A 71,225-nucleotide genomic window follows, 5' to 3' on the forward strand; every position below is an offset into this window, starting at 1 on the left:
ATTTCCAGCACGATAACAATGACACAGCACAATCATTATTTCGGTAGGCTTTGGTAAAATATCTTTGAAGATAAATTGTTGTCATACTTCATCTCCTCCAGTAGCCACTAACGGACAACACACAGCTCCTCCTCCCCCCTCTCAGCTGCTCCCTGCCTCCTGTTTCTGCTCGGTTTGGGCGGATCCATTCTGCTCTGTTGCCCGCTCCTCCACCATGGCTGATATTTTCTTCGTTCCTGTTGGGATGCAGAGGGAGTAGGTGTGTGTGTGTGTGTGTGTGTGTGTGTGTGTGTGTGTGTGTGGCAGAGGGGAAACAAGTATGAAATGAATATAAACAAAATCACAGGCAGCAGTGTGTGAGGGTGCCAGCTGATACCGCACCTGTGAGGTAATTTCTGTGCATTCGATGGAACAGCAGGAGACCAATGAAGAAGATAAAACCAAGGCAGGCGACTATCATTCCGCACAGCAGGAAGCTGTAGCTGCCTTCACTCTGGATAATCTGGGGATGAGATAGCGACAAGAAACTACTCAACACAAATCCAAAATCTCTGCCGGGTTGTAACTTCTGCGCACAATTCTACAACGATGGAGATAATCATCGGACTTACTGAGCCAACCACAACCTGCATCACCATCTCTCCCATCCCTGCACTTGTCACCATCACTGACGTTGCACACCCTGCAAAAAAAGAAGAAGAAATGCATGGTTTATTTACTCACACTGCTTTGTATATAGTATTGTGATTGTAATATTGTGCTGAAAACAAATCATTATACCCTGATAATCAAGGATGTCTTCAGTATAGGCGAGCATACAAGGGAATATGCTACTGAGGAAAAGCCCACAGAAAAAGGTCCCGGCAAAAAGAAAGACTTTGCTGGTGTTGAAAATAAGCAGCATCAAGACGGTAACAATAGCACCGGCCTGCAAAGAAGAGAGAAACATATCAATGAAGGCGTTTCACTTGCTTCTCTGAGCCATCGACACAGCCACTCTCAAATGTTTTCTAGGCCCTACCAGGTTAAACAGGAGCATCCTCATAGGCTGGAAACGGTACGAAAGTGGAATGGATATAAGACGTCCGGCTGTGATCGCCGCCCAAAAGATACTGGGCAGGTAACCGGCTGTCTTATGTGGCAATAATATAGGCGGTGACACACCGTAGGTGTAGACAAAGCCGGCATACGCACCCTGGGAAAAAAAAGGCAGATTGTGTCATCTGCTCTGCTTTCTGAGTTTTATGTGTACCAGATTGTACATGCATTCATAACATGTTGTGTTGAACACAGTCAGTTAAACGCTCGTCAAATTATTTATCTGCACCCCTCACTCACTACAATGCCATCGGTCATGAAGAGCACCATCCCACCGAGGATGTGAATCATGAAGAAGGATACTGGCAGTCCACGCAGGTTACCATTCCGACAGCAGCTAAAGATATCCCCGTGACCTGTAGCAGAGGGTCACGGGTAACAGATTGTAGCACACAGAATAGCATTAATAGTGATTTTGTAATTTTTTTGTTGGTCTAAGTCGACTGAAAATCCGAAAAAAAGAATTGTTAAAATCCAAAAATAAGAGTCCTGTATATAAAGCACTTCTTCCATATCATTACCTCCTGCTTCATGTTGCTCCACTTCCGGTCCCTCGGCCCCCTGCTGGTTATCCATAGCTAGTTCATCTTTGTCCAGAAGAGGAGGAGTGCCGCTGTGGCAAAATGGGATCAGATGCTCCCGATACATCAGGAACAGGATTGCCATGGGCACAGGCAGCTGAGGGTGCACAATTCATTTTTTTTTAAACAAACAATAGCACATTAGGAAAAAACGTTAACGCTTCTCCTGCTCATCTACTACTGTATATCTGACCAATGTCTCACATTGATAAGCGCCATGATCCAGAAAGCATAGTGCACATTTGACTCCTCATGCCCTCCCTCGTGGGGCAGGAGGCTCTGAGTTATGTTGTGCTCTGCAATCGGACTGTTCCTCAGCATGTTCCTATGATGATGAATGGTCGCCGTCTCATTCTCTGTGTGATTCCCACAGCCCGTCTCGGAGAGGAAAGGATTGGCAATCAGTGGGCTCACCAGGGCTCCAAACCCAATGAAGAAATGAAGAGCCTGTGGAAGTATAAAGTGAAATGAAAGACAAAAGCCAGAAATGGGACTTACTCTTTTTTCTTGGCTCATAACGTAACAACCTTTCATGATTCAACAAATGCAAATGCTATAATGTCCGATTTCTAACACAGAATTTGTGTTTACCTGTAAGAAAACAGCCGAATCCTTCTGATAGATGGTCACCAGTTGGATGTTCGCGATGGTGTCAATAATGCCCATCGCAAACCCAGACACGGCCATGGCGACAGCCAGCAGGAGAACATTATTGCACAGAGGGATGATGGCAAATATGACAGAGATGATGAGAACAGAGCCAAATAAGGCAGATAGAGCACTGAACAACCTTTGAAACAAGAAAAGAGACCTTAGTGTTAGAATGGCAGTACATTGTTTCCGCATTATTCATGCTTACATCATACTTACGTCTTCTTGAAAACACCACCAAGAGAGCTGCCAATCAACAAGCAGAACTGCTGGGCAAAGAATACCCAGGTAATCTGACTAAGTGTGGAGTGTGTTTGACATTGCAAGTCCAAAATTGTAGGTCCAAGGAAAGCGATGCAGAGTCCAAAGGTGAAGAAGACACACCAATAGGTCAGCGTGTGATGGGCATTTCTTTTGAATAGAGTCACGATCCGCTGATCCAAAAACATCTTGACCACAGTAAAGGTAGATGCACCTTAGGGAAACAGACCGCCAGTGATGTTCTTACGACCAAGTGTAGATGTTTTTTGTAATAAAATGAGCTTCTGGATCTCTTTTAAATCTCTTAGCGCCCTCCTCTTTGGATTTCTTAACTGAAAAGGATGTCCTTTTTAGTTAATGGGTGAAGTGGAGATCCTTCCAACAATAGTATGACTTTTTGGATGATGTCAATGATTAGCAATGAAGTTGGTATTGAAATGCGAGCAGAAAATATGCATTTACACTACCGTTCAAAAGTTTGGGGTCACTTAGAAATGTCTTTATTTTTCAAAGAAAAGCACTGTTTTTTCAATAAAGATAACATTAATCAAAAATACACACTATACATTGTTAATGTGGTAAATGACTATTCTAGGTGGAAACGTCTGGTTTCTAATGAAATATCTCCAGAGGTGTATAGAGGCCCATTTCCATCAACTATCACTCCAGTGTTCTAATGGTACATTGTGTTTGCTAATCGCCTTAGAAGACTAATATCTGATTAGAAAACCCTGTGCAATTATGCTAGCAGACTGAAAACAGTGTTATGCTGGTGATATAAGCTATACAACTGGCCTTCCTTTGAGCTTGAAGTTTGTAGAACAAAATTAATACTTCAAATATTAATCATTATTTCTAACCTTGTCAATGTCTTGACTATATTTCTATTCAATTTTCAATTCATTTGATAAATAAAAGTGAGTTTTCATGGAAGACACGAAATTGTCTGGATGACCCCAAACTTTTGAACGGTAGTGTATATGTCAGGGCACTTCCAACCCTATCAATGGAAAATGTTTCATCAAGTAAGCAATGACACACAGGTGGTCTTTTCTCTACCGTGACAAACGTGAGGTACTTATTGCACAAGGAGCTTGGACGCTAAATATTACAAAACGTGTGACTAAGAAATCATATATTGTTATGAAATCTAACCTCTCGGCACATGACAAACAATCTCGTCTATATTCTCACTCTTCTTATAGACCTTTGTTCAGTATGCCACTGCATGTGCTGTATCCAGTACGCTACATGTACCCAATGTTTCTCATGATTTATCCTCTCTTTAAAGCCACTGTGGCGATGTGTTCGGTCAAAGCAATTCTTTGGTCCAGACTGACAAACAACTAATGGATGGATTGCCATGACAATGGTCCAAATATCCATGGTAGGCTACCCACAGGATGAATTTGAGTGAGTTTAGTTATTTCCTGACTTTTAATCTAATGCCATAATCACGTTGACATTTAAATGCGTCCAATACTTCAGTTTGACTAAATACTTCTAAAATATCAAAGCATCCCCGTCAGTATCAGCAATAGTTTGTTCAGCGCTATTAGCCAATGTTAGCATGCTAATGTAATAAACTAAAGTGTTAAACTTAGTCAACGATAAATACGCTAAACATTAGCGTTTGACTATTGACTTAATGGTCTTTATAAATGGCATTTGGTGATTAATTGTCGACTGATGTCTGAACTAAAGTGTATAAAAGGTGTATAGTTTTAACAATGATTGCATCCTCTACTTGTTCTTGAGTTTATTGCCAGCGTGTGTGTGTGTGTGTGGGTCCATCTAAAGTTCAGGAAGGCCACTCAGGATGGACAATATGTCCAATATGACACGACAATGTTTAGCTTGACCCCATTCAAGAACGGAGGTCAACCTGAGGTGAAACTGGCAGATACTGTGCATCTCAAGGCTATCGCAGGATTAAGATATTCTGAATTCTTGCACTTAAACTGTTCCGTGTGCAAAGAAAATATGTATTTTATACGGGTTGTATTACTTGGCCCTCAGTGGGATGAATAAAAGAAATAATTTAATAACTAATCCCTTGAATGATTGCATGGGAGAAGCAAAGCTCTACTGGTTATGGCCAAACATGGGCTTCCGGCAAGGTCGAAACGAGGAAAACGAAAGAAATCACAATACTTATTCAAACTGCAAATGTAGGCATCTTTAAACAGTTTGTGTAATACTGTGACACCATTAAAGGCACTCTGAGTTATATGTATTGTACATACAGTATACATGGTAATGACGCTAATCTTTATGTGGTTTATTAACTGGACCTTTTTTGTTTTTTAAGCATGCAATCTTCTTTTTTTTCAACATTCTTAATACATGTCACTTTCGTATTACTTAATTAGCTAGTTTGTAAGTTAATGTGTCTCTACATACACACATATGATTCATATTCATGTTCTCCGTCTCATTTACGATACCTGTGACACGTTCCCCTGTGACTGTGTCTGTCTTGACAGTGGAGAGCACAGGATCCCATCCTGCCAGAGCTCAGCTGTGTAACTGATTTGCCAACATGCCCTGCAAGGTGGAGATGCTGGTCAGGTACTGAAAGCTGAGAAATATGTGTGTTTATACAAAAGGCATTCATTAACATCCGCTTCCTCTTGTGGAGATGTAGAAACACAAGATGAGTTCTCCAGGTAATTGTCAACTAACACAATCTCGGAGGCGTGCAGGTGTTACAAATCGACAGCAACCTCAAGTTACTGAAGTAGGACATCTGTTTTTGAATGAACATATCATTTACACAGATTGGATTAAGAAGAGGCCCTGTATGTGTTGGCAAATTAAAGAACACAACATTCTTGATAATCTGTGCAGCTGAGGAATGAGTGCAAGGCTGCTCCTCATTTTGTAAAAGTAAATGTATCACCAGAATGTCTTACTTTGTTTAACATTCACACACACACACCTCCAGACATGTTGAGCTCAATGCAGAAACAATATACCTGGAATAATCATTTGCAATGCTCTACACACACAAAATCAGTAACTTTGGCAGAAATTCTGTATGGGTTCATCCTCACTCTCTTTAAAGAATATGCACATATTATTATCCTCGAAAGTGTAACGGCTGGACACAGGATGTTTCTCATTTCACTGAAACGTGGTATATGCACCACTTCAGCTTTCCACATTGCACTTTTCATCAATACTACTCAGATTTTGGCAGATGAATGCTAAAACAGCCTTCTGGTGGCAAACTCTGCGCACCAAAGTGAAATAATTCAATTCAATTCAATTCAGTTTATTTGTATAGCCCAATTTCACAAATTACAAATTTGTCTCGGAGTGCTTTACAATCTGTACACATAGACATCCCTGCCCCAAAACCTTGCATCGGATCAGGAAAAACTCCCAAATAACCCTTCAGGGGAAAAAAGGGAAGAAACCTTCAGGAGAGCAACAGAGGAGGATCCCTCTCCAGGATGGACAGGTGCAATAGATGTAATGTGTACAGAAGGACAGATTTAGAGTTAAAATAAGAAAGTAACAGAGGCATATAGTTTTAGGAGAGCATTTTCAACACACAGTTTCAACACTAGATGGGGTAAAAGTATTGCATTCATCCACAAGTCAAGAGAAAATAAATCCGGTTTGCCTCGGAGGAATGAGATTGTTGCTCTCTCTCTCTCTATTACACTGAGCACAATACACCTCTGACACATGCTGAGGGCAGCCACATGCGGAGATAAGACCCCACAGACAGGCTTTCTGTCCGAAATAGCTATGGAGCAAACTCTTATTAAATCAGTCTCCAAACCCCTCACAGTTTTTTTCAAATTCTAACTGGGATCGACCTGATTAGCTTGCAGGTCTGTCTGCATGTCTGTCTGCAGGTCTAGCTGCAGGTCTGTCTGCAGGTCTAGCTGCAGGTCTAGCTGCATGTCTGTCTGCAGGTCTAGCTGCAGGTCTAGCTGCATTCGGTTCCATGCTGCAGGGGCAGAAAGCATAACGACCTATCCCCAGTTCCAGCCATATGTACAAACAGTAAGATGGCGCAATTTATATGTAAACAATGATTACTTGTTTTAGGGGAGACATACTTTGAAAGATAAGAAGGGAGCAGACCAATAATGGGCCAGTGAGGAAGTCTGTGCAGCCAATAAGGGTCCAGCGAGCCTGCAGAGAGAAGCACATGCTACCAATAATAACAAATACCATGGATTACATGCTAATACCTCCAAAGCCCTCCATATTTCTTAATAAGCCTCAGGATGTGTATATTTATTAATACGTGAGAGCAAAAATAAACCTGGCGAGGTCTTTGAGAAGGAGGAGGTCACGGGATGTTTGTTTCTTATTACTTGTCAAGTCCGACGGGCACATGTGATTTAGTCAGTATATGCATTAACACAAGTGAGGGGATTAGCTTGAGTTGACATGATATAGGCTCCGTCTAGAGCAAGAAGGAATGTACCTGTCACATATCTGTATTCCTCCAGTCAGCTCGGGATGGAAATGCCCCTGCAGTGCACTCGCTACACACCTCCTCAGGCCCAGAATAGAGCCAAGGATATGTGGTATGCAAAGAGGCATGATGCTCTTCAAGACTCTTCAAACCAGCTGCAAGGGTATAAAGAATATATATATATATATAATATATATATGTATATATATATGTATATATATACATATATATGTATATATATATATGTGTATATATATATAATATAAGGAATATGTCTTTATTACGCAAACGAAAAAATATGTTTTGAGAGTAAAGTTCTCGTTTATAAGTACATTAATTGCGTAATAAAGACACATATCTACCTTCATACAAGGGGGAGCAGTGAAAACATAAAGCACTTATGAGGGTCGGTATGACCAAATTATAAAGTCAAATTATTCGGAGGTTTGAGTGAGAGACAGACACAATGAATGGCCACTTTCATGTGAAATCATTTCTATGAAACTGATAAGGGAGCACTCTCTATAGGCTAACTCTTTGCATCTAATAAGTAGGAATAAACCAATCTGAAGATGCTAAAGCAGGGACGATGAAGTGATCATACTTCATTTTTTTAACTTATACGAATAATATTGTTGAAAGGACAGCACCACCCCAGTCTGCATATATTTATATTTAATTTGCCAGTTATGCTTTGATGTGGAACTATATGTGGCTTGTAGCACAGAGGGGAGATTTTGTTGGAAAGTTATTGTAACTTTGAGTTTGTGGTTATCTTTGAGACTGCTGATGCGTCACATGAGCTTCAGCTCAACTTTGAAATGTACACTTCCGTTCAAATTTTGGGGTCACTTAGAAATGTCTTTATTTTTCAAAGAAAAGCACTGTTTTTTCAATAAAGATAACATTAATCAAAAATACTAAACATTGTTAATGTGGTAAATGACTATTCTAGGTGGAAACGTCTGGTTTCTAATGAAATATCTCCATAGGTGTATAGAGGCCCATTTCCATCAACTATCACTCCAGTGTTCTAATGGTACATTGTGTTTGCTAATCGCCTTAGAAGACTAATATCTGATTAGAAAACCCTTGTGCAATTATGTTAGCACAGCTGAAAACAGTTATGCTGGTGATATAAGCTATACAACTGGCCTTCCTTTGAGCTTGAAGTTTGAAGAACAAAATTAATACTTCAAATATTAATCATTATTTCTAACCTTGTCAATGTCTTGACTATATTTTCTATTCAATTTTCAATTCATTTGATAAATAAAAGTGAGTTTTCATGGAAGACACGAAATTGTCTGGATGACCCCAAACTTTTGAACGGTAGTGTATTTGTTTGCACAGAACGAGGAGTCTGGAGGAAGTTTCCATCAATAACATTGAAAGTGCATCGGAAAGGAATCTTGTGCTGTGCTGGTGTGAACGGTAGGAAGAATCCCAGCTTGTATCAGTGTTCATACGGCTAGTTTTAGCCCACTTGAAGAATTGTGAATCCATCCTTTAACCAACACAAGTTACATCAGGTTTTAGTAGCTACATGCTGATTTGGTCTTTTCAGAGTGAATTAAAGGGATATCAACAAAAAATACACTTTCCGTGACCATTTAGTCTACATTTTTCTTATAATGTTCATGAAAAAAGGCATGATATTATCGAACAAATATTATCAGCTGTTGCACATTTGTATATAAACACATGATGAAACCCTTGTACTCTGATGTGTGCACATTACGTCTATCAGAATGTCATTTGAGTGCTGAGCCTTATTCTCCAACAGCCCTGGCTTGAATATTATGTGAATACAAGTTTAAGTTCAGTGGAGCGTTGATGCTTATCCAAAGGCTTCAATCAGAAATTCCCACCCTGAATTCCTAAAAGAGCGGCAGCCGGTCACATCTGGAGCCCTCTGCTTCGCTCAGCAAATCCCTACTCTACAATGTGTGAATGGAGCAGACTATTCATCACTGGTATGTTGGATACTTCAATGATCAATGCTGTTAGTCTTATAGTGAATTATTTATCAGAAGCCAATTACTTTTTGGGTTTCGGTATCTACACTTTCTGAAATTTTTGTAATTAATATCATTCCACGGTAGATCACTTCTAAAGGCTGAGCAGGTTTTACGCAGTAAAGCTGGCAGTAAATCAATCCTCCATGTGGGATTTAAGGGTGTAAGGAGGGCTCTGTTTTAAAACGTTACCACACACCCTGCGATGCATCAATTGCCACTCAGGTCCAGCTCGCATGTTTGAACTGTGGGGCTGCAGCTGATGATGACGTTTATTATCAATATTAGAAAGTAGTGATAAAAATGCCAGTTAAAAATCTCACATTGCTTCCTTGATCCAAACAATCGTAAATAAAGTATATATTTCGTAAAAAAAATGACTCAAATAATTGAGTGATTATAGAACTTGCAGAACATTTAAAAAAATCAGATCAACTTTTAATTGTAGCTCTCGTTTATAGTCAATAACCCGACCGCTCCTTTGTGAAAACGCAACTGCAACCTCTTCAATGTCCTATTCAGTTTCCCAATTTACTTTCTCTCTCGACGTTATGCCTAAAAGAAAAGAAGAGTTGCACTCTCTGTGTTCGCATAATCTCATACAAATGATTAATTAGTTTGTATGAATCCTTAAAATGCAGAAAGCTGTTTCGAAGTGGAACACACTTCATCACAGAGATGAGTCTCCCGTACTCTAAAACATGAAATGATACAAACTAAGAAGAAAAGTTTCAAAGTTATTATAAGCCTGAAAGCTCTTTTTCCCCCCAATATATTGCTCCAGCCTGAAAGTAGCTCAAGGCCAATAACAAAGAGACTCAATCAAATTGGTATGATTTCATGTGGAGGTTGCCACTGTAGCAGCTGGTCTTCTCCCTTGTGATTTAGCTCTACTTCTATATGAATCAGTGTCATCTATCCTATCTATTGTGAACTGCTGACGAAACAGTATAATCAGAAGTAGCACAGTAGATTAGTTTAAAGTAAATGTTCTTCCTGAAATGAGTGTGAGAGAGTCCAGAAGGCTTCGTCAACACCTGAATATAAATCCACCACGGTGCCCATTTTCATGGATGAAATGCTTTTGTCAGTAAATCAGCACAGATAATGACTCTAGAGTGTACGACCTTATTGGATTTAATGAAAGGCAAGTGAAAAATCCCCCCCCCCGAAAGGAAAACAGATTTTCTGTTTTGAGCAGTGAACTAGCTTTATTGTACTGAAGATATTTCTGTCAGGGAACGACTCATGCATGCAGCATCTGTCTGGAAAAATATGTTTGTGCACACGCATAAAAAACAACAATGGGCATCTATTCATTTGCATCATGAGACGTGTCTTGCTCCCCCCCCCCCCCATAGACACCCCCTCCCCACCCCGACACAGTTGTAGAGAGCGGAGCAATGATGTGTGTCCGAGTGAAACCTGGTGAATAGTAATGAACCCGGCCTGTGGGTCTATTAGAGAGAGAGAGAGAGGGGGGGGGGGTAAGGAAGGGTGTGTGGGGGGGCAGGAGGAGGAGGAAGAGGAGGATAAACTGTGAGTGAAAACAGGACTTCTCTCGAGCCACTGATGCAGCGGTGAGAAGCACAGGGGTGACTGACAAGAGATGCGGTCGCATGCGTCCTCGTCACCCTCTCCATCAACGCCTTCACCCCGTGGCACCCTGAGGTCAGGACGATGCGATTAACACCCGATAAAAAACCTTCAACAAACTATCTTTCTGTTTTTATTGTGCTTCATCATACAGATGTCATTTACCCCCCACCCCCCTTCCTCAAGTAGACAGGATGAGGAGGAGGTATTAGTAGAGGAAATTGATCGAGGGGGGGGGGGAAAGCTCTCTGTGATTCAGAGAGGGGCAACAGCACCTGCTGTCTTCATCCCAGATTCACCAGGAGGAATAACATGCTGCCTCCACTGCGATAGAAAAACCAGCCCAAACAAAGACGAAGAGACCGTAACCATCCACCCACAGTGCCCGATATACTGTACGTGCAGGGTGACATCGTCTGGGGAGAAAAGCTGTGCATCAATCCAGAATAAAAAATCATCCGTATAGAAGTGAAGGGGATAAGTGACCGGAATATTTAGCAACTGGCTGCAAAGATCAACTAGAGGGCCAGGACTGAAAGGAAGGGAACAAACACAATAGGGAGCCCCCCTACCTCAGCCCCTCTTTTATCCTTTTCCATCCAGGACCCATGGGCACTCTGCCAACTTGGAATCTTAAGAACTCATTCAGCGTAAGCCAAAGAAAGGGACTTGTTTAAATCCTGGACCCATTCTCTCACAGTTTCTTGTCTTCACTTACATTTCCCACGTGAAGAGAGATTTCTGGTTACTGTTTTCTCTGACATTGCATCTGAGGGGGGTATGTGTGTGTGTGGGGGGGGGGGGGGGGGAATGGGGGGGTTCAAGAATTGCCATTCATGCAACGTTTCGTCAGATTCGTAGTTTGAGAGTAGTGTGAGCTCTCTCTCTCTCTCTCTCCCCCCATTCTGCTTTTACTCCCCCTTCCTCCCCACTCTCGCTCTCACAGTAACTCCTCCTCCCCCCACTACCCATTGTCTCACCATACAGTATTAGGCTGAGGGGATGCCATACTCGTTCCAGCGGCGGGACGCAGGAGAGGGACAAGGAGGTAAGAGTATGATTTATAGCTTATGAATACGAGCTGTGCTAAATGCACGTCACCGCTCCTCTCAGAAGTGTAAAGAATGACGATGACAGTGATACTCTGAGCTGTTCATGGGTTGTATGCAGTATTTCATTGTGTGGTTATCTGGAAGGTACTTCGGTGTGTTTGTAATCTGTGAAAAGAGAGCACTGCATCGGATAAGAAAACAGGTGCCACCCCTCTATCTTTATTTTCGAGATTAATGTCTAAATGTCAAATTGTGGAATAGTAGCCCCTTTCTTTATTGTTATAGTTTTGCCTCGACAATTTTTAAGAGATAATATCCACACTCTTCAGTCAAAAAAAACAGAGGAATGTAATAAAATATATTGAAGAAAAGCTAAAGCTAATAAAAACATTTGATTATTTCCTGGAATAAGCTTTGAGCAAAAAAGGGACCATGTACGATGTTTAGGGATGAAAGCTAATCCTCCCTGTGGCTGAGATTCACCTTCTCGTCTGGAAAGAGTCTGACACAGAGGCTTTTACTAATTTATGCTGAGACATGCGTGAGAACAGGCTCCCTGGAGCTCGGAGGCAGTAGTCTTTTTCAAAACCTGGAAAAAGGCTAATCGAGTAAACGCTTTCCCCCATAATGCTCTCTGTCAGAGGTTATGTGAATTGAATATCCACCACATGTGAGACCAATAAGATATAAATCTAAGTGGGTTAACCGCTGGAAAAACACCAACAAAATCACACATTACTTAATTGTGTTTCTGCATCTCTTCAGAAAAAAAGTTTGAAGTCTCAAGAGAAAGTTCGGTCCTCTTGCAAAATAAAAAAATAAAAAAGCCAATTTGAAATGTGGCAACGCCTTGAGAAAAGATGGGAAACTTTATAACAAAGTGTTTTTACAATCTTGAAACAGGTGCACAAAAAAAGACGACCCAGACGTGGTTCTCGGTGCTGGACAGTTGCAGCAGAGTACAGGACGCTTTGTGTGCTCGTTCGGAGAGACAGAGAGAAGAAAAAAAAGAGTGTGTGTCTCAATGGGGCTTTTGTTGTTTGAGTTGGAGACAAGAAACACTGACTGACAAATACCTGGCCCCTCTGTGCCTCAAATATCTCAGCGTTGCACTTGATACAATGTCAACAAATGCCTCCTCTGTCCTCTATAGTAGCCCGGTTTCTCTTTCCACCAGATTCTTTCATGTGTTTATAAGGGCTACTGTTTTTTCGGAGCAGACATCTGGTTGTGCAGATTTGGCCTGCGTTGCTTCGAGATTGCCGAGTCTGCACTCACCGAGGGGTTGAAAAGCACTTCCAACAGTTTAAAATAGTGGTAAACAGCCGGCTGCCTCAGTCCAACTCAGAAAGATATAGTTTATATTAAACTTCTTTATTAAGTTTAAAGAGTTGTGGGAGCATGAATGAAACCCACTAAGTATATTAGTTCTCCTGTGCATTAATTATGCTCGACTCTTTGTTTAAGGAGGTGCAAGAGTTACGCTGCATGGAAATGTTGAAAATGATATCTGCTAAAAGTGTTCCGGTCACCACAGACATAACGACACGATAACAACTGTGAGGCTTGCTGTGACCGGCGGTAGAATACAAAATGCTGAGGTGATGATCTCCTTTGTGCTTGTGGAAGCCGGGCAGAGGATCGCTATACAGAATACGTTATGCAACCGGTTTGGAATTCAGAGACAGAATCCCGTTGATTACCGTTGCACCTATTCCCTGCAGTCTCCAGTTTAAAATGGCATTTTTTAATCAAAGATTATTCTGCAGAGCTCCCTGAGGAGTTGAATAGCTGGCAGCGTTTTGCTGTAAAGCGTCAGACAGGGGTCCATTTATTTGAGTCTGTGCTCTGAGAAATACAATTCCTTCCGTCTCAAGACTAACAAGACAGTTTCATTTTACTCCCCTGGGCCTCAGATGAAGACTTACAGTTTATTGAATTAAATCTGCATGCCAATGTGAGTTTTAAATCCTGAATGCTTTCTGCAGCATGCTTCGGTTTTCTCGCTTTCAGCCTTTCACAGACTGCATCACTCACTGATTTTGTATTATTGTCTCCCAAATGAAACCACAACTGTGTCTTATGGCTTTCTATTCCTATGTGAGTCGTTCTAACATTTCATGTAGGGTTTAAAGCCATTGGACACACGGTGGACAGTCACCCGAGGAAGTGGGTTTGAAGACTTTCACATCCTTTTTCTAAGATGTCTTTGCTAAAGATCTCTGCTATCCGCAAATGTCATTATCCCTCAGCAAGCAAGTCAGGGAACAACATAATCAAAACATATAAAAACAAGTATAATACTTTTTGTTCAATGAAAATGTAGCTTTTCTTTTTTCAGCCCGGCTATTTGGGGCATCTACAATATTATGTGATGATATCAACAACATCTCTGTTGCAGTGGGGAGAATACAGATGTTTTCCTTTTCATAGAAGTTGTGGGATGGAAGTGTCTTTGGATGTCTCAACTCCGTGCATCCAGAGATGTGTTTAATTTATTGACTCTGTGATGATCTACACACCACCTGACATCTAAAAGTGGACATTCAGGCTTGTTTAAGCCTATCCTGCATGTTTTTAAACTTTAACTTTGTATACGTTGTATGACATAAGTACTTTCTCAAAGAGCTTTACATAAACCTACAGATAAATCCACACTGCAAATAATTATACCTACATTATTGCTGGAGATTTCATTTGAATTTATATTCTTTTCCATAAAATCAAATGTTTTTATGTGTTCCTAAAATAATGGGGCAACATAATTCACTACATTGTTGTTATCTGTCGGCCTAACACTTCAAGAAGTTACCACCAAAATCATTCGAGAAAATTATTATCTGCAGCAATTACATCATATCAGTATGTGAAGACTAGCATATTATGCCACAGCTGTGGTATCTATGGGAACAAATATTCAGAGGTGAACAAAAACCTGCTTTCACATTACCTTAGGAGAAATATAAAAATGCCTCAGCTTTTTAAACCAAGAACACTTTTAAATCTACTCTATAATGTTTTTTCTTTCTTTTGTTCCGCTTAATACTGGATCAGTAAACCATCCCTGTGTAGACCAATTAACCCTTGTGTTGCCTTAGGGTCATTTTGACCCGAATCAATATTACACCCTCCCCCCGCTTTAGGATTAATTTGACCCCATTCAATGTTTAATGTCGGTGTTCTTTCGGTAGTCAACAAACAAACATAAAGTGCCTCACACTTAAACTTGGAAAACAATATTAATTCTAATAATTTTCTGGAGGTTTTAATTGCTGGCGTCAAATTGAACCCAAAGGGTAAAATATGTTAGTAAATATAAAGGTAACAGTAGGGTGAAACATTGAATCGGGTCAAAATGACCCAAAGGCGGGGGGAGGGTGTAATATTGATTCGGGACAAAATGACCCTAAGGCAACACAAGGGTTAAGGAGATCCCAATATTTCCTAAATGATAACAGGGATGTTCTGGCTGGGTGAGTTTCAAATTGCTCTGTAGAGTTTTCTTAACAATTAAAAGTAATGTTAATATTCACTTTTACTCAGCAAAAGGCACAAAGCAGCTAAAACACACAGCAGCATATCTATGCGTGTCAGCTGCTATTTTTTTACAACAATGGTGTACATCTCCAATACTGTAGGGGCACAACATTGTGAAAATACCAGTTCTTGCATAATTACGCTGCATGGAAAAATCTAGCAAACAAAAAAATTCAAATTCCAGGTGGACCAATTATTATATTTTAGCCAACAATAAAAACGCATACACTACCGTTCAAAAGTTTGGGGTCATCCAGACAATTTCGTGTCTTCCATGAAAACTCACTTTTATTTATCAAATGAATTGAAAATTGAATAGAAAATATAGTCAAGACATTGACAAGGTTAGAAATAATGATTAATATTTGAAGTATTCATTTTGGTCTTCAAACTTCAACCTCAAAGGAAGGCCAGTTGTATAGCTTATATCACCAGCATAACTGTTTTCAGCTGTGCTAACATAATTGCACAAGGGTTTTCTAATCAGACATTAGTCTTCTAAGGCGATTAGCAAACACAATGTACCATTAGAACACTGGAGTGATAGTTGATGGAAATGGGCCTCTATACACCTCTGGAGATATTTCATTAGAAACCAGACGTTTCCACCTAGAATAGTCATTTACCACATTAACAATGTATAGTGTGTATTTTTGATTAATGTTATCTTTATTGAAAAAACAGTGCTTTTCTTTGAAAAATAAAGACATTTCTAAGTGACCCCAAACTTTTGAACGGCAGTGTACATGTTCACAACTGATGGATCCTAATCAGTCAATGTCAATGCACTCCTACCTCTGGAGGCCCCGACTGATCACACAGTGTTGATCATTCTAAAAACGATACAGTTCAAATTCCCAACAGTAAACAGCACAGTGTGCAATCATGTCTGCTCAACTCAAACTCAAATATCACCGCGAAGCAATGTAAACACCTGCTGTATTGTCATTTCATGAGCAAAAAGATAGCAAAGGCATTTAATTAAGTATTTCTGAGCGGTTTTGTATGAATTGCACCAAAGACAAACAAAATAAACCATATTTGGCTAATTTTGCTTCATCCATTTATGTTTCCACCGGCAATTAGAGGTGTTCAGGGAATACAGTCCTGTGGGAACATCTTATGCCATTTTATTTGGTTGTATTTTCCTTGTATTTTTGCACCTTGAGCACAACAGGAAGGAACTATTTGCTGTGGAAGCTCTCTATAACACTCACTATTATGACCATGTCGATAATGTATTATAAACATACTTTTGATGCATAATAATCTGCTTATAGCACAGTATAATTACAGTTCTAAGCCTGCATGGACTAAAATAAGAATAATAACACATTATAAAGCATTGTATAATCACGTATAAGGCCAAATGTCAAACTACTTTACAGTTGCTGGTAATATAATTCCAAAACTTGTAATATATTAATGCATCATAATCTGACTATAAAGTACTCATAAAAGTAATTGTTGGCATTATATACCATAAAACATGTTTTGTTTGTTTTTGTTTTCGATTTTTTTGTTTTACTTTTAGCAAAAAATAACCACAGAGTAATTCATAATCACATAATAATGCTGTATAACAGTGATAATGAATTATAAAAATGGTATGATGTATTACAACTATAGGAATTATAAATCACTGATCCTTGCCAAAAACACAAAGGTCAGTAAGTGACCTACAATAAAGAAGCATTATGATAAGACGTCATTATAAAATGCTTTATAATGCATTATGATTATTTAAGCATTATGCATATTTCAGAGCTTGTAACTATAATGCTGGAGGCAGACTATAATGCATTATAATTATCTTTATAATAGGGCGGTCTTTGACCAAAGACATTCCCAGTCGACTAACATTCCTGCGTTATTGTCGGCTATATTATTAGTTGAATTTGATCGACAGGCCTGTCAAAACTCAGTTTTTCCACAAAGAATCACAAAAAGCACCACTTTAAAATGTGTGTTTACCAGATATGTGCATATAGGTTTCTTGAAAATAAGTAATTTAGCATCAACAAAGGACTAATTGACTAAATAGCCATGGGCGTCATACGGTTACAGAATTCCCCTTTGCATGTAATCTTATACGTGGTTCTATATCAGGGACCTGCATAATGATAACTGTTGAGAAATAGTCACTATAGTACCAGATGTTAGGGGGTAAGGGTTGATCAGTTTTACTCGATAAAGTCGTCCACACGTCTTCCATAAACATGTTTTTTGTGAAAGACATCTGGTGCAGACCACTGATAAGATCTCTGGAAGCACCAGAGGCCTGTTCCAGGAAGCAGGTTTACTCAGTTGTATCTTAACCGCTGATGATTTTAAGTTTTATAGATAATCTTTTTTTCTTTGTTCAATCTGTTCACAGATGTTAGGAAAGGAACTCCTCACCACCTCGACACGCACTTGGTGGATATCCATCGTTCCAGTAAGAATGCAGCAACACGCACCAGAGAGACGACCACTACACCAACAGCAACCAAAGCCTGGGTCAAGGCTGGAGGTCAACGGTACACATTGAGATTGCTGTGGCTTGGGAGGAGACATTTGCACTGACAATTCAAACTTTCCTAACTTTAAAATGTGGGGTTCCCATGGGCTTTTTTTCTTTCTTTCACTGAATACATTTTGAAATGCCAGAGATGGAACAGCCCAGGTGTAAATAATAACACTTATTTTTTTATTTCAATTAATTAAGTTGCCAGTTGACACTGGGACACTTACTTACTATTCACACAGCAACAAATATCCTATTTAATAATTGTTTTTTTAAAGAAAAACTGTTGTTGTGTAAACAACTAATCCTTACTTTGATCCAAATCGGAAATTAGTAACGCCTGTACTTTTCCCGACTGTGAAATCTAAATGTTTACTAAGCTTAAAATAATTAGAAGTAGACCCAAATTGGACTCGATATCGTTGGATTAAATTACTCTACTTTTTATAATGACAGCTCCGAATTGTAATATTCTAATATGTTCTTCATATTTATATCTATATATATATATATATATATATATATATATATATATATATATATATATATATACACACACACATACACACACGCAGTCTATGATATCACCAAAAAGTAATCAAACATTACACTTTTTTTGAATCATCAAGTAATTAGGAGATATTAATCGAAATGTAATGAACTTCAAAACAAACAAAAACAGCTCCACACACTTTGAGCTCGCGGTGCTTGTCAGAATTGTTGATTTGCTGTCAATCAAGCGGCCGGGAGCAGCTGCTCCTCCCGGCTCAGACAGCCTCTCCTTCCCCGGGCGAGAGGGTTTCTCCGAGTGACGTCAGCTCCGTCGGATTCATCGGTCTCCCGGCAGGTTTTATACAAACATATAAAGAGCGGCCGGTGAAGCCGAACACGTGTTCTTTCCCCGCGTCGTGCTCGTGACATGTCGCTGTTCCTGGAGGACCCCGCTCACCTCTCTAAATCCAGACTGAAATTGGACCTCGTTGCTCACAATGTCGCGCTGCCACCCGCTAAGAGCAGAAAGGAGGTGTATGTGGAGTTGCACTTAAAACACATCCATCAGAAAAACGCAGCGGATTTTTCCAGCGACGAGGATGAGGATCAAGTACAATATGTAGCCGTGAGTAGAACTTTTAGTCTTTTTGCGTCAGAATACATTCTTCTGTAACTTCGGTTACAACTATAAATAAAGTTTTAGCATTGCAAATATATTTCCCCGGACGTCAACAACTGGCCAACTTGCATATGTTGTGTGTTGGATAAACAGGAGTCGCTGTGCATAGTAATAATTTGTAGCCTATAAGAACTGAATTAAAGCGATGCTGCGCATGCGCCGCAGCTGTGGAGGGGTAGGGAGGTGTGGATCTGGGTCACGGCTACCAGACAGCCTGCTGCTGCAGCAGTTTAGGTCCTTGACCACTGAGCCACCAGCTGTAGACTAGGTATAGGTTTACAAGAGGCGGTTCTATAGTTGCAGCCTCGTTAGTACATGTGCTTGACACACCTGTCGCACTCATTTGTAAGTGTGCCAAGAAGAGCACCAGCACTTCAAGTCTGGAGCTAGTTTCTGTGCCATGTGTTGGTGTGGAAAGACATTTAGTCTACTTTTTTATCTCTATCTTTAATAATAAATAAAAGAAAAAATTATTCCCAGATTAAATTGTTCTCATTCCCCAGCAATCTATCTATTAGTTAATATCTGATATGCTAGTGTCGACTAATGATCTCTTCTTCTGTGGTTGTTCACAATAGGTTTACATTACACACACATTTCATTTCATTGCACACATACACACACTTTGCTTTTTGCACACTGTCTATATTTAATATTTTTGTATTTGATTTGTCATTGGTGTTGTGTGTTGTGTATGCATGTGTGTTGTATATGTACATATATATTTTGTTTTGTTTTGTATTTTACTTTGTATACTTCTATATCTTTCATCCCTGTTTCTTATATTTTGTGTTTTGTTTTTTATTCTTGTGTGTTTGGTTTATTGGTGCTGCTACTGTCACCACAAATTTCCCCTTGGGGATTAATAAAGTATATATCTATCTATCTATGTAATAAGTAGAAGATTCATAAAGGGCCGAAATTAGATTAATATGAGCAGTCATGTGAACTGCTCATATTAACCTTTTTTACATATCCCACACCTGGAGGCTGCTGACACCCAAGCTGCAGTCTTTGTCGCGTCTCGAAAAAGCATTCACATTCATTCAGAAAATGGTGTATTACCAGGACGAGGAGGACGCAGAGATGCCCGACCCGAGGGATTTGACTGACGATGACCTCATGGCCGCTCTGCTCGAACACGGGGTTAACGCTGGGCCCATAGTGGGTGAGGTTACATCACGGTCTTGAATTTTTTTTTTTTATTGTTGAAATTAGATTTATTCGATCAATAATTCAGCTTCCCTCTATCTTGTGTTGGTCTGTCTTAAACTTATTGCAATAAATATTGTTTATTTGCCTATGCTAGCTTCCACCAGAGCCGTGTATGAGAAGAAGCTCAGGAAAGTGCTTCAGTCAGATGGACATTGCTGTCTGAACAGAGTAGAGCAAGGTGTCATATACTCCGACAGTGAAGAAGAGGATGAAAATGGGGAACAAGAGGACGAAGAGTCAGGTATGACACGGTTGGATTGTTTTGGTTTTCATGTTTGATATTCCATCCATTCTCATCCGCTTAATCCGGGGTCGGATCACGGTGGCAGCAGACCCAGCATGCTGAGCCAGTCTTCCCTTTCACCCGCAACACTTTCCAGCTCACTGTGGGAGATCCCGAGGCGTTTCCAGGCCAGCTGGGAGATATAATCCCGCCAGCGTCTCCTGGGTCTTCCCCGGGGTCTCCTCCCAGTTGGACGTGCTTGGAAAACCTCTCATTGATTTCCGGCAGAGCACCATGGCCTCAGATTAGGAAGTGTCTGAATGAGCGGGTTTAAGGGGACAAAGGCGACTTTGTGTCGAATTATTACAACATTGCTAAATGTATGCACATATGTCACAGCAAGAAGGTGGAGGAGATCTTTTTAAGGAACTATGACACATTTCAAACTCTGAGTACCCCTAATGGAAGAAAAAGGGCCTCAGAGTAATGTTTCCGAAATAATTGAGTATTCTCAGTGACGTTTTTTGAAGACTAGCTCTATTACAATGGCTAATTTATGGATACACCATTAAATAATATAACATAATGGCTACTTTAGTGTTGACCAAGGGATTGGTTTTGCATTGTATATCAATAGTCTTGGCCTACTTTTTGTACTGCATTTGTATTAGTATTGTTTTCTGTGACTTGGACAGGTTCCGAAGAAGAAGAAGGGAATAAACAGTCGGAGCCAGCACAACCAAGGAGCCGCCAGGTGAGAACAGTGATTTAGACTTCCTGTGTAAATGACGCTGACCACTGAGCTTGCACGATCTATATGCTCTTGCTGTTCAATAGTATCTTTCTATAACTAGCTCCGATTAATATACATCTTTCTTCCAGTGCCTCCTAGTGATTAGAGATGGTGTCTTTAAACTTGTGTTCCAACTGCAACTGTTAATATACTTTGGAGGAAACACTTGCAGTTTTTTGTTGTTGTTTTCACAGGGAGAGTTTTGTTTTCAGAACGGTGGCTTTCTTTACCCGCAGTGCTTTTTGCCCCAATCAAGGCTGGTAAATACGACATATCTTTTGCACAGAATTCTGTCAAAGTGAATTCTCAGGGGGACACTGATGTGTTTTTTTTTTCCTTCCACGTTTGCTCGGGTTGGCCTTTTGTAGCCTGCTCATACTTCGAGAAACGGGGAACTGATTCCCAAGTGGAATTCAGGGAATGCGATAAAATCATTGGAGCGGAGTCGGCCTCGCTGCTCGCAGATTCCCGTAGGAATTAGTAGAGCATCCTCTGTAGATCAACGCTCCGGATTAGGGTCAGAGGTAGGCTTGTTTTATTTCACTTCTCTCATAGATTTTGAATTCTCTGCATTCCTCACTTACACTGTACATTACTTGTGACCTTCCTAAGCCACAAATGGGATGTTTTTGTTTTACATTACTGGGTATTGGTATCTTGCTGGTGTTAAGATCTTCTGATGCATGTTTGTGTTTCTGCTAACATAATCCTAATTCTTGCAGTTTCCATCTGGATCAGTTATGCCCAATGGGGACTCAACAATTTCCTCTCAGGCCTTCAGCATCACTCAAATGGTTGAGGAGGAAAGTTAATCTTATACGTTTTTTTTCAAACCCAGTTTCTGAACTTTAAGAATCATCTTATTTCAAAGGTTGTGAGTTATCACTGCCGCAGTGGTCACTCGGTCATGCACGTTTTCACTTCCAACAACAGATGGAGAGTTCGAGGCCACGCTCCATGAGCATAGACACTGAGGGAGATTTGAATGGGTGCAATGAGCAGGAGCATTGGCCGCGGTCCAACGGGGTCAGTAGTGCTCGCATTATTCAGTCACACTCCAACCTCAAACTTGTGGTGGTCAGAATTGTTGGAGCGGTTCACTGGAGACTGGAGGAAATTCATCCTCTAGAAACCCTAATCTGTTACGTCTCATTTCCTTAGCTGGACATATCAACTCTGAACCAGGACACCATGAAGAACCAGTCCCTGTACTACACCCCCAAGGCTTCCACTTATAATTGTGAAATTAAGGCATATACAACATACATTTTGCTGTTTTTGATGGTGTCGTGTGCATTTCCTACTTCTTTCAAATGTCAGTGTTTATATGTGTAACTGAAACTACAAAACTCATTAACTCAAAAGGTGCTCTTTAAAAAGAAAAGGAATGCTGTAATATTTGTCAGATCACTGGTGATTACATCACAGTTAACCCTTTTTCTTCTTTTCTACCCGACTTGTTCGGCTTCTGTCTCACTGGGACTGAGGCTTATTTATCTTTTTCACTGGTCTACTTTGACCGTAGTTTCTGCTCTCTTTTCTAGCTTTCTCAGGAGCCTGTGAAAGATACTTTCAGGGACAGGCTTACAACCACTAATGCCACGCCCACAAGGATCTAGTAAGTGCCTCACCAACACTATTCCAGTTTTTCAAGTACAAGAAATGTACAGTGATGTTGAATTGTTGAGGGACGCATCTTGCACAATGACACATACCGACGCATACAGCAGTATTGTGACTGTGTTATCAGAACTTGTACTATGTTGTATTTCAGTGCCACTTGTCGGAGACCCATCAAGGGTGCAGCAGGCAGACCTGTTCAGTACATGTACCCTGATACTCCTGCCAGCCCCACGACCTTGGAGAGACGAGAGGTCGAGCACCGCCTTGTGCCAGTCCAGATACAGATTTTGGTCTTCGTCATTGTGGTGTGCCTCTTGTACCTCATTTGTGTTTGTGTTGAGGAAGACCCATTTAGTACATTTGTGGCCTTACTGGACAGTCTAAACCAGGGGTCAGAGAGTGAAGAGGGTATTTTACTTCAGGCTGGGACACCAGCACCCTCTGAACTGGAGTAACCCGGGGGCTCTTTAATGCGCCGCATCGATTTACAGCTGTGACGGTTGCTTTTTGTTGGGTTATGCAAGCCATATAGACCTGATCCTGTGATATGTTCAGGGAGCACATGTTGCTTTTCTATTGATTGTGTGTGTCTTTCTGGGAGCAAACCCAAAAGTCTAGTTTTACTGTGTTGTATGTTCTTGTCAGTGTTGAAACTATTTCTAAAAAACTCAAGAAATGAAGCTAAGACTTCAAGCGATGTTTAAAAACGTATAAATCCTAATGCTATATTTCCTCAACTAAACTGTAATGTTATGTTGCCTTTTCAGAGAATTGGCTCCACTGTATTTATGTGATGCATGTTTTTTGTATATATTTTAACCAAATTTCAATAAAGAATATGTTGCTTTATACTTATGTTAATTCAACTTTAAAAAAAGAATACATGGAGATGTACTCTGGGTAAAAGGGCTTATTTCGCATTATATAATCTTACTAAAATAAATGTATATATAATAATTGCATATAATCTTACTAAAAAATGTCACGAGGAAGATTACAAGTGCAATGCACCGTGGCGCCAGTAGGTTGCTCTCTTTCAACAAACTGAACTGATTCACCCACCGCTGTCTGCACACAGTCTCGGTGAATGAGTTCCGCTGTCACCACAGACCATGACCGACTCGGGGACAAAGTTCAAAATATTCAAGTTTTTAAAGATTATTTTAAGTAGTCTCCTCATTACAGCGCTGCTGTTATTCACCATCGCGTCTATCAGGACGCTCTCCCTGGACGTGAATGTTGGACTGAAGCTCGCGCGTTGGGAAAAGACGAGCAACATCTCGCTCGTCATAGACGACCCCCAGCGAGAGCAGCTCCTCGCGCATTTTAAAGGTAATTTGTCCTTCGCCTGCTCGTCGGTGAAGTTTAACGGAAGAAGCTCGATGCACAGTGTGGACGGTGGCCGGGAAGGGACGCCGTTAACGAGCGTTATCTGTGTGTGTGTGCAGAGGCTATCCGGATCCCCACGGTGTCCTTTTCGGGGGAGGAGAGCAACACCACCGCGCTGCTTGAGTTTGACAGCTTCCTCCGGAAAGGTAACGTTGAATTAAAAAGCCGCAAATTAACGTGCACAAGTGCGAATGATTGTGTGCAGCTAGTTCACGGGGCTAACACAAACATTTAAAGTACTTTACCTCACGTTGATTGTGTCTCTGCCAGCTACAACCGGAGCTAACACGTTAGCTACGTTAGATGTGGTGGACGTGCTTTTAAAAAAAACCAGAATCCCCTTTGCTTCTCTCACATGACTGGTAATGTGTTTATAATCGCACAATAAGGCCCCATTCATGCCATTGCGTTCTTTAAGGAAGGCTTCCAGCCATTTAATATCAAAGTGTGTCCCTCTGATGTTGATGTTTCCGGTGCCAGCAGCCTGACTAACAGCTAATGCTATAGTATTTTCATGTGTTATTTAATTCAGGTTTTCTCACGAGACATTAAGTTTCCATTTAGGCCAAAGAAGACACATTTTAATTTGTATTTATATATATATATATTTTATATTGTATATCTATTTATTTGTATTTTTATGTCTTTATATCTATTATATATATATATATATATAATATATGTATATATGTATAATCTATATATATATATATATATATATGTGTGTGTTACTTTCATTGAGTGACAGAAAATGTAGCTTTTAGTTTTCTTGAAAAATTACTTTTCTATATTAGTTTTTTATTTATTAAATAATTGATTAATCAACTGTTTTCAGCTTTACTTATTGTATAATTAAGTCAGCCATGTAAATAGAATAAGGCTATTAAGAAGAAATTAAAAGTGTATTCTAGCTTTATTTAATGTGTTCCGTTATGGTTGTGTGCTCACAGACGAAGGCGACAGAGGCGGCATTATCATGACTTTTAGTCCCCTGTATGTGTTAAGCACCAAAGATGTAATTTTGCCAAAATGCAACAGATAGCATCTTTTATTGGTTAGACCCATGTTTCAGCCCTCATGCCAAATCACATCTTTGGAGATCTTTGCAGATGTTCACGTTTCCGTAGAGTTACACATTAAGTTATACTCCTTTTAAAAGAAATATAGGCTGAGTATTAAACTGACCTTAATTTGTAAAAAGATGGTGTTCACCGTTTAAGCTTGTACTCTTCTTCCTGTGTCAGCCTTCCCAACAGTTTTCTCTTCAAGCTTGGTTCGTCATGAATTGGTGGCCAACTACAGCCACCTGTTTTGGGTCCCAGGATTGCAGTCTGTCCTGGTGCCATACCTGCTGCTGGCCCACATAGATGTAGTACCTGCCTCAGAATCGGATGGCTGGGAGGCCCCACCATTTTCCGCCAAGGAGATAGATGGCTTCATCTACGGTAGAGGGACCATTGATGACAAAGGCTCTTTAATGGTGCGAGAACATGTTATAGTTTTAAGGACCTTGCCATTACAGAGATGAATTGAATAACTGCTTTTTCATGTGCCAACCAGACTAATCAAACACTATTCATATCTTCCAGGGAATTCTTCAGGCACTGGAGTACTTACTGATAAAAGGCTTTGCTCCACGGAGAGGATTTTACATTGGTCTAGGTCATGATGAAGAAGTACCTAAGATATTCATTAAAATTCGTACTATTTGAAATTACGAACCGAGATACAATTTACACTATTATCAATGTCTTTGTCCTTTTCCTTCTTCTTTAAAGGTCGGTGGATACAAGGGGGCAATGAACATAGTGCGTGTGCTGAAGCAGCGGGGTGTGCAGCTGTCGTTTGTCCTGGACGAGGGCCTGGCTGTACTCGATGGGGTCATCAGTGGTCTTGAAGGACCTGCTGCACTGTGAGAACCTGCTATGCTCTTGTGGACACATGATATTTAGTTTACAGACTTTACATGTTAAAAGCAAATAATCGGATCAAGCCTGTCATCACAACACACTCGCAAGCATAGCATAACATTGCATGTCACCATTAAATTGTATACAATATGATATAGTTGATTAACATTTGGACACTTGCTTTGTAGAATTGGGATAAGTGAAAAGGGTTCGGCTACTGTGAAGCTTAGTGTGTCCATGGTTCCTGGTCACTCCTCAATGCCTCCCAGAGAGTCCAGTATTGGGATCTTGGCTGCAGCAGTCAAAAGGTGATATTCTTCAAATTAAGATTACAAAAATATATATATATATGTTTAGCTACAGTCTACATTTACTTTTTTTGTATCACTCTTCAAACTAAATCTAATACTTTAATTATGTCATGCTATTGCTTAGACTAGAGGAAAACCCTATGCCCAGATTATTTGGTCACGGGCCTGAACGTGGAACATTTGAGCATCTGGCTCACAAGGTAAGAGGAACTAGCTCTGTGTCCATCATTGCCATCACTTTAACAGCATATTACATCTTTAATGTTGTTACACCGTTACTTATTCTTATTTTTCAGTTCGGACTTCCAATGAAGTTCATAATGTCAAATTTGTGGCTGTTTGCCCCACTCTTAGGCAGGTAACTACGTCGTAAAATGAATTTAGCACATTTTCTTCTGATTGTGCCCATTGGAATGATTAATTTATCATGTTTTATGTTACAGGGTACTTGAAAGAAAACCAGACACGAATGCGTTTGTGAGGACAACTACAGCGGTCACCATGTTTAATGCAGGAGTTAAGGTACAGTTATTTATTCTGAAATGTAGGATCACTCACAGGATTTGATTGTGAATTGGATGGCAAGCCTTTCAGTTTTCCTGAGCACAAACTTAAATTCTTTCCCACCACATAGGTGAATATCATCCCGTCCCTCGCTGAAGCTTATGTAAATCTACGAATCCACTCGGCACAGTCCCTCCGAGAGGTAGTCAGCAGTTTGATTCTCCTGTTTGAGAATTCATTATGTATCTTCATGAATATTTTGAGTTAAATTCGATGTTTTCCGTCACGTCGAGGTCCTGGACCTCGTCCGGTCCACAGTGGGGGACCAACGAGTGAAGCTAGAGCTTGTTGATGGATTTGACCCCTTGCCTGTGAGCTCTATGGATGAGACGTCGTTTGGCTACCAAATCATTAAGAAAACTGTGTTGGACGTGTTTCCAACTGTTACAGTGGCTCCAGGTATAATCCAGATGGACTTAATGGTTTAAAAATGCAGTTGGTTCAGTCAAAATATTCAATAACTGTTCTAATCTATTGTTTCTATGTTCAGGTATCTGTATTGGGAACACAGACAGTCGACACTTTAAAGACCTGACGAATGATATTTATCGCTTCGCCCCTATCTGGTTTAAACCCGGTGATGCCCAAAGGTAAGATCTAGTTCGTCTAGTATTGGATAACTATTGTCTTAATAAAGCCTGCTGCAGAGAGAATAATAAACTGCGTTACCAGGGTGATATCTGGCATACTAGGAGGCCAAATGATCCAAAAGAGCTTTCTGCTGTTGGCAACACTTTTAAGTCACACACTTGTACTGTTCAGACTGTTGAACAACTACAATGTTAAGAGTTTTTTGTATGGAAACAACTTTAAACCCAGTTTGCCACTCAGCTTTGGTGATTTAAAAAGCACCCTTATTAAAGGATCCTGCAAGAATAGCGCAAGGAAATTGTATCACGGAAACATATTGTCTCTTCTTTCGATTCCATAAGTTGTTTTTCTTTCTTTTTTTAAAGATTCCATGGCATCAATGAACGGATTTCCAAAAAGAACTACGAGGAGCTTGTCGTATTTTACTTCAGTCTGATTAAAAACTGTGACATTCAGAAGCTCCCTACGCCTCACGGCTCTATCCATGAACTTTAAGGAATAGACGGTATGGATGAACTGCAACACAAAGGTCTGTGTTATTACAAACTGAATAATTATGGGGACATTGAATCAGTGTATTATTGGTCACTACATTTTAAATAAAATTATGTGATCCTGCATGATTCTACATTTTAGAGCCTGACAATTGAATGTTCCATAGTTTAACATTAAAAGACTCTTTTTAATAGTGTTTGATGACAGTAGTGACCTTGTTCTGTTAAAATTAGATCACTTTGTGGACCACTTCTGCATTTGGGATAAGGATTTTACAATTGTATTGTAATGATTTAAAACAATTTAAATCATGATGGTCTAATTTTCTGAGATAACTGATACTTTTTGTTGTTGTGCTGCTAATAAAATTGTTGTACTTGAAATGATGATGCTACATAATTACATTAATCTAAATGAGTGTATGAATACATGTTGGCTGCTGATAACAGAGAATATAAAAATATGCTTCTTTTGTTTAGTTTATGTACTGTCACTGACTGAATCTTTCAAATGAATTGGGATTTGTAAAGGCAAGTTGAATTTGCACACAGAAATAAATAACATTTGATGATGTGCTGGTTGTTGTGTGATATTTAATTGAATTCTTGACATATTACACAATACACAAGCACAATTTCCCCAACATGTATGAAAAAAGAACGCAAGTTAATTTACAGATCTTGTGGGAAGCGGTCTTCCCTTTATTACAATTAACATAAAAAAGAGCTTGACAATAGAGAAAAGCAGGCATCGATGATGGACCTTGACCCATAATTGATAATTATTACATTTTGATGAAGCGCTTCTATCTAAGCACACACTTTTTGAAACATCACCTGTGCATTTAAGGAGGTGAGGTGTTGTACCAGCACATTGGTAGTATTGTGTTGGGTCAGCGGGATGGGCATAAGACATTTTTGTAGAAGAGTTTCCAGATTCTTAAGACTCAGTGGGTAGTAGTAGTTGATGTAGTGGGTGATGTGGTTGTCGGCAACATTGTGGTAGAGGGAGTTGTTGGGGTTGTCGACAACATTGTGGTAGAGGGAGTTGTTGGGGTTGTCGGCAACATTGTGGGAGAGGGAGTTGTTGGGGTTGTCGGCAACATTGTGGTAGAGGGAGTTGTTGTGGTTGCAGGCCAGGAAATCTCTGAACTTGCCAACAACCATAGCTTCCTATTATGTTCACTCGGAAGAGAATGCCAGTTTCACCAAACAATATGACTGAAGAAGAGTTGTCAAAGTGGACTTACCTAAAAGGTGTTGATATTCCACCTATTAACGCTGAAGTTGATTTGTTGATTGGCACAAATGCCTCAAAGTTAATGGAACCATGGTAAGTGATCTCCAGTGGAGGAGAGGCACCATATGCTGCTGGGCTGGGTGAATTGTGGACCTCATCATAGAAACGGTGCAAAGCAGTGTGAGAGTGGCTACCCTGCTGTTACTGTTAATCAGATTTTTGTTGAAATAACTGTTGAGACAATCAAGATGACCTTTTTTTGATAAAATGACAAATTAGATAACTTTGTGGCGCTCTTCCGCATTTTCGATAACCATTTTGCGAAAGTGTTTAATGATTTAAATCTGTTGGTCTAATTTTTTGTTGGGCTGCTAATAATATTGTACCTGAAATTCTAATTTTACATTTAACATTAATTAAATTACGGCATGAATACATTTTGGTTGCTGATAACAAAATATTAAAAGATGCTTCTTTTGGAAGAAATGCTAAATAATGCTGAAGTAATTTGTATTTCCATCCTGGTGATCAAGTAAAGAGGGTTAGAGTTCATTCTAATTCTGTTCTATCACTGACTAAATCTTTAAAATTAATTGGGTTTTGTGAAGGCAAGTTTAATTTGCATTATTTGTAAGAGCATGCAAAGTGACTTACTTATCTGGTATAAAGAAGTCTATGAGAACATTTCCTTAATTCTCACTTGTTGGGGCTATACAAATAAACTGAATTGAATTTATTACCTTTAAGGCAGGGGTCAATAATAAGCGGTCCGAGTACGGACCCAGACAACGATGTCTCCGCACCTCAATATATAACTGATGAATGATTGAGAATTATCACATATTGATGAAGCGCTTCAATTTTAACGAGCACAGCTTAGCCTTTACATCACTTGTTTGGCGGTCCAGGAAATACACCGACCAGTTGCATGCATTGTAAATCATCTCTCGTGACGCTACTCGACCAATCGATTATGTGTATTCCGATAAGCATTGCCCGAGTGATATAGTCAAACATGGGAGAGACGGGCAGAGAGACCCAACAGTGAAAGATGTAGGTCAGATAAGTAATTTCACATAGAAAAAACTGTCTATGAAACATCTAGTATTTATATAAATTCAACATTATTATCTTATACATTTAGGAACATGTATTTATTTACATCCACAGTATGAACATATATGCAACATCTGTCATTAGGGAGGACAAAGCTCCCAATAGATACATTACATTAAAAAGAAGAAAAAAACATACAATAGTGTTAAATATACATTTAATAAAATAGATATCCTACCACCACATATCTATTAAGTAGTAGTGCCATCACTAAGTAAGTAGTGATGGCAGTGGAAAAACAACAACATGCACACCAGAATGATTTAGATACAACTTCAAATAACAGACAATTGTAAATACACGACAATTTGTTTTGATGAATCTTCAAGCATGTCTTTTATATTTATCTTAACAGTGAAGCATCAGAAGAAATTGTACATGTAACTTTTGAGAATACCCCCCCACCTCCCCATTTGTTAATGAGGACATTTTCTTTACTACTTACGGGAAGTTACAGCCTCCGATAAGATCACTAAAGATCAGACCAGGTGGGCATGAAAGGACATGAAAACCAGAAGGAGAACATTGGTAAAACCGTGTTGGGTCACTGGGATCAGCAAAGTGCCCATTGGTAAGTCCTTCACAAGGGTTTCCAGATCCTGAAGTCTTGATTGTGGTAGGTGGAGTTGTCGTGGTAGGGCGAGTTGTCGTGGTTGGGGGAGTTGTTGTGGTAGGGCGAGTTGTCGTGGTTGGGGGAGTTGTCGTGGTAGGGCGAGTTGTTGTGGTAGGGCTAGTTGTTGTGGTAGGGGGAGTTGTCGTGGTAGGGCGAGTTGTCGTGGTAGGGCGAGTTGTTGTGGTAGGGGGAGTTGTGGTGGTAGGGGGAGTTGTGGTAGGGGGAGTTGTCGTGGTTGGGGGAGTTGTTGTGGTAGGGCGAGTTGTTGTGGTTGGGGGAGTTGTGGTTGTTGGGGGAGTTGTCGTTGTAGGTGGAGTTGTCGTGGTAGGGCGAGTTGTCGTGGTAGGGGGAGTTGTGGTGGTAGGGGGAGTTGTGGTGGTAGGGGGAGTTGTCGTGGTAGGGGGAGTTGTCGTGGTTGGGGGAGTTGTTGTGGTAGGGAGTTGTCGTGGTAGGGGAGTTGTGGTGGTAGGGGAGTTGTGGTTGAGGGAGTTGTCGTGGTAGGGCGAGTTGTCGTGGTAGGGGGAGTTGTCGTGGTAGGGGGAGTTGTCGTGGTAGGGGGAGTTGTGGTGGTAGGGGGAGTTGTCGTGGTAGGGGGAGTTGTCGTGGTGGGAGGTGGAGCTGTGGTGGTAGGGGGAGTTGTCGTGGTAGGGGAGTTGTGGTGGTAGGGGGAGTTGTCGTGGTAGGGGGAGTTGTGGTGGTAGGGGGAGTTGTCGTGGTAGGGGGTGCTGTGGTGGTAGGGAGAGTTCTCGTGGTAGGGGGAGATGTCGTGGTAGGGGAGTTGTGGTAGGGGAGCTGTCGGTAGGGGAGTTGTGGTGGTAGGGGGAGTTGTCGTGGTAGGGAGAGTTGTCGTGGTAGGGGGAGTTGTCGTGGTAGGGGGAGTTGTGGTGGTAGGGCGAGTTGTGGTGGTTGGGGGAGTTGTCGTGGTTGGGGGAGTTGTCGTGGTAGGGGGAGTTGTCGTGGCAGGGAGAGTTGTCGTGGTAGGGAGAGTTGTCGTGGCAGGGAGAGTTGTCGTGGTAGGGGGAGTTGTCGTGGTAGGGCGAGTTGTGGTGGTAGGGCGAGTTGTCGTGGTTGGGGGAGTTGTCGTGGTAGGGCGAGTTGTGGTGGTTGGGGCAGTAGTTGTGGTGATGCTAGGAAAATCTAAAAGGAGAGAGTCAGATCCTGTGTTAAATACTTTTTAAACTGTTTGATAATCACATAATTTGTGTATATACCTGGGTAGGGCTACAGAGATCTCTTAATAGAAAGAGCACACATTGGCTTTCTTCATGATAAAATATATTATATGTAATGTAAAGACTCAATGATGATGGCATTCAACCAAATACAAACAAAAAAGCGCCACTCTACGGAGGGCCTAACATGAATAGTTCTTGCCCTGGGACATGGTCACTCTCTTTAAGCCATTAGAATGCATCATGCACTTGTCCTATTGGACATGTAAAAAAAATTTAATCTTTATATTCCGATATGCAGTAGAAAATATGCAATCAGGACATCGAAAATGCTTATTTAAGGTAAACGAAGCTGGTGGGCAGCGCATTCGCGTTCGAGCAATTGTTTCAATCTTTATATCTTTTTTTACAACCCTACATTTCTATTTTTGACAAGTAAGTTTGTCTAGCTGGAAAAATATAAAACCTTAAAGTAAGCTTACAAAAAAAGAAGCTTAATGTCATGTCCTTCTATGACAGGATACGATGTAAATGCATTTGGGTTACCTGGAACCAGGAGGGTATGCAGGTGGCTGATGAACGGGCATTTTCCTATTTTACAGAACTGTCCTGAGGTGTCGTCCAGGTCCAGAGACCAGACGAAGGCTCCTCCAAGGTTATTAGTTTTTAGGTAAGTGACCTGAGAGGATGAGGAAAGACACATTTCAACAGCTGACGTCACGTTGACAACATATATTTGTATTACATATTTATTCCCCCAGATTGTGTACAGCCATTTGTAAAGGAGTTATTGAACCAACAGTTTGAACTGAACAGATAAATACCTTAGTATCAAGACTGTCTTTGTTGTCAAATCCAACCCACTGGTTTTCTGTGACTGCATATGGAACTTTCTGATCAGCAATCAGTTGGATATCAACCCCTTCAATATAAAGACAAGTCTGAAAAGAATGTTAAGAATATAATATTTAGATCCAATGACTTTATTCAAACAGAAATGTCTCACAACAAAAAGAGTCAAATCGGTTATCTTATGAAAGGCTTTTTATATTAACTAATAATAATCACAGCTTGCTGTTTTACCTCATACACGGCCCAGAATCCTTCTTCCCCGGTGTAGCAGCCTTCTTCCCCAGGACCACTGGCTGGTGCACCAGGAGCAGTGGATGCAGTGGACAGGTCAAAAGCACGCCCATATGCAGCTAACCCCAAGTTTAGCTTTTGTGGAGGTCCTCCCTGGTTCTGCCAGTACCGCATGGCAAAGTCCTACAATGTTGAGAAAACAAAAACATGAAGATGAAAGGACCTCTCTAAGTAGGAAGGTGTTTCAGTCGTTGAAACAGGAATCCTTGCACTTACAGTGTTCAAGTAGGTTTGGTTTCCAGTGTCTTGGGCTCTCTGGAATAAGGGGCTGTGATGTCCTGTGACACTTTCCCAGGGGCCGTGGAAGTCAAATGTCAACACATTCATGAAATCCAGATGCCTGATGAAATGCAGAGGAGATGACGTTCAACAAAACATAACAACAGTTATTTATTAGTAGCCTATGAAGAATTACAATAAAATAGTTTTACTTGGCAATCTCCGTGACTTCATAACTGGCATCGATGATTGCTTTCTCAGCAGAGACACTAGCAGTTATGATTAATCTGGCACGTTTAGTTAATGTTCCTTCAGCCACAAAGGCCTCGTTGAGCTCCTAAACAACACAGAAACATGTTAAACATCAGGTTGTATTTTCATATCGGTTTATTCAGTATGGTACATGTCTGACAGCGTCTCTTCCAGAAGATCAATTCAGGATCTGACCTTGCACAGCAGTGTGAATCTCTGCTTGTCCTGAGGTTGGCTTCCAGCTCCTCCAGGGTACCTCCAGTCAAGGTTCAGCCCATCAAACCCATTTGCTCTCAGTAGTTGGATCGCAGACTGGATGAACGTGGATCTAGTCTGTTGTTGTGCCACCATTGTACTGAATCTGGTAAACAGTTGAAAAAAAACATGCTGCATTTAGGGTTCTGTTTTAAGAACAAAGAGAAACATAAAGTACGAAGTAATATGTGCCAAGACAAATACACAACCATAGGCACAATCTGGTTAACATGCTTTTCATTAGGTCTGGGAATAAGTGAGTCATCATCTCTGGAAATATATTGGAATTGAGTCATTTTACTTTTCATTTTTTTAATGGCTTTGCATGGTTATAAGTAATATTTTAAGTGATTTTGCACATTTGTTCTTACTCATCTATACACAGCCAACACTCCTGATTTCATTTGACTTTTTTTGCGTTCATATAAAACACTAAATGCATTAGTGTTTGCAGATACCAAAAATACTGACCACTTTTATTTGCATCTGTGTGATTCTTTTCAAGCCACCTGCTTTTAGTTTGACATTATGTAATGAAAAGATCAGGTAGAAATATTTCTGCATGTTGAACTATGTTTTACTTTTAAATATTTTTTTCTCATAAGATATTTTGCTGATTAAATCATGAAAGTTATTTCATCAAATACCAATATCTCTCTCTGTGCTACCTCATACCAGCAAGTTGAAGTGCTGCTTATATTCGTCTCTGCATGGACACACATTTATGTTATGTAACTTACTTCTGTGTGTTGAAGGCCAAGCCTCCAACCGCCAACAGGGTTTTGAGCTGTGGATTGCTGTGGGAGCATAAAGGTTTCATAAGGATTGTTTGACGAAACACAAAATCAACATCATTCCATAAAATGTATACACGAAAGCACTGACCTGAGTTTGAGCTGACGGAATGCCGTATAGCGTTGTAAGTCAGCTTCAGTGCTCGGCACCAGCTCATTCCCATTGTTAATGTCGGAAAAGGCATATATCAGATGTGTGCACTTGTTTGGATCGATATTTGCAATTGTGAACTTCCCATCTCCCCCTCTATTGTCAGCCTCGCTGTTGTAGTAACACACCAGCCTGGAGGAGGAGGCTGAAACATGGAAGAAAATAAATGATGGTTTGAACTAGTTATCACTCATCTACTAATAAAACTGTTGATTATGATTAATGCATGTTACTTACCAAAGCTGGCGAAGATCAAACAGAGACCTTCAAAGTAACACACTGGTTAGTATTGGGTTAAAAAATAGGTCAGTTCTCACAAATTACAAAATAAAATGAAAGGATCCATAACAGGTTTTCTCACTCACTTCTACGAGTCTCGAGCTTTACAGTTCGGTTTGCTTTTATTTGTCCATGTTAATGAGATATTTCCAATACAATTCTTCAGTCACCCCAAATACATTGGAGGTGAATGGAATTTTGTTTAAAAAAATTAACAACTGTGTGTATGTGGAGTGGACTATCCAAAGTAATAAGTACACTATTTCTAGAAAAACCTTTTTTTAAAGCAATTCTTCAATGGCATCACTAACCGAATCTCATTTATTCTCACTGTAGTCTAAGTGACAGAAACATAGGTAAAGAAAACAAAATGTGTCTGCATATCTAGATACCGCTAGAGGTAAGTGAGAAAATATGATTTTGTTATTTGGTGGTTGTCACAACCCTTTCTGGAAATACTTGACAAGCACGCCTTACCTGTAATTAGACTGAGCTTGCACATGTTGTCACTCTGTAGAGAAGCAGAAGAATTAAGCAACAATGTTTAATATGCAGACGCCCATCATGTGTTACCACATAGATATAAAACCGCTTTCTCCGCCCCACTAGTTGAATCCTGTTGCTCTGCATTCCACTCATATGACGGATACTGCTTATAACACCGTCCCGACCAATGATGTTGATGCAGAAGGATAACGCCCGCCCGACGATTCCAAGACTATCCCTTAATTATATACTCGGTATTTGGAATTTTGCACCCTTAAACTGTCGCCTATCGCATAACAAGTCATTAATTAATTCTAAATCAGCACCCATTCTGTTTATTTTTCTTTAACTCAAGTTCTGTCCTCAATATAATGAAATAATAATTCTAACATATCAACGATGTAGCTTGGAGCAGGAGTGCTTTAAAAGTGATCAGTAAAATCTTTAAATCAATTCTAAAATGAACAGGGAGCCAGTGGAGAGAGGCCAGGACTGGGCTAATGTGATGATGTCTGTTAAAACCAGTCAGAAGCCAATTGTAGATTTGCTGATGAATTTTACTGGCAGTTAGAATCGTCACTCAGAAAATGATATTGACTCAAATGAGACAGACGGTATTAGACTTCATTTGCTATTCAAGCTGCCTTATTGAGTTAATACTGTGTATTTTGCCTGACAACATGTAATCACGTTAAACTGCAGCATATTACTGGGGATTTCACATTGTAATTTTAGCTAATCTTTTTCATTATTGTCTGTCCTGGTGATCTGAAACGTGTTGCTTAGAGATGTTTATCCAACATGAGGGAGGCTGTGGCAAACCATGTACAATTGTGTCACACCTCTGAAATTCGTAAATTTAATTTATACTCTAACTTTAATTTCCAACATTAACATAAGCATTTAGTTTCATTGAACACAAATTGAAAATGGCATGCTGCAGAAATCAGTTTAAATGTGGTTTGTTTAAAAAAAATCAAAATTAAAGAAATACTTACAAATCTAATGATGAATGAAACCTCCAGTCTCCCTCTCTGGTGTGACTGAAAACTGACACACGTCTTGCTGCACCTGTTTAAAAGGTAGTCGACTGACAGGGTGCGTCAGTGAAGTAGGGAGGGGCTAACCCTGCAGTGTTTTAATGTACTACACTTATGGAATGTGATACCACAAATAAAAGTCACCCAATGCCCTTTGTGACCACGTTCACATTCGCACGATCTTTATTGTCATCTTAATGTCAGCCGTCAGTTGATTGTAATTGCTAGAACATTTATTGATATCCATAGGTAACCAAAATAAACGAACCAAAAAACATAAATCGGAGACGAGACATTTAGTTTCATTGGGCACATATGATTAATATCGCTGCTCTGGATTCAGGAGTCAAATAGTGTGAAGAGCCATTTTGTTTTGTTTTGTCGGACCTCCCCCAACACTTGGGGGCGGAGGGCCGCTGTCAATTGGGCAAGAGGTCGCGATAGTCAGGGGGATCACTCGGAACATGGGTTGCTGGATTGGCGGGAGCACACAGTTTTTGACTGTGTGATAACCTGTGATAGCATATGGTAATGAATGTTTTGATGTATTGTTATTTTATGATTAGGAAAGATTGATTATGACAGAAAACGAGGCTGTCTTCTGTTTACGTTGGAAATTATACAATTGTCAGAATAAATTACCTTTGTATTGGAAATTGGACATTGCATCGTTAGTCGCACTAACTAATCAACTAAAATAAGCAAAGTTTGCTCGTAAAAAATCCAATGACTATAAATGAACTGAGCGAGTATTCACTCAACTGAAATTGTGTCACGGACAATGGAAGAACAAGCTGCCGATTCGCAACTGAGACAGAGCCTCAGGTTGATCCAGGTAAAATGTTCTACTCTGTTATGAAGCGGAACATTAAATTAACAGTAAAACCACTTCAGGAAAAAATCATCAGCCTGCAAAAGGAAAGAAATGTGACATTTCAAAGAGCCTACAATCTGAAGGCGCTAATTGTTGAGTTGATGGGTGATACAAGCTATGTCAAAGAGATACCTTTGAAAAGTGTAATGTTAAAGCAAAAGAAAAACATGAAACGTGGATGAGGTGAAATGGGGAAAAAAATGCTCTGCGTCAATGTCTTCATTATTGATGTAAACAAGGGTTGGTTTGCAATGAAAGTTGCCCCAATGCTGACATTATCAATGTTCACAATGATGTGGTTAATGTGGAGCCTGAGGACAGCATTTCAAATGTTGAATCCAAAGCTTCCAGCAAAAGCTCAGGTTGAAGAAGTAATGTCTCAAACGGCAGCAGGTCTACAGCATCGGCCACAAGGCTTCAAGTGGTGGCAGAAAAGTCTGAACGCATGACACGTGCTGCAGCGCTACCTGGAAATATGTCTTGGAGGATCAAGCGGATCAACTAAGGAAGAAAGTGGAGCAACCGGAAATTGACACTGAAATAGCGGCAAGATTGGATAACTATGTCAATGTTTCCAGTGCACATCTCGTTTGGAATGGAATCCCATGTCTCAAAAGAAACAGCACTCAAGCCTCATGCTGATCGATACAAGCTAGAACAAAAAGAACAATCTCAGCAGACGTATTCATTGTCTGCCAACGCTCAATCAACAGTAGTAAGAACAATGGAAGCGGAAAAATGTGAAAATAGAAAAGCAGATATTCAGTCAAAGCACAAGTGGCAAACATCTGATGAAATAAAATCACATCAATCAGATGTAAATCCTGGTGGTCAACAAGCAAGACCATCCCGAGGCAATGCCCATATACCTGTAGAGCTTTACACTCTGTTATTAAGACAAAATGAAGTGACGACACTCCTTGTACAGACACGGAACTCTCACTGTCTACCACACAGAGCAATTCCTGTTTTCGATGGAGATCGCCTTCAATTTAGATCATTCATCAAAGCTTTTAAACAGTGTGTGGAAGCTACAACAGACAGAGGAGAATGTTTATACTATCTGGAGCAAATCACGATGGGGCAGCATCGAAATCTGGTGCGTAGCAGATGGCTCCAGAAAGAGATTGTTCTGTGGTCAAAGACTTTCTTCAAACACATTTTTAAAATGAGTTAAAAGTCACAGCTGGACAAAACCATTGTATGGCCTGCTGTTACGGCAGAAGCCGTAAAAGGGCTACATGCGTATCATCGTGTTACGAGAGTGTTGGAATGCTATGGAGGAATTTCAATACTTCGACGAATTCAAAATGCCTACAAACATGAAAACAATGCAGACACTTCCTTACAAGCTCAGAGAGAAGTGGAGTGCGACTGCATGTGACATCTCTGAAATGCAAGGTCGCAGATCCGGCTTTAGAGATATTATTCCCTTCGCATTGAAAATGCGGAAGGTAATGTTTTGATCGCCGTGTATTTGTATGCGTGCGTACGTGTTATTCACATAAGTAAAAAAGTATTAAACCGAATCGCATGAAATTTGGTGGGATGATTGGTTATTATCCGGGGACCATTTGCTTAGATTTTGGGATCGATCGGGTCAAAGGTCAAGGTCATGAAAGGGTCAAAATCTTCTTTGAATCGCATGCAATTTAGTGGGATGATTTGTTATTATCCGGGGACCATTTGATTAGATTTTGGGATCGATCGGGTCAAAGGTCAAGGTCATGAAAAGGTCAAAATCGTATTTTTACCATAGCGCAGTAAATTTGTATCCAATTGGCATGCAACTAATGACAAAATGTTCATAATTCAATGCCCAATCTTGTGATATGCGAAGGTATGCGCTCTACCGAGTGCCCGTTCTAGTTATTAAGTGTATTGAGTACCAAGTCACAATTGTTTCTGATCCTATCTTTGGTAACGTCCAGGATATGTAAGATGGTGTAAATAAAGGAGGCAACAAGGCAAAGTTACAGTAAAAGTCCCAGTTTAAAAGAATTAGCTTTGCAACTGCAGTCCTGAACCAGCTGTGAGTGAAACCAGAAGAAGCATTTCGACTCGAACACAAAGTATGTCACCCACAGTTTTAAATGTTGTTTCCTGTTTGGATTGTACACATCGGAGCACTGTCCACAGTTAAGAAAAAGAACACATTGGGAATAGATGGACTTTTTGAAAGTGAAAAGAGTTTGCTTTGGTTGCCTGCACTAAGGACACATGAGCAAGAATTGCAATAAATGCATATCTTACAAAGTTTAAAGAAGCAAAGGCAAAGATCAGCCAAAGGAATTGTCGGTGAGTGGCACAAATGTCTCTTCTTGTGGTCATGCAGGAGCCGGGGTCAGTAACGGCATCCTTTCAATCGATGTTAATTGTACGAAGGGAAACAAAATCATATACACTTCAGCCTGTACATTCTGGCAGGGGGACAGTCAATGGAAAGCAGCCTTGCGGCTGTGATTGGGTGCATTTATATTTTAATTTAAAGTGTTCATACATTGTCCCTCTCGAACAAATAAAAGCTTGAAACTCATGCATTTCCGGATCCAGGAAGTACGGACACTTTCTGTTCTGAAAGACAAATGGAAAGACTGAACTTCAAAAGAAAAAAACAAAGAGTGCTCTGCGTACAATGGGGAACTGTAGGCTCCTACTGTTCCAAGTTGTCTTGTCAAAGTCTTGGAAATCTGCCAACAACCAGTTTTTTGAGCTTCCTATTATGTTCACTCGGAAGAAAATGCTGCTGTCAACAAACAATATCATACCTGAAGAAGAGTTGTCAAAGTGGACTCACCTGAAAGGTGTAGATATTAACGCTGATGTTGATTTGTTGATTGGCACAAATGCCTCAAAGTTAATGGAACCATGGTAAGTGATCTCCAGTGGAGGAGAGGCACCATATGCTGCTTGGCTGGGTGAATTGTGGACCTCATCATGGAAACGGTGCAAAGCAGTGTGAGAGTGGCTACCCTGCTGTTACTGTGAATCGGATTGTTGTTGACAAGTTTAAAAGAACTGTTGATGAGACAATCAAGATGACCTTTTTTTTGTTGATAAAATGACAAATTAGATAACTTTGTGGAGCTCTTTTTTTTGTTTGCGATATTGCTTAATTATATAAAACAATTTTAATCTGATGGTCTACTTTTTGGTTGGGCTGCGAATAATATAGTACTTGCAATTATGACTTTACATTTAACATCAATTAAAGAGGTTTATAAATAATCTTTAAAATGAATTGGGATCTATAAAGGCAAGTGAGAGCCTGCAAAGTTACTTACTTATCTGGTATAAAGAAGTCTATGAGATCATTTCCTTAATTCTCACTATGGCAGGGGTGTCTATAAGCGGTCCGAGTACCGACCCAGACAACAATGTCTCTGGACCTGGACCAATAACCGATGAATGATTGAGAACGATCACATTTTAATTAGGGCTGTGAAACGATTACAATTTTTAATCGGGTTAATCACAGGTTTTTGTGGATTAATCATGATTAATCACATATTACCGATATTCTCGGTATATTTTGTGAGAACATAGAGATTTATGACAAAAGACGGATATATACATTTATACATTCTTCTATACAATGGTGCTGCAACTCAACAGTTATTTAGCAGTTTTCTTCCATATGGAACATTAATACATCTTCATCCTAAACAGAATGTTTCACCCTCCTGTTACCTTTCGGGTCAATTTGACCCCATTCAATGTTTAATGTCGGTGTTCTTTGGGGTCAATTTGACCCCAGGCTGTTTTTCACTGTGTCAAACATATAAGAAATATCAACTTTTTTATTTCTTTAAAGGGCTATTTAGGTAGTCAACAAACAAACATAAAGTACCTCACACTTAAACTTGGGAAGCAATATTAATTCTAATAATTTTCTGGAGGTTTTAATTGCTGGGGTCAAATTGACCCCGAGGGTAAAATATGTTAGTAAATGTAAAGGTAACAGGAGGGTTAAACAGAAATTTTTTCTCTTGTTTTTCAACCATTAACTCCACCATGATACAATCTAAAGGCCTCTAGTCTTCCTCTAGCAGCTGCTGAGGCAAACTGACTGTGTGGGTTTTCTTCATGAACTGGGCCGTGATGAAAGGGACGGCGGGACACCGCTGCAAAGCTGAAACCCCACCGGCCCGGACACGGGGACAGATTGACAAGTGACTTTTTTTTTGCTCGGTCCCGATGCGCGCGCACGGAGCTCTGCGGCGCGCGAGACGGAGATCGATAAGTGTTAACGCAACGCGAAGAGACAGAGATGACATGCTGCTGTGGAGATACGATCAACAACAGACGTTTAGTTTAATAAAAGAACAAAGACGTGCTCTAGAGAACATGTCAGGGGGCGGGCCAATCTTTTTAATGTCATGCGATCTATCAACACTACGCCGCGATCGACTGGCAGGTCGCGATCGACGTGTTGAGACCCTGATCTACAGGAAGTAAAAGTCGTAACAAGGTTTCCGTAGGTGAACCTGCGGAAGGATCATTACCGATGAACAGACCGTCTGCATGAGAGCGGACAGAGTTCAGATTGAAGTGGTGTATTGGAAGCTCATTTTGCAAGTGACTTTTTTTTCGTCCCGACGACCAACAACAGACGGATTGGAAGCTCATTCTGCGCATGCGTTAAATGCGTTAAAAAACAAAAACTAGTTAAACCTGTAATTGAATTAACTGTGTTAACGCGTTATTTTTCACAGCACTAATTTTAATGGAAAGCTTTCATTTTAACCAGCGCAGTTTTTCTAGCCTTTACGACACTTGTTTGGCGGTCCAGGAGATACGCTGACATCATTTCACGTGACGCTACTCGACCAATCAATTATATGTATTCCGATAAGCATTGCCCTTGACTCGAGTGATATAGTCAAACATGGGAGAGACGTGGAGAGAGACCCAACAGTCGAAGCTGTAGGTCAGATATCGAGATTTTTTATAGATACCGATTTTTTATCTCTCTTTTGCACATTACGAACTCTGCTTTCTCCCCGGAGTCCTTTTGACTTCACGTCTTATAGGGTCATCGGACCCTATGAGATGTCATAGATCAGGGGTCCCCAAACTTTTTCCTGAGAGGGCCACATAACATTTCCCTTGTCTGCTGGAGGGCCAGCCGGGGAGGGGGGGTGGGGGGGGGGGGTGCTAGACAGCATTTAACGGAGCAGCGCGTGCGCTCTGATCGCTCTTTTAATGAAGTATCGATACTAAAAATATGCTAAATCACATCGTTTTTAACGTACGGGTACTTCATTAGTATCGCTACACCGTGCAGCGTGACAGCAGTAGATGTCGCGGACTAACATTCAAGCTAACCTAACTTCCCAAACGCTGTCGACATCTGAACGCTGATTGGCCGAGACGCGACACTTCCCATCAAAGATGTTTTATTGCGAAGAGTACCACTTCACATTTTTTCCGCGTCTCACTGCAATCTCAACGGCAGCGGGCAGGGTGAAAATAATAATAAATCGGAATGCGTCTCTGGTATTGTTCAGGGGGCCGGTCCAAATGTGGAGGCGGGCCGGATGCGGCCCGCGGGCCGTAGTTTGGGGACCACAGTGTTGCCAGGTCTGTGGTTTTCCCGCGGAATTGGGCTACTTTTGAAGTGTTGCCGCGGGTTGAATTTTTTGTCCGCTGGTTCGGGTAGACCTATTTTGCATGCAAATTCCATGAATATCTTTAAATAAAAAGCCATATTTTAAATGAAATAATTTATTCATACCCAAATCCTACCGTAAACTGCTTTTAATGCTGGCATACTAAACATTTGGTGTTACTTTGTAGATATTACAAGACATTTGGCAATGATAGCAATGCTGTTGGACTTTAAAAGCAGTGTATATGGTTTGTCACGCGCATATTTTGAGTTCTGATATTGGGCTGGTTTTTGGGCTGGTTTTATTTGGCCTTTGGGCTGGTTTTGATTGGCCATTGGGCTGGTTTTGTCACACAAACCTGGCAACCCTGACTGTCATAGATCCTATCTGCCTGATGGATCATCGAGGTCTGGATCGTGGAACAGGGGCGGCTTGTCCATAAGGGCGATTGGGGCGACGCACTGCCTCGGGGAAAAGAAAAAAGTCTGTCGGATTCTACCACTAGCCCGTCTGATCTGCCTCTGTATGTCATTGTCGAATAAGGTAACAGTCATTCATTCAGCCTAAAGTCGTGCTGCAAATGGCCCCGCCCCTTCTGGGGCGACTTTGGGCGAAATGAAAATCGCCCCAGACCTCTCCCATTGACTCCCATGTTAAATCCATTGTTTTCACAAAACAGAGCTCTCAATGCATTCTCTATGGCTTCCGGGAGGGCTCGCCCCTCCAGGTCGTGTCATCAGTAATCGACGTAAAAGCATATAAGTACGTCATACAGCTTCGACAGAGGCGTATTCAGTTGAGATGGCCAGTGCTCAGGGCAACAGCAGCAATTCAATTATTTCTTTGAAAGAGACTCCTTTCGGTCGGCGTAACAATGAAGACACATTGGCAACAATACAATTAGGACCTCCTTGACCAGTAATCGCCAACCCGTCGATCGTGATAGACCGGTCGACCTCGGAGACGTTCCCTGTCGCTCTCCAAAATAAAATGAAAATAAAATCAGAAACACATTGTTCCTCATTCTCGAACATGTTCTAAATTGTCTCCTGAAACGTGTTCTTCCTGACTGGAAGATAGACGTCAGAAAAGATCTCCGCCTAATTTTAATGAACGCCTGAAAACGGGTTCTCTGACAGCCGTGTTGTCAGCTGTGCGCCCCGGGAGAGGGGAAGGTAGGACTACAGATGAGGCGCAGGGGAAATGCAGAAAGACCTTTATTGATAACTTCACATATTACACAAGGTCAAAGTACAAAGACATGAAACTAAGTCATGAATAAATAAATGTTGAAATGCCTGTACCTTCGTGTAAATGTTTACGTTACGGCATTAACAAGTTACGCCTGCGCATGCGCGACTGCCGAGATTCTTGGCGACTTGCCAGGTCTTACCTCCGTGAGTTGGGCTTTTCTGCTGTTGACCTTCAAAACAAAAGCTCAACATTGAGCTTTTTTCTTGTCTGGTGGAGCAATATTGTTTCCTTGAAAGTGATTGCAATTGTATTTATTCTATTATTTGAAAAGGCACAGATGCAGGAGTCACAAACGGTGATCTCATATTCATTATTATTATTATAATTATTTAAATCTTGTTGAAAAAATCACCAAATCAAAGACCAGGAGCTGGATTACTGACAGACAGCTCAAAGACTGCCTCAGACTGTCTGTCTGCTTATGAACTAACTACAAACTCACAGACAGAGTTCAGTCACAGCCATAACACTGATTGGAGTCACATGACTTGATGGCATTGTGACGAAGCTACACATAGACAGCTGTCTGAAGTTCTGTGGTTTTGGGAGGGTTAATCATTATCCCAAAAATTGCCCCCCCTGAGAATTTTTTCAGGAGCCACCACTGTCGTGGAATATGCCTGCTACCAACTACTCCACTGCCCTGTTGAGACTCCGCCCACTGTTGAGACTCCGCCCACTCCTACTCCCCACCGCCATCTGCCTGATGGATCGTGGAGGTCTCCATCGTGGAATATGCTTACTATGAACTATTCATACACTCTGTCATATGCATTGAATGTATTTTAACTCTAAATCTGTCCTTCTGTACACATTACATCTATTGCACCTGTCCATCCTGGAGAGGGATCCTCCTCTGTTGCTCTCCTGAAGGTTTCTTCCCCTTTTTCCGCGTGAAGGGTGATTTGGGAGTTTTTCCTGATCCGATGTGAGGTTTTGGGACACGGATGTCTATGTGTACAGATTGTAAATCACTCTGAGACAAATGTGTAATTTGTGAAAATGGGCTATACAAATAAACTGAATTGAATTGAATAAGTAATTTTACATGGGAAAAACTGTCTATGAAACATCTAGTATTTTTATAAATTCAAAATTATTAACTAATTTAGTAACATGTATTTATTTACATGCACAGTATGTAAATATATGCAACATCTGTCGTTATGGAGGACAAAGCTCCCAATAGCTACATTACATTAACAAGAAGAAAAAAATACAATAGTGTTAAATATACATTTAATAAAATAGATATGCTACCACCACATACTTAAGTATATGTCAAAGCCATATAAGTAAGTAATGATGGCAGTGGAAAAACAACAACATGCACACCAGAATGATTTAGATACACCTTCAAATAACAGACAATTGTAAATACGCTACAATTTGTATTGATGAATCTTCAAGCATGTCCTTTATATTTATCTTAACAGTGAAGCATCAGAAGAAATTGTGCATGTAACTTTTGAGAATACCCCCCGCCCCCGCCTCCCCATTTCCTTTACCACTTACGGCTTGGGTGGGAAGTCACAGACTCCGGTAACATCACTAAAGATCAAACCAGCTCTGCATGAAAGGATATGAGAACCAGAAGGAGAACATTGGTAGAACCGTGTTGAGTTATTGGGATCAGCAAAGTGCCCATTGGTAAGTCCTTCACAAGGGTTTCCAGATCCTTGAGACTGGGAAGTTGTAGTTGTTGGTATGATAGTGGGTGATGCTGTGATAGGAGGAGTGGAATGGATGGTTGTGGTAGGGAGAGTTGTGTTTGTTGTAGGGGGAGTTGTCGTGGTTGGGGCAGTGGTTGTGTTGAGGCTAGGAAAATCTAAAAGAAGAGAGTCAGATCCTGTGTTCAATACTTTTTAAACTGTTTGATAATCACATAATGTGTGTATATACCTGGGTAGGACTGCAGAGATCTCTTAACAGAAAGAACACATATTGGCTTTCTTCATAATAAAATGTAGTATATGTTATGTAAATACTCAATGATGATGGCATTCAACCAAATACACACACAAAAATAACCATCATAGATGACATTTAACAAAGTTAAAGCATAGCAAGCATGAACAATTATTTTTGACCAATTGTTTCAATCTTTATTTCTTTTTTTATAACCCCACATTTCTATTTTGACAAGTACGTTTGTCTCTCTGAAATACCTTAAAGTAAGTGGCTGAAAAAGCTTAATGTCAAGCCCTTCTATGACAGGATACGATGTAAATGCATTTGGGTTACCTGGAACCAGGAGGGTATGCAGGTGGCTGATGAACGGGCATTTCCCTATTTTACAGAACTGTCCTGAGGTGTCGTCCAGGTCCAGAGACCAGACGAAGGCTCCTCCAAGGTTATTAGTTTTTAGGTAAGTGACCTGAGAGGATGAGGAAAGACACATTTCAACAGCTGACATCACGTTGACAACATACATTTGTATTACATATTTATTCCCCCAGATTGTGTACAGCCATTTGTAAAGGAGTTATTGAACCAACAGTTTGAACTGAACAGATAAATACCTTAGTATCAAGACTGTCTTTGTTGTCAAATCCAACCCACTGGTTTTCTGTGACTGCATATGGAACTTTCTGATCAGCAATCAGTTGGATATCAACCCCTTCAATATAAAGACAAGTCTGAAAAGAATGTTAAGAATATAATATTTAGATCCAATGACTTTATTCAAACAGAAATGTCTCACAACAAAAAGAGTCAAATCGGTTAGCTTATGAAAGGCTTTTTATATTAACTAATAATAATCACAGCTTGCTGTTTTACCTCATACGTGGCCCAGAATCCTTCTTCACCGGTGTAGCAGCCTTCTTCCCCAGGACCACTGGCTGGTGCACCAGGAGCAGTGGATGCAGTGGACAGGTCAAAAGCACGCCCATATGCAGCTAACCCCAAGTTTAGCTTTTGTGGAGGTCCTCCCTGGTTCTGCCAGTACCGCATGGCAAAGTCCTACAATGTTGAGAAAACAAAAACATGAAGATGAAAGGACCTCTCTAAGTAGGAAGGTGTTTCAGTCGTTGAAACAGGAATCCCTGGACTTACAGTGTTCAAGTAGGTTTGGTTTCCAGTGTCTTGGGCTCTCTGGAATAAGGGGCTGTGATGTCCTGTGACACTTTCCCAGGGGCCGTGGAAGTCAAATGTCAACACATTCATGAAATCCAGATGCCTGATGAAATGCAGAGGAGATGACGTTCAACAAAACATAACAACAGTTATTTATTAGTAGCCTATGAAGAATTACAATAAAATAGTTTTACTTGGCAATCTCCGTGACTTCATAACTGGCATCGATGATTGCTTTCTCAGCAGAGACACTCGCAGTTATGATTAATCTGGCACGTTTAGTTAATGTTCCTTCAGCCACAAAGGCCTCGTTGAGCTCCTAAACAACACAGAAACATGTTAAACATCAGGTTGTATTTTCATATCGGTTTATTCAGTATGGTACATGTCTGACAGCGTCTCTTCCAGAAGATCAATTCAGGATCTGACCTTGCACAGCAGTGTGAATCTCTGCTTGTCCTGAGGTTGGCTTCCAGCTCCTCCAGGGTACCTCCAGTCAAGGTTCAGCCCATCAAACCCATTTGCTCTTAGTAAGTGGACCGCAGACTGGATGAACGTGGTTCTAGTCTGTTGTTGTGCCACCATTGTACTGAATCTGGTAAAGAGTTTTTTTTTAAACACCACGTGCTTCATTTAGGGTTCTGTTTAAATAACAAAGAGAACCATAAAGTACAAAGTAATATGTGCCAAGACCAGTAGTAGCTGGTCCATAGTGGGCCATGGGGCCTGGCCCCACCCACCGCAAGTCAAAAAGGTCAAAAAAATGATTATGACAATATTAATTATATTTAGGAATTCGAAAAATAGTCAATATTTGTGATTTGGAGATATGGAATATACCCAGTAATATTTGTAAAATAGGATATCTGCGTAAAATGTAATGCTTTTCCTACACTTCCTCTCTGCCTGTCTTCGCCTGTCTGCATGTATCTGCTGAGCTGGGGCCAGATCGTTCTGGCCCAGAAGAGATGGGTCCAAGAAGCAAATTAGCCTATTCCTGATTAAAAATCTAAATGAGTGCTAAACAATTCAGCCAATCAGCTTCCTAAAATAGGTTCAGCTCTCTAGATCAGTGGTCCCCGGGACGCGGACCGGTACTGGGCCGAACAGAAAGTGAATGAAAAAAAAAAGTTGCTACCACCCGTCTGTGCGTCTGAGCCTCTCACGAGGTCACGAAATACCTGACACATGTCAAGAGGTCACGTAAAAAAAGCTCGCGAACGCACGAGCTATAACAAATACTCGCCTTAAAACTCGTGGTGACCGAGCTTTTGAGGCAGTAGCACCAACGCTCTGGCTGCACCCTGAAGGTTTACATTCGTCTCTGCATGGACACACATTTATGTTCTGTAACTTACTTCTGTGTGTTGAAGGCCAAGCCTCCAACCGCCAACAGGGTTCTGAGCTGTGCATTGCTGTGGGAGCATAAAGGTTTCATAAGGATTGTTTGACGAAACACAAAATCAACATCATTCCACAAAATGTATACACGAAAGCACTGACCTGAGTTTGAGCACACTGAATGCCGTATAGCGTTGTAAGTCAGCTCCAGTGCTCGGCACCAGCTCATTCCCATTGTTAATGTCGGAAAAGGCATATATCAGATGTGTGCACTTGTTTGGATCGATATTTGCAATTGTGAACTTCCCATCTCCCCCTCTATTGTCAGCCTCGCTGTTGTAGTAACACACCAGCCTGGAGGAGGAGGCTGAAACATGGAAGAAAATAAATGATGGTTTGAACTAGTTATCACTCATCTGCTCATAAAACTGTTGATTATGATTAATGCATGTTATTTACCAAAGCTGGCGAAGATCAAACAGAGACCTTCAAAGTAACACACTGGTTAGTATTGGGTTAAAAAAATAAGTCAGTTTTCACAAATTACAAAATAAAATGAAAAGATCCATGACAGGTTTTCTCACTCACTTCTACTAATCTCGAGCTTTACAGTTAGGTTTTTCTTTTTTTTTCTTGGATAATGAGATATTTCCAATACAATTTCTTCAGCCACCCGCAATACATTGGAGGTAAAGGGAATTTTGTATTACTTTTTTTTTAATCAACAGCAATGCATATTCAACACTGTGTGGAGTATCGAAATTAATAGGTACACTATTTCGAGAAAGATTTTTTTTTAAATAGGTAAAGAAATCAAAACTTGTCTGCATATCTAGATACTTGACAAGTGCGCCTTACCTATAATTAGATTGAACTGACACATGTTGTCACTCTGTAGAGAAGCAGAAGAAATAAACAAACATTTTTAATATGCTGAGGCCCAGTAATTCCCAGTTGATTTCCATTCGACAGATGGTAACATACTTCATTTTCTATTCAAGCTGCCTTATTTATTGCCACTTTCTAATTCAAAATGTAGTTAGATTAAATGGCAGCATATTACTGGAGATTTCACATTGCAACTTTAGCTCTATGTTAACCAGTCTCATTATTGTCTGTCAGGTTGATGTGTCATATGTTGTTACGAGATGTTTTTCCAACATTCGAATCAAACTTTAATTTACAAAATTTACATCAGGGTAAATCAGAGAAAGACATCAGAGTTTAAAAATAGGCGTCCAGTCACTCTCTCTCTATTGTGACTGAAAACCGCCGGATGTTTTTCTGCACCTGTTTAAGGAAGTCAGCTGACAGGGTGTGGGATTTAAGTAGGGTAGGGCTAACCCTGCACTGTTTTAATGTGATAATTACTGCAATTGCAATGTTCTAATGTGCTAAGCAATTGTACACTGATGGAATGTGGGATGATAAAACAAAGTCACCTCGTGCCGGGCCCTTTGTTGCCATGTTAACATTCCCGTCTGTTAGGGAGGTTCTTTCGGTCTAAAAGGGTTAGTACTGACAGGTCATTGTTATAAATGTTTACCAGAGAGTAATTCACAGAACTCTACCGTCTGATAGACTAAGCTCAGTATTTAGTTGATGAACAACCAAAGTATGGGGTCAAACAAGGGTTTCACCTCACATTGTCAGCTGTCAGCTGCTTGTAATTGCTCACATATTTAAAGATATCTATAAGTGACCAGAATAACACAAATCAGACACAACACGTCAGCAGCACCATCCAACATAACATTGAGCTTCATATGATCAATATTGATTCAGGAGTCAACTATGTCTTCTTTATATATATTTATATATAAAGAAGACATGTACATAGTAAAAATATGTATTAAAAAATTTACAAAATGTAACAATATCCAGGGATCAACATGCTACAGTCTCAAAACTGTATATATATATATATATATACGTATATATATATACGTATATATATACAGTATATATATATACAGTATGTATATATAAAGTTTTGAGACTGTAGCATGTTGATACCTGGATATTGTTACATTTCATTTCATTTAGCTGACACGTTTATCCAAAGCGACTTAGAATGACGTTACATTCATACACCATAGACACAGCTACAAGGAGCAATTCAGGGTAGTGTCTTGCTCACGGACACATCGACAAGGGTGGGGATTGGACCTGCTAACCACTGACCCACAGTCACCCCTTGACATTACCTCAGCATTAAGTTTCTTCGATTATTTGAATGCTGCACACAGCTGCGTTTTTGCATTTAAGTTGTAGCCAACAGCCATCGATGTTATCAGCACCCGACCAAAACATTTATGAGATATTCGCCATGGGTATTAACCCAGATAAGCACTCAAGTTGTGATCCTTTCTCATCCCGCAAGTTTGTGGAGATGATATGTCTTTTGGAAAGAATTTGGGATTGAAAGATAGTTATTACTCAGCAAATTTAATATCTGCTTTAGCAATGCCGATTTGAAAGAAGTGTTGCTGGAAAACAGAACTGCGCTATCACGCAGTCAAACCAAATATTTCTTTTTTTCCTGGAGCTATGATATGTTCACCTTGCGGCAACAGACAGCTATTTAATGTGAAAAGTATGGGCAGGACATTATTGATAACAATAAGTCAAACTAAATAAGAAGGAAACAGTCTGCACAGTAAATTGAGCAAGTATAGAAATATACATAGCAACAACAAATAATAATTTAGTGAAAATGTGGTTTGTTAAAGTCAAAATCAAAGAGATACTTACAAATACGATTGTGATGAAGCATGTACCGTCGTCTCTCTACTGTAACAGATGAGGTCTATCTGCACTGTTTTAAGTAAAAAAGCGGGCAGGTTATGGCAATTAACTAGGGTGGGGTTAATTACTATTTTTGTCCAATTTGCTGTTGAGGGTGTTTCTGGAACTTAGCAAACAGAGCAGAAATAGTTATTTAAATCTCGTAAAGCTTTATTTACATTAGCTATATTGAACCTTTGAAATACATCGTTTAAAAAAAGGACAACATTTCTGGGCCATTCTACTGAGATTAAAACTGCTGCCACAAAACCAAACAACTCATTTAAAAAGCACTGCTTAATATTTGAGTTACACATATAGAGACAGACAACCATTCACGCTCACATTCGCACCTACAGGCAGTTAAGAGTCTCCAATTAACCTGAGCTGCATGTCTTTGGATTGTGGGAGGAGGCCGGAGAACCAACAGCCCAGAGGGAACTCACGCTGCCACGGGGAGAACGTGCAAACTCCACACAGAAGGATCGCCCAACCCAGGATCACCCAACCCGGGGCCCCGGGGGCCACTGTGTGGTGACGGTGCTAAACCATCATGCAGGAAATCTGATTCCTAAATTTCCATTTGTCGATGATTATACTGTATGAATTCCTGCATATTATATTTCATTGTTGCCGTTTGTATATGCTTTTTGGGAGTGAAGATTAAAAAATGCATTTATACTACATTTATCTTGTATTTAGCCATACTGTGTTTTAGAGAATGATTTTAGCAACACAAAGTAACATTAGATCAGGAAGTATGTCTGCATCCTTCTCTCTCATTGCTGCATAGTGAGAAGATAGGTCCCAACATTTAGAAATATGTGTTCAAAAGTCTGAAAATCTGTATCTAACTTCAAGGTAGTAGGACCAAATTATATTTTTCTGCAGTTAAACTGGAATACATTTTTTAGGTTAAATTGCAGAAAATGTTTCTACTAAATGTACAACTGTTCAGAAATGTGCAAAAAACAACAACTAAGGAATGTGATTCATTTGAAGTTGTCACGGCTGGCATCACGGGGGGCGGGGTGCAGGAGCTCATGCGCAGAGGAATTGACAGGACTCAGTGTGGATAACAAAAGGCACTCTTTAATGAGGCAAAAGTTCCCAAAAAAAGGCAAAAGGTCCAAAAGGGGAAAGGCAGAGAATGGGGCGTCAGGGCAGGCAGGCAGGGTCGAAACAGGCAGGATCAGGAATACGCACTAGTAACACGAACGACAGGACCACGAGAAAAAGACAACAATCTAGCAAGAGACAAGGGAAAGAGTGGCACAATATATAGGCGGGGAAACACAGGTGTACGACATGGAAACAGGTGTACGACATGAGACAGTAACGAGACGAGAGTGGCTGAGGGCAGGTGAGGGGAATGAATCAATCAAGGAGACAGGAAAGGCTAAGGGCAGGTGAGGGGAATGAAACAATCAAGGAGACAGGAGTGGCTGAGGGCAGGTGAGGGGAATGAAACAATCAAGGAGACAGGAAAGGCTGAGGGCAGGTGAGGGGAATGAAACAATCAAGGAGACAGGAGTGGCTGAGGGCAGGTGAGGGGAATGAAACAATCAAGGAGACAGGAAAGGCTGAGGGCAGGTGAGGGGAATGAATCAATCAAGGAGACAGGAAAGGCTAAGGGCAGGTGAGGGGAATGAAACAATCAAGGAGACAGGAGTGGCTGAGGGCAGGTGAGGGGAATGAAACAATCAAGGAGACAGGAAAGGCTGAGGGCAGGTGAGGGGAATGAAACAATCAAGGAGACAGGAAAGGCTAAGGGCAGGTGAGGGGAATGAAACAATCAAGGAGACAGGAAAGGCTAAGGGCAGGTGAGGGGAATGAAACAATCAAGGAGACAGGAGTGGCTGAGGGCAGGTGAGGGGAATGAAACAATCAAGGAGACAGAGGAGACACAGGGGATACACAGGAGACACAGAGGAGACACAGAACAGAGTCTTACAGAAGGTCAACCTATTACCTATCCTATTATTGGAGATGCAACAAAGATATGCATATATATATATATATGTTCTTTCCTTCTAATCTGATTGAATAGGGTAATATAACCAGTATAACCAAGATCTATGAATATTGACGTAACTGAATGTCTTCTACTACTCTGTAATACACTGGCACAGTAAATGTGTTGTAAATACAGTTAAACCTATATTTATGATACAATTTCTCCAAATATTAGTACTAAGAGCCAGGAGGCCACTTTGAGCAGCATTGTGGACCGAGCCAATATGGGGGCCTGTCTCTCTAAGCCAATCACTGTGACTCTCTGGATGTTTATCATTGCTGCAGACCAAGAAGTAATACCATTATACATTTTTGGCAAAAGTAAAATAGACTTATAATATAATATAAATATATAAATATAACCACCCACCAATGCGAATTTAGTAACTACAGGGGTGGATGCATTATTAGGTCTGATGAAGAAAGGCCCATTCTTTTTTTACAACATACATGCACCAAAGAAAGGAAAAATACAAGTTTTCAAGCAATAAGAGAGACACTACTTCATTGGATATAATACAATTCGCAAACATACAAAGTTTGTGGGAAAATCACACATTTATTTCAAGACGTTTCCAACTCTGACTGAATTGGATCAATTATGCGGAATGAAGTCGTTTCTCTGGCATCAGCAGTTGAAAGGCTGATTTTGACCTGTAGTTCCTGGGCATTTGGTCATATGAAGTTTCAAACAACGTCATGATATGACGCAAGGGAGGTCAAAGAATTGTTAGTAATTATTCAAGTCTTAACACGCACAGAACAGGTCCATTGTCGTGTAAGGAAGGTCTAATGACAAAGGTTACAAATTCACTAGGAAGAGCACACCCACACTTAAGGTAACTTCAATGGCAAGGTTTTTAATTATACAACGTTAACCAAGCAAATAGCACAATCATCTAATTTGGTTACCTACCACACTGTTGACTAATAACACTGAACTGTGTATTTATAGTTGTCATTGGCTGGATTGAAATGCAGTTGCTGCTGTAAATGGACCAGTACCGCATTCTGATTGAGGCTGACTGAAACATACTGCTTAATCAGCTTTCCATTTTAGTGATACAACTTATATACAAGTGGGATTTTACAGTGGCTCACTAAGCAACTGTAGAAGAATTTGCAACATCTCATTTTAAAAGTAAGATTGACTTATCCTGTATTTGTATTTTTAGCTATGCCAGCTGCTTGGCACAACGGATGGCGATGTTGGTCAGTAAGTTGGTCTGATTATGCATTTTAACCACGAAACCACCACACAATTTAATAACACACACACATAACCAAAAGAGCGGGGATGTGCCTATACTCATGTACTTTACAGAGTTGAGCAGTTAGATGGCAGAAGGTGTGAAAGAGAACTGATGTATAAGTTTGCTTATGGCTGTCTGAGGCAAGAACCAGAGGGTAGAACATTTTAAGGGCAAATTTTGGGTAGTGTAAATATATAAATACTTTTATAGATACTTCTGCTGAGTGCCAATAAGGTTTCTCTTTGAATTGTTAGGATTGCTTTCTAGCGAATCAAAGCAAACACGCAAATTGATCAGGAATCTGTCAAAGCAGAACTTGGTTAGCTTGCCCAGGAAACAGAGGCGCTGGCTTTTCTGCGGCAATTAATGATCAATTATGACGTTCAAACACGTGTATGTTAATTATAGTGTTTGTAAGAGTTGGTTGATGACATCTGAAATCATTGCACATGTTCCTGGAGAACACACCCCTACACTAAGGTTACACCGACAATTAAAGTCAGATTTAGGAACATACACACCCTGTTTGAGACAACATCTACAATTAAAAGGTAGCCACAGAGCAACATTTGTAAATACAAAGTACAAGTTGTTCATAGTATGCAGAGTATTAATAAATACATAACAATAACCTCGCCAATGACCACATTTCTCTTATTTGTATTAATCAATCAATTTTGTAAAACGAAGTATCAACACATCCGTGTTGTGTTAAATGTTAACACACTGACACACAACACATGTATCGTGCTTAACTAGATACGCTGGTTTGTTATTTTTCACACATCTTTTTTTAAGAGTGAACTAATTACATGCAAATAGTCCTCAAAAGACAAATTCCAGCAGAGTCCAGTAGATGTGTCTTGAACTACTTATAATGATACCTGTTTTGAGTAGGAGGAGACAAACCGTATAATCGTTTGTGTGATGCTCCTTATGAGTTGTGTTTATTGTAATGGTCTGTCCTTATTTTGCTGTCTGTTGGCTTCTAAAATTTAGTTATGTCTGTCTATGTGTAAATCTTAATCGGCTGATTAAATGACCATGTGTTTACTGCTATACCCAGTGCAGGGGTTCTTAACCTTTTTGACCTTAGGGCCAAACTTTTCAACAAAAAAGTGGCCTGGGGAACATTCAAATAATAACACCAAATTGGTTTACCTAATTGATTTCCCTCTTGGTTTGATTTGTATTCAATACCTAAATCAAATCCACTTACAGTTGAACAAGCAAAAAGCTGATGCAATGTGATCATACATGCGACTATGGGTGAGTGGGTAGCAGGTCCGTCTTTCCATCAGGGGGTTGGAGGTTCAATCCCCGCCCTAGTCGATGTGTCCTTGAGCAAGGCACTTAACCCTGAGTTGCTCCCTGTAGCTGCGTCTACAGTGAATGAATGTAACTACTGTAAGTCGCTTTGGATAAATGCGTGAGACTTGAGAGCCCTGGTAATGTGTATGTAAACCTGCATAAAACAAGACCCCCAACAGATGAACAATTTATGGAACAAATGAAGTTAATACAGGAACAATTTAGAAAGCTCAAGTCAGGCTTATTAAAACACAAAAAATACGAATGAATAGATTATACTGGAGAAATAATGGAGGGACTCAAATAAAACTGTGAAATTGAAATTTGATTAAAAGAATATCATGTGGTAATTGAATGGATACATTCCAAATAATACCTTTCAAATTAAATGTAGCTTTGAGGCTTCAGTGCTGCATTGGTAGCGTTAGCTCACACTCCACAAACACACCCATACACATTACACACACACACCAGAATCTGGCTGTGCCTCGTCCCGTCCGTTAACAAAGCCCTTCTTAATGAAGTCGGGATTGTACTTGCACAAACATTTAGACTTTTTGAGTTTTTATTGACCACTTTCGTAATGTTTTTTTTTCAAATACTTCTCCATAACTTTCGCCACAGGCAAATTCCTAATACAATGATCAAGTGTATTAGGAATGTGTTTGTGTTCCTGGCTAATGTTGGGTTGTGTGTGTGCCAGGAGCGCCATTGTATAAGTGTTTGTACATTTATATGGATTAATTGTGTGAGGTGTGATGAAATAGTGTCCGAATGTAGTTCCCAACCCGACAAACTAGTGAATTCAATTCAATTCAATTCAATTCAGTTTATTTGTATAGCCCAATTTCACAAATTACAAATTTGTCTCGGAGTGCTTTACAATCTGTACACATAGACATCCCTGCCCCAAAACCTCACATCGGACCAGGAAAAACTCCCAAATAACCCTTCAGGGGGAAAAAAAGGGAAGAAACCTGGAGGAGAGCAACAGAGGAGGATCCCTCTCCTAGGATGGACAGATGCAATAGATGTAATGTGTACAGAAGGACAGATTTAGAGTTAAAATACATTCAATGAATATGACAGAGTGTATGAATATTTCATAGTAGGCATATTCCACGATGGAGACCTCCACGATCCATCAGGCAGATGGCGGTGGGGAGGAGGAGGGCGGAGTCTCAACAGGACAGTGGCGTAGTCATGAGCAGGAATTCCACGACCCAGACGATCCATCAGGCAGATAGATCTATGCCGTCTCATAGGGTCCGATGACCCCATGAGACGTAAAGTCAAAAGGACTTCCGGGAGAAAGCAGAGTTAGTAACGTGTGATTGAGAGATGAAAATTCATCCTTAAGGAGAGAAAAAGAGGAGATAGGTACTCAGTGCATCCTAAAACGTCCCCGGCAGCTATAAGCCTATAGCAGCATATCAAGGGGCTGGACCAGGGCAAACCTGATTCAGCCCTAACTATAAGCTCTGTCAAAGAGGAAGGTCTTAAGTCTACTCTTAAACGAGGTGACTGTGTCTGCCTCCCGGACTGAAATTGGAAGCTGGTTCCATAAAAGAGGAGCTTGATAACTAAAGGCTCTGGCTCCCATTCTACTTTTTAAGACTCTAGGAACTACAAGTAGTCCCGCATTTAGTGAGCGTAGCTCTCTAGTGGGGCAATATGGTACGACAAGCTCCTTAAGATATGATGGAGCATCACCAATCAAGGCTTTGTAGGTTAAGAGAAGAATTTTAAAAGTGATTCTTGATTTTACTGGGAGCCAGTGCAGAGCAGCTAGTGCAGGAGTGATGTGATCTCTTTTCTTAGTTTTAGTGAGAACACGAGCTGCAGCATTCTGGATCAACTGGAGGGACCTAAGAGATTTATTAGAGCAGCCTGCTAATAAGGAGTTGCAGTAATCCAGTCTCAAGTAACGACGCGTGAACCAATTTTTCTGCATCTTTTGAGACAAGATGTGCCTGATTTTGAAATATTACGTAGATGAAAGAATGCAGTCCTTGAGATTTGCTTTACGTGGGAGTTAAAGGACAAGTCCCGATCAAAGATAACGCCAAGATTCTTTACAGTGGTGTTGGATGCCAGGGCAATGCCGTCTACAGAATCCACATCACCAGATAATTGATCTCTGAGGTGCTCAGGGCCGATTAAAATTACTTCGGTTTTGTCTGAGTTTAACATCAAGAAGTTGCAGGTCATCCATGTTTTTATGTCTTTAAGACATGCTTGAATTTTACAGAGTTGGTTGCTCTCCTCTGGTTTTATCGATAAATATAGTTGAGTGTCATCTGCATAACAATGAAAGTTTATGGAGTGTTTCCTGATAATATTGCCCAAAGGAAGCATGTATAAGGTAAATAAAATTGGTCCAAGCACAGAACCTTGTGGAACTCCGTGATTAACGTTGGTGGTTATCGAGGCGTCATCGTTTACAAATACAAACTGAGATCGATCTGATAAATAGGATTTAAACCAAATTAGTGCCGTGCCTGAAATGCCAATCGACTGCTCCAGTCTCTGTAACAGGATGTCATGGTCAATGGTGTCGAATGCAGCACTAAGGTCTAACAAGACCAGGACAGAGAGGAGTCCTTTATCTGCTGCCATTAAGAGGTCATTTGTAATTTTCACCAGTGCCGCTCGGTGCTGTGGTGTTTTCTAAATCCTGATTGAAATTTCTCAAATAAACTATTATGATGTAGAAAGTCGCACAACTGATTTGCGACCACTTTCTCAAGGATCTTGGAGAGGAAGGAGGTTAGAGATCGGTCTGTAGTTAGCCAATACCTCTGGATCCAGAGTGGGCTTCTTCAGGAGAGGTTTAATAACAGCCACCTTGAAGGAGTGTGGTACGTGGCCTGTTAGCAGAGACACATTGATAATATCTAATAGAGAGCCGCCAATTAAAGGCAAAACGTCTTTAAGCAGCCTCGTCGGGATGGGGTCCAAGAGACAGGTAGACGTGTTCAAGTAGAAACCGTTGAAAATAATTGGTCACGGTTGATAGGAGAAAATCCTCCAAATATACACCAGGGCATACAGCGGTTTCCAAGGCCATTCCACTTGAGGACAGATTGGCACTGGTTATGGGCAAGAGATTATTAATCTTGTCCCTAATAGTTAAAATCTTTTCATTAAAGAAGTTCATAAAGTCATTACCACTAAGGTTTATAGGAATGCTCGGCTCCACAGAGCTGTGACTCTCTGTCAGCCTGGCTACAGTGCTGAAGAGAAACCTGGGGTTGTTTTATTTTTTCTATTATTGATGAGTAATAGGCTGCTCTGGCATTACGGAGGGCCTTCTTATATGTTTTAAGACTATCTCGCCAAACTAAGCGGGATTCTTCGAGATTAGTTGAACGCCATATGCTCAAGCTTTCGTGACGCTTGCTTCAGTTTGCGGGTCTGAGGGTTATACCAGGAGCAAACCTCCTCTTCCTCACTGTCTTCTTCTTCAGAGGGCTATCGAGTCCAGTGTCATTCTCAGAGAGCCTATGGCACTGTCAACAAGATGATCAATCTGGGACGGACTAAAGTTAGACCAGGAGTCCTCTGTTATATTGAGACGTGGTATCGAATCAAATACAGAAGGAATCGCTTCTTTAAATTTAGCTACAGCACTATCAGTTAGACATCTAGTGTAAAACTTTTGACTAACGGAGTACACTCCGTAGTATAAATTCAAAAGTTATGAGGTTGTGGTCTGACAGAAGAGGATTCTGTGGGAAGACGTTCAAATGCTCAATGTCAACGCCATAAGTAAGAACAAGATCAAGCGTGTGGCCAAAGCTGTGAGTGGGTTTCTGTACTCTCTGACAGAAGCCAATCGAGTCCAACAAGGAGATGAATGCAGCACTAAGGCAATCATTATCAACATCCACATGGATATTAAAATCTCCAACAATAATAACTTTATCGGTTTTAAGAACCAAACTTGATATAAATTCTGAGAATTCAGATATAAACTCTGAATATGGACCTGGTGGCGGTACAGAATCACAAATCGAATTGGCTGTAGTGTTTTCCAGGTTGGATGTGAAAGACTAAGAACAAGGCTTTCAAATGAGGTGTAGTGTAATTTTGGTTGAGGATTAATTAATAGGCTCGATTCAAAGATGGCTGCTACTCCACCTCCTCGACCGGTGCCTCGAGGAATGTGAGTATTAATATGACTTGGAGGAGTCGATTCATTCAGGCAGACATATTCTTCATGGCTCAGCCAGGTTTCAGTTAGGCAACATAAATCAATGTGATTATCTGATATTAAATCATTCAGTAACACAGCTTTAGATGACAGAGATCGAATATTTAGGAGACCACATTTAATAGACCTATTTTGTTGCACTGCTGAAATAATTGTGTTAACTTGTATAAGGTTATTGTGTACGACTCCTCTTCTGCTTACTTTTGATTTATTTAATTGAAGTGGCCGTGGGACAGACACAGTCTCTACTTTAAAGTCAAGGGTGGGTAACTGCTCGAATGGAAGAGCAGAGAAGGGTGTTAAACTACAACTCTGCTCCCGGTTCCTGATCTGAACCCTGGGTTGTCATAGATTAAGTCCGGTGATCAACTTGGTCATATTCGCAGAAATGAGACGCGCTCCGTCCAACGTGGGATGAATGCCGTGCCGCCTCATCAGATCAGGTTTTCCCAGAAAGTCTTCCAGTTGTCTACGTAGCCCACATTATTCGCTGGGCACCACCTCGACAGCCAGCGGTTGAAAGACGACATTCGGCTATACAATTCGTCTGTCTGCAAATTTGGGAGAGGGCCAGAGAAAATTACGGTGTCCGACAACGTCTTGGCATAAGCACACACCGATTCCACATTAATTTTAGTGAGTTCCGAGCGGCGGCTCGGCGTCATTACCACCGGCGTGTATTACAATCTGACTGTATCTCCGCTTATCCTTAGCCAGCAGCTTCAAACAAGACTCCACGTCGCCCGCTCTGGCCCCGGGAGGCACACGACTCTGGTCCGTGGCTTCGCTATTTTCACGTTCCTGACTATAGAGCTCCCGATAACCAGGGTGTGTTCCTCAGCGGGTGTGTCGCTGAGCAGGAAAACTGGTTCAAACGTGAAGTGGTTGGTGCACAGCGGGCTTCTGTGTAGACTTACGACTCCTGCGAACAGTTACCCAACCATCCGGCTGCACGGTTACCGCGGGCACAGCTAACAGCTGACTGTAGCTCCGCCGACTACGGGAGAGGGCGGGCTAACTAGCATAGCTGTCTGAGCTTCGATAGCGCGGAGCCGTGCATCTAACCCACTTAGACCTGCCTCCAACCTAGCAAATAAACTACACTTGTTGCATGTATCGTTATCATTAAGGGAGGCAGGGGGATAACTATACATGAGACACACTGAGCAAGAGGGAGCGGGAGGGAGAGAAGAAGAAGTCATGCTCGCTGTTGAGCTGGCAACCAAAGCTTACAGGAAGAGTGAGATGACACAGGCTCCCAACTCTGTGCTCCCCAGAAGTGGTCCATTAATGTTTTCCTCCTGTGAAAGGTGCTGCTGAAACACTGATCCACGCCTTCATCACCTCCAGAATAGACTATTGTAACAGCATTCTATATGGCACAACATCCAAAATTATAAATAAACTCCAGTATATTCAGAACTCTGCTGCTCGCCTGCTCACCCACTCCCGCTCCCGTGATCACATCACCCCTGTTCTCCAGACCCTCCACTGGCTCCCCGTCCCAGAGCGTATCCAGTACAAAATCCTTCTCCTCACTTACAAAGCCCTCCATAACCAGGCCCCCTGCTACCTGACCGATCTGCTTCACCATCACACCCCATCCCGTCGGCTCCGCTCCTCTGATGCCAACCTCCTCTCCATTCCTCACAGGACCAAGCACCGGACATGGGGTGACAGAGCCTTCTCCATTTCTGCCCCCTCCCTCTGGAACTCTCTCCCCAAAATCATCCGTGACTGCACCGAACTCTCATCGTTTAAATCACTAATCAAAACCCACCTGTTCAAAACTGCTTTTAATGTGTGATTGTGTGCTCTGAACGTTCTTATTTGCTTTTATCGTTTGTTTTTATTGTAATTTTTAATGCATAGCTTTTAGGATTTTTTAATTATGTGTTGTAAAGCGTCTTTGAGAATTATGAAAAGCGCTATAGAAATGTTATGTATTATTATTATTATTATTATTATTATTATTATTATTATTATTATTATTATTATTATTATTATATCCACTCTGAGCTCCGGACGGATGGGGGGGGGGGGGGGAGTTTTGGTTTGGGGATGAAGGTAAGTACTTTACCCAGTATCAGATGTTAGGAGTGAAGTCAGCTTGTCCCTTTTCGTTTCTCCTTTCATAATCATGGTTTTATTATCCACCTCATCGGGCTCAACGGCACACAGCTCTGGCGCTCTCTGTTGTTGGTGTGGAGTATCTGCAGATGGAGACAATGACACGTTGTTACTACATGGGAGAGTTACGTGTGAGAGTTATTGGGTTAGAAGTTAGGGTTGCAGGTTTTATTTTCAGTATTGGTGTCGTCAGAGTATAGTCATAGTTTGGAAACATGAAGACATTTATTTTTACTGCCCCTAAAATCAGTAGGAATCTAGGTTATTTAAAGATACAAATGTGAAAATTAGACTTTGTCAAATCTTTGAGTTTTGTTATGTTCTCTTTGGTGCCACTGACAGTCCTTGTTGGTCCCTGTGTTGCTTCTTGTTAATAAATACTTTTCTTATCACTTTTCGTGTCCTGAATTGGTGTGACTGCACCCTCACTTAACCACACCTGCTGCCCTTATGTTGCGTCCCACTTCGAGCCACCGGGAGGCGTAACAATATGTCTTCACAGATATCCCCAACTCATTTTCCGGACACTTCCCTATTTCGTGGTATTTAGAGGAGAGTGGAGCTCAGGATATCCTAAGATTTCCCTCTGCAGTCCAGGCCTATAGCAGCATATCTAATGGCTTGACCAGGCCAAACCTGAGCCAGCCCTAACTATAAGCGCTATCAATGAGGAAACTATTTAAATTCTACTCTTAAATGTGGTGACTGTAGTGTTTCCCTTTGGGTGGTTATACACCAGATGAACGACTACTTGGTGTAGGTTCCCGGGACCTTATTCTCCGCTCGCTTTCACACATGTATCCAATATATGACGTCTGCTTACTCACCTACGTCATGCATATCTCTGCTCGCCAGGTGGCGACGTCCTCCCTGTGAACATCCCAGTGACTGTCTGTCCCCCTGACTGAAGGTGGAAGCTGGTTCCATTGGAGAGGAGCTTGATAACTGAAGGCTCTGGCTCCCATGCTACTTGTGAATACTCTTGGAACCACAAGTGGGATTATTCAGCACAGCTCTCTAGATGGGTAATATGGTTCACTCCTCAAGATATGCTTGTGCCCCACCAGCTTGGGTTTTGTAGAGAAGGAGACGAATATTAAATGTGAGCCATTGCAAAGAAGCTAATACAATAGCAATATGATCTCTTTACTCAGTTTTTGGTCGTACACGAGCGGCAGCATTCTGGGTCAACTGGAGAGATTTAAGGGATTTATTAGAGCAGCCTGATAATAAGGAATTGCAATATTCTAGTCTATAAGTTATTAATGCCTGAACTGATGATCCTGCTTTTTAAATGTTAAAGGTGAAAAAAGGCAGTTTCTTAAGGATCTTAATATACAAATATGAATTTTGTCACCCATAAACACAGCGAGGTGACATACTTTAGGGGTCACTCTAGCCCACTACTCTAAGGTGAACTCTGTTTGCCTCAATTTAATTAGTTGTTCCTCCAGCTAAATTAAATCTCTTCTTGAGCACCCTGCGCCAGACACTGACGTGCAACATTTGAAGCATGCAACATTGAACCGTAAGTCCTCGACTTTTTGCGCTATCGACGTAATTCGAACGGATTCTGAATACTAAAGGTGCGTTCACACCAAAAGCGATGCGATTTTTCGCGTCGCCCAAAACGCGTGAGTTTACTCGCTCGACCATTTGCCGTGTTCACGCCATATAAGCGTTGAGACGCTCTGCGAGGGGCGGGGCTTATCTACGCGTGGAGCAACTCAAGAGCTGATTGGCCCGAGTTGCGAGATTACCGCCTCAAAGTTGAAATATTTCAACTCAGGGCGAAAATTGTGCCGCTGAAAACGCGGCGCTGAAAACGCGGCGCTGTAAACGTGTCGCCCACATCGCGTCGCCCCAAACGCGCCGCCCGGGAAAATATTGCGTCTATCGCAGCCACACGCATCTGTACGTTGACTTTTCATGGGATTCGGTCGCGCGAAAATATAGTTTAGCTTTTGGTGTGAACGCACCTTTAGAAGCGTAGCTACATTACAGTAATGGTAAAAACAACTGGTGATGGGATTTCCCCTGGGGGAGGGGTGGAAGTGAGCAGAGCATGGGACCAGCAGGAGAGAGTGTTTGAGTGGACTTTTAGTGGAATTTTGTTTGCAGATAATTATTTTGTTCGTAGATATGTTGTAAATAATACTATTAATATTATTTCATTCTCAATGGCCCATTCTCCTGTCCCCACAAACAAAAAGGACACTGGGAAAAGAACAGACAGAAGACCAGCCTGGGACAGAAACAGTGTATTCTCTGCAGCCCTCTCTGGATGTGTGAGGAGTGCAAGGCTGGGTTTTGTGTTCAGCTGGACAAGAACGGCTTCAGGGAGCTAAAAACATTCTCTAAGACGCCTGGACATGTACCAATATAACCGCCTGTAACATGGACACTGAAAGCTCCAGGAAAAATAAACCGTTTCATTCAATATTTCATTCAAGTTAATTTTAAATGGTTCATAAAGAGAAAGCTGATGAAAATTCAAATACGTTTCTTTACTTTTGTGTTATTATACGCATCTATAACATATAATCATGACAAAAAGAAAGATATATTTCTCCTTAAAAAAAATCTAAATAACTTGCACAAAAGACCTTTTTTGACATTTATTGATTAAAAAAAGAAACAAAGTACCAGGCGACCTGTGACCATGAGAGCTCTAGAAAGGTCTTAAAAAGAAAAAGTGCTCCTACTGTGAACTGTTTTATACCATACAGCCTAAACTATTGTTATAATTACCTTGTGTTACAAAGTCAGAGCAGCAAGTACTGGTACATGTATTGAACAATAGTAAGAGTTTCCTGAGCATCTGTGACACTCGCTATGGAGACAGAATGGAGCGTGTTTGCAGCACGATGAAGCACTGAAACTATCGCATGGGATATTAGTTTTTCTTTCTTTAAATTATAGGATTTAATGTGTAATTGCTTTCTGCCAAATTGAAAGAAAATAGCTTTTTACTTAAACTTCGAACAAATTTTCAGCTAATATTTTTCCTTGTTGGGCTTAGGCTTAGTCATGCGTGCTGAGGAGAATCTCTGTGACATAATCATGACATTGGTTCAAAAAAGGTCAATATTGTTTTTTTAGTTTTTTTTCAAGAGCAGATATGCAAAGAGCGGCCAATACAGAACCAAACATAGTTCAAAACCAACGAAAAATGTGCAATGATAAGTCAGTTATAATTGTGATATTTTATTGATTCATTGTTTCACTATTTTTACACCGTAATATTATAGCGCAGCCAATACAGAACAACCAAATGAAGATCAAAACCCTCAAAAAACGTGCCATTGTAAGTCTGGTATATTTGTGCAATATTATTGTTCCATTATACAGTAAACACACCCATATGATTAAATACACCAACAATGACAGAATATGCAACATATCTGTTATAATGTAAAACAAAGCCATTCACTAAATGCTAAACCAAAAAAACATAGAAAACACACCCTTACGATTAAATATACCAACAATCACATAGGCCTAATTTATCAACAACAATCATGAAGTTAAGTAAGGCATGTCAGATAAATGAGCAGAAACAACTATTATATAGCTTTTCATTTCAAGCCACAATGAAGAATCACAGGAAGTTGGACATTTAACAGAATGTGACAATGTCTAAATAAGTTGATTTGCTTTTGGGAGTTGTAAAATCTGTAGTGGAGTTTTTTTTTTTTGTCGTAGTGGATGTGGGATGTAGCGATTACTGAATCTTTTATGCACCAAATCGTCTGGGAATTTTGGGATGTAGGCTGTTCTACCTACACAGCTGTAATAACAATGTCGGTCATCAGGGTTGCAGTAGTTCCCATCTTTTCTACCGTGACAGTATCCTTTAGGTGTACTACTAGAGTAAAGCAGGATAGTTACATACATTTATGAATGCATTAAACACCAAACTTTCTGGGCATGGTTGGCGGTAGGTTTTTCCAGCTTCACATTGGTAAAAAGAATTTTGGTCAGCAGGGTTAGCATAGTACCCATTTGCTTTACCAACACAGAATATTAGAACTGGACTGGGAACTTGAGCAGGAGCATTAGCAGGAGCAGGATAGTCACAGGCATCTAGGGATACACTATACTCTAAACCTGGTTGGCATGTTTGGACGTAGGTTATTCCAGCTACACATTGGTAAAAAGAATTGTCGTCATCAGGCTTAGCGTAGTTCCCATCAATTTTACCACTACAGAATCCTTGTACTGTACTGCCAGATTGAGCAGGATAGTCACAGGCTTCTTTGCATACACTATACACCAAACCTGCTTGGCATGGTTGGACGTAGGTTATTCCAGCTACACATTGGTAAAAAGAATTGTCGGCATCAGGCTTAGCGTAGTTCCCATCAATTTTACCGCTACAGAATCCTTGTACTGTACTGGCAGATTGAGCAGGATAGTCACAGGCATCTTTGGATACACTATACACCAAACCTGCTTGGCATGGTTGGACGTAGGTTATTCCAGCTCCACATTGGTAAAAAGAATTGTCGTCATCAGGCTTAGCGTAGTTCCCATCAATTTTACCACTACAGAATCCTTGTACTGTACTGGCAGATTGAGCAGGATAGTCACAGGCATCTTTGGATACACTATACACCAAACCTGCTTGGCATGGTTGGACGTAGGTTATTCCAGCTACACATTGGTAAAAAGAATTGTCATCAGGCTTAGCGTAGTTCCCATCAATTTTACCACTACAGAATCCTTGTACTGTACTGGCAGATTGAGCAGGATAGTCACAGGCATCTTTGGATACACTATACACCAAACCTGCTTGGCATGGTTGGACGTAGGTTATTCCAGCTACACATTGGTAAAAAGAATTGTCGTCATCAGGCTTAGCGTAGTTCCCATCAATTTTACCACTACAGAATCCTTGTACTGTACTGGCAGATTGAGCAGGATAGTCACAGGCATCTTTGGATACACTATACACCAAACCTGCTTGGCATGGATGGACGTAGGTTATTCCAGCTACACATTGGTAAAAAGAATTGTCATCAGGCTTAGCGTAGTTCCCATCAATTTTACCACTACAGAATCCTTGTACTGTACTGGCAGATTGAGCAGGATAGTCACAGGCATCTTTGGATACACTATACACCAAACCTGCTTGGCATGGATGGACGTAGGTTATTCCAGCTACACATTGGTAAAAAGAATTGTCGTCATCAGGCTTAGCGTAGTTCCCATCAATTTTACCACTACAGAATCCTTGTACTGTACTGGCAGATTGAGGAGGATAGTCACAGGCATCTTTGGATACACTATACACCAAACCTGCTTGGCATGGTTGGACGTAGGTTATTCCAGCTACACATTGGTAAAAAGAATTGTCGTCATCAGGCTTAGCGTAGTTCCCATCAATTTTACCACTACAGAATCCTTGTACTGTACTGGCAGATTGAGCAGGATAGTCACAGGCATCTTTGGATACACTATACACCAAACCTGCTTGGCATGGATGGACGTAGGTTATTCCAGCTACACATTGGTAAAAAGAATTGTCGTCATAAGGCTTAGCGTAGTTCCCATCAATTTTACCACTACAGAATCCTTGTACTGTACTGGCAGATTGAGCAGGATAGTCACAGGCATCTTTGGATACACTATACACCAAACCTGCTTGGCATGGTTGGACGTAGGTTATTCCAGCTACACATTGGTAAAAAGAATTGTCGTCATCAGGCTTAGCGTAGTTCCCATCAATTTTACCTCTACAGAATCCTTGTACTGTTCTGGCAGGTTGCGCAGGATAGTCACAGGCATCTTTGGATACACTATACACCAAACCTGCTTGGCATGGATGGACGTAGGTTATTCCAGCTACACATTGGTAAAAAGAATTGTCGTCATCAGGCTTAGCGTAGTTCCCATCAATTTTACCACTACAGAATCCTTGTACTGTACTGGCAGATTGAGCAGGATAGTCACAGGCATCTTTGGATACACTATACACCAAACCTGCTTGGCATGGTTGGACGTAGGTTATTCCAGCTACACATTGGTAAAAAGAATTGTCGTCATCAGGCTTAGCGTAGTTCCCATCAATTTTACCACTACAGAATCCTTGTACTGTACTGGCAGATTGAGCAGGATAGTCACAGGCATCTTTGGATACACTATACACCAAACCTGCTTGGCATGGATGGACGTAGGTTATTCCAGCTACACATTGGTAAAAAGAATTGTCGTCATCAGGCTTAGCGTAGTTCCCATCAATTTTACCTCTACAGAATCCTTGTACTGTACTGGCAGATTGAGCAGGATAGTCACAGGCATCTTTGGATACACTATACACCAAACCTGCTTGGCATGGATGGACGTAGGTTATTCCAGCTACACATTGGTAAAAATAATTGTCGTCATCAGGCTTAGCGTAGTTCCCATCAATTTTACCACTACAGAATCCTTGTACTGTACTGGCAGATTGAGCAGGATAGTCACAGGCATCTTTGGATACACTATACACCAAACCTGCTTGGCATGGTTGGACGTAGGTTATTCCAGCTACACATTGGTAAAAAGAATTGTCGTCATCAGGCTTAGCGTAGTTCCCATCAATTTTACCACTACAGAATCCTTGTACTGTGCTGGCAGATTGAGCAGGATAGTCACAGGCATCTTTGGATACACTATACACCAAACCTGCTTGGCATGGTTGGACGTAGGTTATTCCAGCTACACATTGGTAAAAAGAATTGTCGTCATCAGGCTTAGCGTAGTTCCCATCAATTTTACCAGTACAGAATCCTTGTACTGTACTGGCAGATTGAGCAGGATAGTCACAGGCATCTTTGGATACACTATACACCAAACCTGCTTGGCATGGATGGACGTAGGTTATTCCAGCTACACATTGGTAAAAAGAATTGTCGTCATCAGGCTTAGTGTAGTTCCCATCAATTTTACCACTACAGAATCCTTGTACTGTACTGGCAGATTGAGCAGGATAGTCACAGGCATCTTTGGATACGCTATACACCAAACCTGCTTGGCATGGATGGACGTAGGTTATTCCAGCTACACATTGGTAAAAAGAATTGTCGTCATCAGGCTTAGCGTAGTTCCCATCAATTTTACCTCTACAGAATCCTTGTACTGTACTGGCAGGTTGAGCAGGATAGTCACAGGCATCTTTGGATACACTATACACCAAACCTGCTTGGCATGGATGGACGTAGGTTATTCCAGCTACACATTGGTAAAAAGAATTGTCGTCATCAGGCTTAGCGTAGTTCCCATCAATTTTACCTCTACAGAATCCTTGTACTGTACTGGCAGGTTGAGCAGGATAGTCACAGGCATCTTTGGATACACTATACACCAAACCTGCTTGGCATGGATGGACGTAGGTTATTCCAGCTACACATTGGTAAAAAGAATTGTTGTCATCAGGCTTAGCGTAGTTCCCATCAATTTTACCACTACAGAATCCTTGTACTGTACTGGCAGATTGAGCAGGATAGTCACAGGCATCTTTGGATACACTATACACCAAACCTGCTTGGCATGGTTGGACGTAGGTTATTCCAGCTACACATTGGTAAAAAGAATTGTCGTCATCAGGCTTAGCGTAGTTCCCATCAATTTTACCACTACAGAATCCTTGTACTGTACTGGCAGATTGAGCAGGATAGTCACAGGCATCTTTGGATACACTATACACCAAACCTGCTTGGCATGGTTGGACGTAGGTTATTCCAGCTACACATTGGTAAAAAGAATTGTCGTCATCAGGCTTAGCGTAGTTCCCATCAATTTTACCTCTACAGAATCCTTGTACTGTACTGGCAGGTTGAGCAGGATAGTCACAGGCATCTTTGGATACACTATACACCAAACCTGCTTGGCATGGTTGTACGTAGGTTATTCCAGCTACACATTGGTAAAAAGAATTGTCGTCATCAGGCTTAGCGTAGTTCCCATCAATTTTACCACTACAGAATCCTTGTACTGTACTGGCAGATTGAGCAGGATAGTCACAGGCATCTTTGGATACACTATACACCAAACCTGCTTGGCATGGATGGACGTAGGTTATTCCAGCTACACATTGGTAAAAAGAATTGTCGTCATCAGGCTTAGCGTAGTTCCCATCAATTTTACCTCTACAGAATCCTTGTACTGTACTGGCAGGTTGAGCAGGATAGTCACAGGCATCTTTGGATACACTATACACCAAACCTGCTTGGCATGGATGGACGTAGGTTATTCCAGCTACACATTGGTAAAAAGAATTGTTGTCATCAGGCTTAGCGTAGTTCCCATCAATTTTACCACTACAGAATCCTTGTACTGTACTGGCAGATTGAGCAGGATAGTCACAGGCATCTTTGGATACACTATACACCAAACCTGCTTGGCATGGTTGGACATAGGTTATTCCAGCTACACATTGGTAAAAAGAATTGTCGTCATCAGGCTTAGCGTAGTTCCCATCAATTTTACCTCTACAGAATCCTTGTACTGTACTGGTAGGTTGAGCAGGATAGTCACAGGCATCTTTGGATACACTATACACCAAACCTGCTAGGCATGGATGGA

The 71,225-nt window shown here is 40.8% G+C and overlaps 5 protein-coding genes across 8 annotated transcripts in view; 2 read left to right on the forward strand and 3 right to left on the reverse strand.

Annotated features, from left to right (window-relative positions):
• mfsd4ab (major facilitator superfamily domain containing 4Ab) overlaps positions 1-2,779 on the reverse strand; it is a 3,422-nt gene extending 643 nt beyond the window's left edge. The window contains exons 1-10 of the mRNA XM_056422740.1: positions 2,550-2,779; positions 2,271-2,469; positions 1,884-2,126; positions 1,620-1,776; positions 1,339-1,454; positions 1,022-1,195; positions 781-928; positions 612-682; positions 382-502; positions 1-236 (exon numbers count right to left, since the gene is read on the reverse strand). The exon at positions 1-236 is cut by the window's left edge and continues 643 nt beyond it. Of these exons, the coding sequence (XP_056278715.1) occupies positions 142-236; positions 382-502; positions 612-682; positions 781-928; positions 1,022-1,195; positions 1,339-1,454; positions 1,620-1,776; positions 1,884-2,126; positions 2,271-2,469; positions 2,550-2,779 (1,554 nt within the window). The 3' untranslated portion in view covers positions 1-141. The remainder of the gene's footprint in view (positions 237-381; positions 503-611; positions 683-780; positions 929-1,021; positions 1,196-1,338; positions 1,455-1,619; positions 1,777-1,883; positions 2,127-2,270; positions 2,470-2,549) is intronic.
• Positions 2,780-11,656: 8,877 nt separating this feature from the next.
• lemd1 (LEM domain containing 1) lies at positions 11,657-23,617 on the forward strand. Of its 4 annotated transcripts, XM_056422744.1 has the most exons (12): positions 11,657-11,694; positions 17,613-17,754; positions 19,981-20,080; positions 20,222-20,368; positions 21,046-21,104; positions 21,338-21,403; positions 21,512-21,667; positions 21,866-21,944; positions 22,075-22,169; positions 22,305-22,394; positions 22,688-22,761; positions 22,918-23,617. In XM_056422744.1, exons 3-12 carry the CDS (start codon positions 19,999-20,001, stop codon positions 23,219-23,221), a joined length of 1,152 nt encoding a protein of 383 aa, XP_056278719.1. In that variant the 5' UTR covers positions 11,657-11,694; positions 17,613-17,754; positions 19,981-19,998; the 3' UTR covers positions 23,222-23,617. The 4 variants fall into 4 exon arrangements, with proteins under 4 accessions (XP_056278719.1, XP_056278717.1, XP_056278716.1 ...); XM_056422742.1 differs by lacking the exons at positions 11,657-11,694; positions 17,613-17,754 and adding an exon at positions 18,457-18,858 and having other exon boundaries at positions 21,356-21,403; XM_056422741.1 differs by lacking the exons at positions 11,657-11,694; positions 17,613-17,754 and adding an exon at positions 18,458-18,858.
• A 229-nt stretch (positions 23,618-23,846) lies between these two features.
• Positions 23,847-28,599, forward strand: pm20d1.2 (peptidase M20 domain containing 1, tandem duplicate 2). The gene is made up of 13 exons (XM_056422738.1): positions 23,847-24,098; positions 24,215-24,301; positions 25,400-25,635; positions 25,745-25,831; positions 25,934-26,067; positions 26,254-26,373; positions 26,501-26,576; positions 26,673-26,734; positions 26,820-26,898; positions 27,011-27,082; positions 27,174-27,339; positions 27,431-27,530; positions 27,897-28,599. Exons 1-13 carry the CDS (start codon positions 23,879-23,881, stop codon positions 28,024-28,026), a joined length of 1,569 nt encoding a protein of 522 aa, XP_056278713.1. The 5' UTR covers positions 23,847-23,878; the 3' UTR covers positions 28,027-28,599.
• A 2,512-nt stretch (positions 28,600-31,111) lies between these two features.
• On the reverse strand, positions 31,112-36,773 carry LOC130200099 (chitinase-3-like protein 2). The gene is made up of 13 exons (XM_056424075.1): positions 36,744-36,773; positions 35,737-35,770; positions 35,218-35,244; positions 34,921-35,125; positions 34,776-34,832; positions 33,976-34,141; positions 33,741-33,865; positions 33,526-33,649; positions 33,250-33,432; positions 32,991-33,107; positions 32,713-32,845; positions 31,788-32,131; positions 31,112-31,612 (listed from the first exon to the last, which is right to left on the reverse strand). The coding sequence occupies exons 2-13, from the start codon at positions 35,759-35,761 to the stop codon at positions 31,112-31,114; spliced, it is 2,007 nt and encodes a 668-aa protein (XP_056280050.1). The 5' UTR covers positions 35,762-35,770; positions 36,744-36,773.
• A 9,263-nt stretch (positions 36,774-46,036) lies between these two features.
• LOC130200100 (acidic mammalian chitinase-like) lies at positions 46,037-48,997 on the reverse strand. Its single transcript, XM_056424076.1, has 8 exons — positions 48,962-48,997; positions 48,033-48,198; positions 47,798-47,922; positions 47,583-47,706; positions 47,307-47,489; positions 47,048-47,164; positions 46,770-46,902; positions 46,037-46,353 (listed from the first exon to the last, which is right to left on the reverse strand). Exons 2-8 carry the CDS (start codon positions 48,186-48,188, stop codon positions 46,037-46,039), a joined length of 1,155 nt encoding a protein of 384 aa, XP_056280051.1. The 5' UTR covers positions 48,189-48,198; positions 48,962-48,997.
• Positions 48,998-71,225: the final 22,228 nt, after the last annotated feature.

Source organism: Pseudoliparis swirei, chromosome 9, assembly GCF_029220125.1.
Source record: "Pseudoliparis swirei isolate HS2019 ecotype Mariana Trench chromosome 9, NWPU_hadal_v1, whole genome shotgun sequence".
Lineage (NCBI taxonomy): Eukaryota > Metazoa > Chordata > Actinopteri > Perciformes > Liparidae > Pseudoliparis > Pseudoliparis swirei.

Bases quoted from the DNA above. Each gene is read 5' to 3' on its own strand.
- lemd1 (XM_056422741.1), top strand. From the start codon at position 18,661: ATGTCGCTGTTCCTGGAGGACCCCGCTCACCTCTCTAAATCCAGACTG. The intron at 20,081-20,221 runs GTGAGGTTACAT...TGCCTATGCTAG, and splicing joins TAACGCTGGGCCCATAGTGG to CTTCCACCAGAGCCGTGTAT. The intron at 22,170-22,304 runs GTCAGTAGTGCT...TCATTTCCTTAG, and splicing joins ATTGGCCGCGGTCCAACGGG to CTGGACATATCAACTCTGAA.
- pm20d1.2 (XM_056422738.1), top strand. From the start codon at position 23,879: ATGACCGACTCGGGGACAAAGTTCAAAATATTCAAGTTTTTAAAGATT. The intron at 26,899-27,010 runs GTACAGTTATTT...CCCACCACATAG, and splicing joins TGTTTAATGCAGGAGTTAAG to GTGAATATCATCCCGTCCCT. The intron at 27,083-27,173 runs GTAGTCAGCAGT...CGTCACGTCGAG, and splicing joins CGGCACAGTCCCTCCGAGAG to GTCCTGGACCTCGTCCGGTC.
- LOC130200099 (XM_056424075.1), bottom strand. From the start codon at position 35,761: ATGTGCAAGCTCAGTCTAATTACAG. The intron at 35,126-35,217 runs GTAAGTAACATG...TCCATGTTTCAG, and splicing joins TTTGATCTTCGCCAGCTTTG to CCTCCTCCTCCAGGCTGGTG. The intron at 33,108-33,249 runs GTAAAACAGCAA...CATTCTTTTCAG, and splicing joins GATTCTGGGCCGTGTATGAG to ACTTGTCTTTATATTGAAGG.
- LOC130200100 (XM_056424076.1), bottom strand. From the start codon at position 48,188: ATGGTGGCACAACAACAGACTAGAACCACGTTCATCCAGTCTGCGGTC. The intron at 47,707-47,797 runs GTAAAACTATTT...GCATTTCATCAG, and splicing joins GAAGTCACGGAGATTGCCAA to GCATCTGGATTTCATGAATG. The intron at 46,354-46,769 runs GTAACCCAAATG...CTCTTCTTTTAG, and splicing joins GCATACCCTCCTGGTTCCAG to ATTTTCCTAGCCTCAACACA.